Genomic DNA, 72,089 nt, shown 5'->3' on the forward strand with positions numbered 1-72,089 from the left:
AAATGTGCATTTCTCTGCAAGACCAAGTTTCCTATCACAGGATCTGACCTCGGGGAACAAGGGTGATACATTTGACTTCTTAAACTACATTATTCACAGTGTAATGACATAAATTTGGCAGTTTTGTTTCCTTTCACAGAAAAGTACATGTCAGCTTGTATTTCCAGAGAAAATAAATAACCCAAGTTCTGTGTTGACTTTTGACTGCTGTATCTTGAAAGTCTAAAAATCAAGTTAGATCATGGCACAAGCCAGTACCGCGATTGAGAATGAAAAGTAATAGCATAATGGCATTTGTTTCATTAATACTCCCAGTCTGCTTTGTTGGCTTTCCCTTTTGTGTGGCTGTGCATAATGCAGTCTGCTAGGAAGATTGCTTTAGAAAGGTCATGAGTTACTGCTTTTGGCCTTGTTTGCAGGGTGTATGTAAATAAATTTTAGAAGACCAGGAGGAAATAAGTTGCTTTTAATCATCGCATTTGCCTTTGGCTGCTGGATCTAGATTGCTTAATCACAGTGTAGTAAATTTTGTCCTTTGCATTTATCAATCTTTAAAGTTGCTCTAAATGGCCCTTTCAAAGGGAGAAAAAGTCAGCATTACCTCTCTAGGTGAATTAGCGCATGTGACGCAGAGGCTTTCAGAGAAGATTAAGTAGGCAGAACGCTCAGCTGGAGCTCTGTGTTTGGGTTTTTTAGTTGTTAGCAGAAATCATCCTGCTCATAACCTTTATCCGGCTGAGCTGGAAACCTCCAGTGCGGTTTGGTTGCGTTGTCCTTGTTTTTCCTGCTGTGCTGAAGGATGTCCTTGCTTTCTCCAGGAGCTGAAGATGAACCAGAGCGTTTTGATGGTCTCTCTCTCTTATACTGGTATGCTGAGCCATTCAGTTCTGAGGGCATTGCTGTAGTCTGTAATTGGGCAAAGTACAGAAAAGATCATTTAAAAGCTGATAATTTTCAGCTTCTTTTCATCAACAGCCCGAGTTTATAATTTAGATTTTTGTGTGTCAAGTGATATGTGTTTTGTGAGTAAAGTGTATTATTCTCCCATTGATAAACATAGGTAAATGTTTTGTTTGTGCACATAAATGGCTAATAATTTCTCAGGAATGGAGATCAGATGAATATCTGGAGCTGTGTGTTCTGTTAAGTACTAAAAGAAATAAAACCCAAAGTTGTTCAACTTCTTTGTGTATGCTGCTAAAAGTAATAGAAGCAGGTTCATTTTAATTGCCTTTACTGGAGCATCTAGACAAAATGTTGCACACTTAGTCTGTTAGCATTCCAGGACTTCAGCTGGAATGTTGAGTTTAGTATTTTTTAGTGTAAGAAGGTTATAGTGTAAATTGTGGTGAGTTTTACTTGTTTATTTCATCTCTTGCCTCACATCTTCTCGATGTGCTAAAACCTTCCTTACAGGTGCTTTTGCCTGGCCTCAAAAAATTAGTATTGACAATTGATTATTTAATTTGCATATTTTTCTGCAAAAAACATTGAATAATTTTTTGTTACTACTGCCAACTGATTTAAAAGCATATTTCCTTATTTATACTGTTGAGCATGTTTCTAAAGCTCTGGGAGAAATATGCTAACGTTTCACAAATACTAAAATTGATGACATAAAATAAATGTTGGATGGATGCTGAATGCAAGTAATTTTACAGTGAAATTGTTAAAGCTCTGTTTATTTTATTAGAATTATGACAAGTAGCTTGACTTGAAGATCTGTGTTATATGGGGAAAAAAACCCTAACACTGAAAGCCGACTAGATGTGATATGCTAAACAAATTCGGGGCATTTGAAAATCTTTGCTTTTGCCTTTATGTGATGAAGTAATTTTAAACTGCATGTGTTGGAGGGATTGAGTTTTTAGAGCATAAACAGACCTGAGTATCTTGTAAAAGTTGTCTGTCCAAAGTGTCAGTTATTTCTCATTGTAGGTGGCAGCATCACAATTCCAGTGTTTCAGAGGTATCTTAATCCTCTCCACTGACTAATAAGAACAATTAGTTGTGTGTTCTTTGTGTCTTCTTTGTGAAAATCCGTTTTAGTTCCATTAGGATCTCTCTTTGGAAAGTATTGCCAGTTACTTCTGAAAATGTAGGTTCTTTCCTATTGATTGTCCTATTCTTAGATTTGATCATATTTCATTATTATTTTATATGGTAGTATATAAAGAGGTTCTACAATTTCTGGCAAACTCTAAACTTCAGACTTAAAGTCTGAGATTTGATCTTTTCAGACTTTGCAAAAGTAAAACCTCTGTGTCGGTTTGTGCGGGGTTGAAGTAACTTCTGGTCTTGCTTTTTAATTTTTACCAAAAAAATTGCTGTATGAAAACTGCTGAGAGGGAATGGTAAAGCAAAACCAATAGCAGTAGCAGCAAAAGGCAAGAGAGAAAACATTGAATAATTGCCTATTTTAAAGATCAGTATACCTTGTTTAAGATTTCAGAGCAGGACAAAGCATGGCTGGGATGCTCTCCTTCAGCCTCAAAACCAATTTGTGGAATAATTGCAGTGACAGTCCTGGGTAGAAATGCAAAATACTCTGTTCTTGTCGTGGAGTAGGAGCTTGTCCAAAGAGTATTCTTAAATAAATATTCAGCTTGGGGATTTGATCTTCCTTTCAGGCTGTGATTAAGTAAAAGCAGTTTGGTTCACTTTTAGCCTTACAGAGGGCACCTTATGCTCTGACATGTCATGGCATGGTCATGTGCAGTCCTGTCAAACACACACCACATCCACTGGGTTTTGTTATTTCTTTTTAGCCCGTGAAACAAATACTTCAAGAAATACTGCAGTGAAAATGATACAGTGCTTGAAGCATAGGTTTACTTTTTGTTTCTAAAGGTTATTAGAATTATTAGGTATCTTCTTGTGGCCAGCCTTTCTAAAGCAAAGGCTAATTTTGCAAATACTTGGAAATACAAAATTTTGGGAAATTGTTGCTTTTCAGAGCTAGTGCTTATCATTTGATTAAAAAAATCTCATCTCATCCAGTTTTCTTCTCCAAACCCAAAAGAGCTGCAGATGTTCTTTAGAAGCTGGATCTCTTGGCTAGTGCTAGAATTTAAGAACATTTTAACCTTCTAGAATTCTCTCCCTTCTGGCACAGCACCTTTTAATGATGTCCTCTGGCTTTTGCAGATGTACCCAGTTTCAGGCACAGAGTTCAGGCTGTGTGCTGGATTAGGTTGTGTGGAAGGATTTGGGTCACTGTGTCCTCCACTTTGATCTTCTTTCCCACCCTGCTAATGAATTCTTGTTTTTACATTTCACTAGGACCTTCTAGAAAATACAACACTATCTAATGGAGAACAATATGTAGGTCAAAGCAGAAAAACCTCAGTGGTGCTTCTGCTATTTTCTAGAAGAGATCTACTGAGTCATCTTCAAAAATATTGCAGTGAAAGGACAGAGGAGATATAATACAACTAACTTTTTTTTTTTAGCCCATAATTCATCTACATGAAAATAAAACCTGGTAAAGGGTAATCTGGATTTATTTCCATTCTTAATACTCTGCATTCTCAGAGCAGTGTTCTGGTCATGAGTCTGATGAAATTGTAAATTTAAGTTTCAAAACTCTTAATTTTACTTTGTATTCTTTTTTAAGTCTGTTGCATGATCAACTGCCTTCAAAATATTTCTTTGCCTTTAGATAATTCCAAGTGCCATGGAATTGGTGTTTCCCCTTGAAGTGGGAAGGTACACAGAGGATCAGGCAAAAGAGTTTGGAAAGAAACCTTTTTTACAATAGAGACAGAAATCAATGTTGAGTGAAGAAATTAGTAGATTTGGGAAAACATTATGTCCATAAATATAAAAAAATATATTTTAGATATATCTGGAAATAATTTTATGCATTGGCTTAGCTATGCTTTTGTTCAAATATTCATTACCTAATGAAAACTGATTTTACGGTATGTTTTTCTTGCCTAAATGAAGATGGACCAGCTTGTGGAATTTTGTTTCTATTTAATCACAATGCCTTTATTGCACAAAGTGGGATTCACAGTTCAGCCTGAAGTGCTTTGGGGGAAAAGGAAGTAAATTCTGTATATTTATTGTACCTTTTCATCACAACAGAGTGATTTTTGGCTGGGGAGGTGGTGGCTCAGAGATATCAAACAATATGAAGTTGTCAGTGGAGAAAGTTGGTTTGGGTTTGTATTTGAGTTGAAAACACAGTCACTGTAATTTCTTCTCTGTTAACACAGCTCTACCTACATTTCTGTAATTTGATTTTATTTTGTTCCCTAGGACCATTATGGGCCCCCATGGAATAAATCGAGCCGTTCACCGCATCTCTTTCTCTGATTGCCAGAATGGATTAGGTAACTAAGATTGCACATTCTGTTACTCTGAGTAAATCAGACCTGAAAACACCTTTGGCCGCTCATACCTGGCATCAGGAAAGTTTATTTGCCTTTCATGGATTTGACTGCAAATGCATTTAGCACAGTAGAAGAACCAATTCTAACCACAGGTGGAATAACCAATTTTTCCCTTTTGTTTTTTGTTTGTTGTTCAGGAGTTAAAATTATTGGAGGTTATCGGGCACAAACAGCAGAAGATTATGGCATTTTCATAAAGAGAATTCTGCCTGGGGGGGTGGCTGCTACAGATAGTAAGTAATTTTAACTTTTTTTGGCTACAAACACACTGTGTATAAAAAGGTGTCAAAAGAAGTCTTTATTTTACTTTGTGGGTAAGGATATTTAAAATAATACGGTTTGGTCAGGATCTGTGAGGTGTTAGCTTACTTTAAGATAGATAAATGAAACTTGGAACCTTTATGGGAAAAGATTTTAATACACTCAGGTCTTGAAAATGTGTTCAAATCTAGATATGGCTGGTGAAAGCCACCAGCAGTCTTTCTGGCAATTGGCAGCTCTGTTGAGTGAGTGTCGTGATGCTGAATCACTTTTAATGTATAAAGTATAAGAGTGAGGTTTCCTGTATAAACCTAGTATTTTTAATTAGTTCTGATAATTTTTATTACTATTTTTTAATGTTGGTGTGCTGGTAGTTAAGGTCTGTATGGAGAGAAGAAATTACTCTCAGTAGAGTGCAATAATTAAGCTACAGAGTTCCATCCTAGGTCTCTGTACGGGTTTTTTTTGAGATGCCAGCTTGTCTTGTGCAAAATGATCATTTGAAATAATCTGCATCCACTTCCTAAACTTGAGATTTTCAGGAGGTTAAAGGTAGAATTGGTTCTAAAAATTCCTTTAGCTGACTTTATTGATGTCTAAAACATTAATATATCTACACATGGTAATTTACAGTAATGTTAAGAGCAAGAGTCAAATAAAATTAGTTCCACAATTGTAAAATATAAATTCTAGTGTCAAAAGTATTTATGCTGTGTGTAAGTAGTACAAATAACTAAATGACAGTTATTTTTGGTGGCTATTCTGTTGTTAGTAAGATTTTGATTTATAGGTTCTAGTCTTATCTCAATTATCTGCCTTACTTAGGATCAGATGCCAAGGGTCATAAAGTTGTTTAATGCATTAAGTCACATAAAATTGAAAGGAAAGGCCTGGGTTAATACAAAATGTTCACCATTTTCTTGTTGATTGATCCATCACTGTTGGTTTCATTTAAAGGCCGTTTGCTCACTGGGGACCTCATTCTGGATGTCAATGGAGAAAACCTGGTTGGAGTAACAAATGAAAGGTATCTTCATACTGATTTCTGAAAGTTTATTAGAGCTTGGAATGTTACACATGGATTATTTTGGACACTGTCAGTGACTGATTGAAAGAGCACAGCTCCCCTGAGATCCTTGGAGTTCTACTCACAAGTAATTTATCCTGTAGATCTAATGCAGCAAAACTGTTGTAGAAAAGTGAAGGACTTTATGTGCTTCTGTAGCAGCAGAATCAGCTGGTTTGTAATGACACAGATGACAGCATGTGTGTGAAAACAGCAGTAGAAGCTGTTAATACAACTATCTGCTGTTCAGTACTGATGAGTGTGAATGGTGGCAGCAATCATGTAATGGCACAATGAAAGGGGAGAGAAGGAGCTGTAGGTGGTTTCTGTGGCTGGATCTGCAGAGATCAGTGCAGCTTTCAGTGTTGGAGATGGAGATTGAAAATGCAAAGGAATTGCATTTTCTTTTGTATTGCTGGGGGATATTCTGAGCCAGGCACACCTGAGCAGTTGCTTTTGTTGGGGTGGGCTGTTAATCCTGAAGGAGGCTCAGGAAGGCAGCAGGATGGCCCAAGGAGGGATGGGGACAGAAGGGAAGGGAAAGAGAGGTCAGTCCCAGCTTATTGCTGTCAGCAGATGCACCACAGCCTGTCTTTTGCTCTGTTCCTTGGTGCTCACTTTAAGTTTTGCTGCTGCCAAGCTCTTTTCTCTGTATCTGACCATGCAAATTATTAACTACCTTAGCAATTTGTCCATTTTCCTGCTCTTCTAGCACTGCTCAGTTCTTGCCAGCACCCTGGTATATTTATTTGGCCTTTTTCTGCCCCCTTCTAGGGCTGTTGACATCTTGAGAACAGCCTCAGCCTCTAATCACATGTCTCTGCTCGTTGCTAGAGATGAAGAAGCAAAGTAAGAGAAAAATTGTTTTAACCTCAAAACTAATAAAAGTCCAGTGCTGTTTCTCAGGGTGGGTGGGTGAGCTTGCATGAATTTTTGTTTCAGATTAGTTTTAATTGCAGAATTCCACCACATGTCACATTTTACTGCATGGTGTTTGATACCAGTTCATTCTGAGATTACTTGCATCAATCACTTCAAGTAGCAAGCTCAGGCCAACTTCAGTTTACAGAGGAGGATTGTATTCCAGCTAATGCCATTAAGAATTATCTGCTGTGATAGTTTTTGAAATACTCCTCACATTTTAAAATGATGAAAAATGAGGACTCTGTTAGAGCTACCAAAGAACTGTAAGATTTAAACTTGTCTTGCCTTCTGACAAAAGGCAGATTCAGTTGTTTTTTCCCCTCAGAAGTTTGCTTTTCAATTTCTAATGAGCTTTGAATAGTTTGGGTAAGTAGGTTAAACTATTCACTGCAGCAGGTAGTCTAAAGCACTTTTCATTTTAAGGACATTTTAAATACATATTCATTTTAAGGACATTTATGTTAAATATTGCTCTAACCTGACTGATGAAAGTTTAGCATATAAACCAGTGTTGGTAGAGAATCATCAGCAATGTGACAAACCAGGTCTGTGTCCCCTTTTGACTTAAATCTAGGGAGAAAACAGCTGTTATGTAATTGTTTTTGATAATCATTGCAAGAGTATCTGCTGTTATTTGCCTTTCCTGGGATGTTCCACTTCCAGAGTAATCTCCCCATAAAGGATTTTTCTCTAAATTCCTTTAGCCTTTTGTCCAAGTTAAGCTTCCTCTTTCTGTTCCTTGAATTCAACATCTAAATCACTCTGTAGCCTCTGATCTCTCCTTTTTCCAGACTGCCTAGATAGATGCGAGGTCCACTCTTAATCTGCTTTGATCTAAAGCATACTGGCCTAGTTCCTGTAAACTCCTGGAATAATTAAAATCCATCAGTCCTTTAACCACTCTGGGGGGGAAGTGCAGTGGCCTGGGCAGAATTGGTCACTCCATGCAGTCCCTCACCAGCCACCTTATGATTTTACATTCTGTGCTTAAAGATTATTTGATTTACATTCAGCTGTGTTTATGTGTGTACTCTGGGGCCAGCATTAGCACAATAAATGTTATTTTTTAAAAAATAATGCACCCAGCATTTTTGAACAACCTTCAGAAGTCAAACTAGAATTACCTGGGAATTACTCTCCTTGCAATTAGTTAATTTCTTTTCTCTCTGGCTAATTCTGTATATTAATTTGGTGATGTTTCTGGCTTACATCACTCTAGATAATATTTATCTTTTAAATCAGTTAGCACTGAGGTAATCAGAGCTCAGATTAGAAACTTTTTTTCTTAAATTAGGCTGGCTTCAATATCAGATAAATCAGGTATTTTTGTATTTTCTTCAATGCCTGTCATGCAAGATGTACATCTTTGCCTGTCTGTTACAATGTGAATGGTGTCTGCAAGGAATTTCTGCTTTTAGTAGTTAACAAATATTTCTTCTGTCCTCTTGTTTTTAAGGAGCCTTGATCTTTGTCAGTCTTTTCTGGGTTCTTGTTCAGTGTAATTGAACTAAAAGCATTCTTTAAAAACAAGAGTATGCTATAGGTGTATAATCTGATTCCCTCTAATATAAAGAAATTGTTCTGGAGCTTGGTAGTACCACTGTCTTATTATCTGTAGTTGACTTTATTGCAAGTTTTTAAAGTTTTGTAATTCAGGGTAAAGAGAGGTAAAAATAAAGCTTTTGTACCAATAGTCCATTTTGTCCACAATCTGTTTTATTCCCATCTTTATCATGCATTACATGATTTTTTTTTTTTTTTTTTTGCCTTTTCTGGCCATTTGACAGGGCTTTCCTCTTTCAGTGGAGGTTGAGCTTCCTTCTCTGAGGAGGAGCAGCTGTTCAGTACAAGCAGTGCAGGTTTCACAGGATCCATTCAAACTGACAAAGAAAATCTTTTTCTTGGCACAGGAAAGAATTTCATGACCTAATGGATAAGTATGGCTCTCACAGTGACACAACCTCTGCAAGAACTTCTCCAACACATCATTTAGCTGGTGAGAGATCACTTCCCAGCCTGGAACAATCCTGGGGGGCAAAAATCACCCTTGGGTGGAGTAGAAACTTGTACTTAAAATTGCTTATTTTAGTGGAGGTGTATTGGAGGAAGTGGCTGTAAGTCCAACAAAACACCCATGTACCTTGAGGAACTTGTGTGTCAGTTTCCCTAGCTCTTTATTTAAATATACTGGTATCTACTTTCAATTTTGATTAATTATTTATATGAAAAGTTTTTTTGTATTTGTAGCTGAAATGTGCCACAAAATGCTAATAGAAATTTGATCCAGAGCACTATAAATTCTAATCTTTCTGGAAATGCTGCCTAATTGAGATGCCTTTATATAGCATGGGGGATTAGTTTGTTTTGTATTTTACACCCAATTTGAAAGAAATAATCACTTGTTATGTTTTAAAAAAATATTCCTGGAACTCTGGGTGGCTCTCAGTTCTTTACTGTGCAGGCATTTTTTTTGTTCTCTTTTTTGTTATATGAAAATAGTCCTACTGAACTTTCTTACATGAGTTGAAATTTTGTAGTTTTTTCCCAAATGCGGTTTTTATTCATTTATTTATTTTTATTTCTTTTATTGAAGCAAAATCGAGAGACAGCCTTTCTTCTGGGTCGTCCTCAAGGTCACAGAGTCCTCAGTTGCAGTTGAAGGATAACATCACCAGCAGCAGCAGAAATAATTCTGTCCCACCACCATCTCCAAAGCTTCCAAAGTAATCTCCAAAACTGACTGAAATGCTGAGGAAATGCTGTTATTTGGCTGGTCAGGAAAATTTGGGTTGAGCACTAAGTGTTAAAGTTTGGTTTTATTTTTTAACTTCTAGTCCTGAAGCTCATAATACCATTGACATTGCAGACTAATAAGTTTCTTTTCTATGTATTTATTGTTCATGTGGTAGAAGAAGATTAATCAGGTTAATTTTTTTGTGTCTCCTAATGAATTAATGTTCCTGATTTATATGTACCCAGATACTCCCATAAGCCTTGGGATATAGTATATATTTCTACTCTATATAGTAGACAGGAGTTTTTAGCCTTGTAAATTAAAGTATAAATTCTTTTTGTAATTGTCAGAAGTGCCTGAGGTGGCTGATTTTGTTGTAAATAGTGTCATATTTGAACACTGAGATTAAATGTATAATATTTCTATTTGTTACTGTAATACATATTTGCAAAACCTGTAAGATAAAATAAGCTACTGCTCCAGTTTTTATTATCTAGTTCTCTGAAGTAATTCTGTTTTTCTTTCTCTTTGTGTCTCTAGTGACAGTGCATTTCAGATTATCTCTGTTTGCAAAGGAACAAGCCTAGGTTTGAATATTGTGGGAGGAATTAACAGAAATGAAGGGCCTTTGGTATATATTCAAGAAATTATCCCTGGTGGTGATTGCCATAAGGTAAAGACCTTTTTTCCCTTCCTTCCCCTTCAGACACCTGTGGTTTTTTGCCTTCATTGCTTTGGTATGCTACATCTGCAGTTATACTTTAAATACAAAATGTGTTTGTGTTCCTCCTTGCCCTCTCTTTTAACAGAATTATCTCACTGCAGTGTGACAGATTTGCATGGTAATGAAAATTTATTCATAAGTTCATTTGAGGTAAATGAGGATCTTATTCCTCAGTTTATGTATGAGAAGGTACAAAACCAACTTCTATAAGAGATTGCATGATGCAAAGTAATGCAGGAAGGATGGGACAGAGCTACAGATTGCACCTCTTTATTTTCTTGGACACTCAAAAAACCATATTTCCCTGAAACTTAATTTAGATGGATCCTTGCAGTTGGAAATCGTTGTGTAGGCAAATTAGAAAAAAATATTCTGAAAGTGCAGACTAATAAAATGTATGAATTTGTGTTGGTTATTGTTTTAATTTGTGACAAATGCAGTATGTAAATCCAGGGGGATTTGTCAGTGTAAAAAGTAAATAAATAATGTAATATCCTGGTTCAGGTACTCAGAACTGTTTATCCAAGTGTCTCCTCTGGCATCCTGAGTAATAATGGTTATTTGGAAGTGTAGATAACCAGCCCTTGCCTCTGGCCCAGCAAGAGAGGATGAGCTCAGTTCATGAGCAGTGGGGTTCTGTTTGTCCCCAAGCAGTTCATAACTATTTGTTACTGAATTTCTGTAGACTGAGTTTAATCCTAAAATGCAAGCTGGAAGATACAAATACAATATTTCTCAAAGACCTCTTTCACTAGGTAAATGGTAATCATTTATCTTTTATTTTCTCCTATTTTGTTGTGTTTTCTAAAACATTTTTCTCACTGTGAAGATATAATTTAAAGCCTATCACACATAATAAATAGACTGAGGCTAAGACATCAGTTTCCATTAGGCTCTAATATTAGCAATAATAGAGGTAATTTCCCAGTACTGGTTATCCTGTTTGGGAAGGTGAAACAGGAAGCATATTTTAAATGTCTGCCACGTGAGGGCACCGTTGGATATCTTAGAACATGCTAGATGAGAGCAAAATGAAAGATCTACAGCTTTATTCTTTAACCAAAACCAAAATACTAAGTGACAAAAAAAAAGATAGTAAATTACTGACATAGGTGTGAAACAAAACAGCAAAAATTATGGTATGTGGGTGTTAAGCAGGTAAAATTATACTGGTTTTAAGAAGATATTTTATTTATTTCCTATGTGTCATCTTCTGTACACTTTTTTTTTCACATAGAGTAATTTTGTGTTTGATTTCTTAGAAGCTGAAGAGCAGAGACATGTTCTGTGTTACATGATGTGTATTACATTAGACAAATGTCAGAACTCTGTAACCATAGGTGAATTACATGAATTTCCAGTTGAATTGTGGAGGGCTCTCTGTAAAAAAAGAGTCTCTGGCTCAGAAATGTGAAATGTTCTTGTGCTGGTAGAGAGTTTGCAATTAATTCAACAGAAGCACAATGCTGACAATATTATTTCTGTCATGGTTTTGACTGGTGAGAGTACTAATAGATCAGTCTGGTTTTCTCATTAACATGGCTGGTGAGTGTCTGAAGAGTTCCATGTATTGCCATGAACATTTGATTTTGAAATACAAATTAATCCAGCTCAGAGCTGAATTAATTAGTAAAGAAGCTTCCTAAAGTCAAATGGGTCAGTGCTGGAAAAATCTCTTGTTTGTTTCCATGTTTTTTTGTTTTTTGTTTTTTTTACAGAAATGTTTAGCTGAGTCCAAAGTTCTTCTTTATACAATTTCTGAGGTCTGTTTTCTCTGATGAGTTTTTATAATGACTGCTTTAATGGTAAGGGATGATTGTTTAATCTGTTTATTTCTGGAGGATTGTCAAGCACAGGCAGAATGCAGAGCTGTTCTTGATATTTTTTGTCCTAATAGAACCAGGGGAATTTGTCCAAGTGTTGTGACTATACAGTTCTTTCTGTAGTGTTAGCAATTAATGTCAAGTTTGTGGGTTTGGTTTTATATTTGTTATTTTAGGATGGACGATTGAAACCTGGGGATCAGCTTGTGTCCATCAACAAAGAGTCCATGATTGGAGTCTCCTATGAAGAGGCAAAAAGTATAATCAACAGAACAAAAATGAGGTATCTGTTACTGTCAAACGGCCAACCATCCAAAATGGTTCAATAGATCATATTTATGAGCAGATTAATGTGAAATGGGGTTTTGTGTGCTTAGAAGAAATGAGGAATACTAATTTTTTAAAATACTCAGTTGTAATATTATTTCATAGAAAAGATTCAAGTGCACCTTTTAGACCTGCAAAATTATGACACTTTAATGTTAAAAAAAAAAAAAACCACAGTATTTGTCTTTGTAATGATGGGTAGCAAAACATCCTTTTAGAAAAATAATTAAATAAACCCACACGGTGTTTGGAAATGTGTAATTTTTGCAGAAGTATAACCTTACGAATAATATAAGTATACAGTATGTTGAAACTTTTTAAATTTTCATTCTAGGTTTGAAAATTTTTGGGAGATAGCTTTTATTAGGCAGAAAAACATACAGAGTTTTCCACAGAATCTGCAGCATCCTTTCAGCCTCTTAACATCTTCTGTAGCACATGGAGAGCACCAGGCTGCAACTCTTGGTCCTCTTCCCTCTCCTGCTGGGAGGCTGCTTTCACCATTCCCTCCAGATGCTGTGAGTGTGCTTCTTAATCCTCTTACAACAAACTGAGCAAATGCTTGTTTTTCTCCTAATCGTAATTGAGTTTCTATTTTATTAAGAAAATGACTGTCTGTTTTCCTGCTCAATATTGTCTTTGGACTATCAACACTTTTGGAAAAACCATGTTGTATAACAGGAGAGTAAACCACACTGATGAGAGGAATTAGTTGACTTGGGGTAAGAAAACAAATTAAATAAGCATTAATTGTGTTCTTAGATACTAAGTTCTCCTTCACTGTTTCTCTGAGGTTTTGGAATTAGATACAAATAGTTATGTATTTCAGAGACAAAACACTCCCTGCTTACTACAAATGTGTGAGTACAGTACAATTTCACACTTGCTCTGTGACAATGAGATTTTTGCTTAAAAACAGTCCTAGAAGTATGGGGGTTTCCCCCATTCTTTTGGCTAAGCTGCAATTGTTTTAATTCATACAGCTCACCTTTAGTGTGAAGAAGTAATGTTGACCATGAGAACAAAGATTTTAAAACTAACATTTCAATATTTGATAGCAGGTTTTCAGTTTGTCATATTTTTAAAGATAAATAAAGTATTGCCTTAGAAGAAGGAAGAATAAAATGTTCTCAAATATGAAATCAAAACAGGTGAATTTCTAATCTTACATTTGTACTTAAAATGCTTGCCCATTTTTCTTTCCTACTAGGGATATAAACTGGGTTGCCTAGAGAGACTGTGCTGTCTTAATCTGTGAAGGTTTTCAAAACCCAGGATTTTGATGAGGCCCCAGTTGATTTTTTCCAATGCTGTTCCATACCACCACCACCCCCTCCATGCCTTTCTTTTTCTTCTGGGGTTGTTTTGATCTCCCCAGCCCTTTTTTCTTCCCCCAGTCTTCCTTCCTGTCCCTTTTTTCATGAACCTGTGTTTCTGCTTTGGCTTGTGATCTGCTTTAGAAATGGTATTTCATGACTTTTCGTTTCCTCTCCTAGATGGAAACTGGAGTCAAGATGGGAGAGCAGTCTCCAATTACTGCTCCAGACAGCAATCCTGCTGATGTGTCTGCCACGGGTAAGTGCTGATTTCATTCCCTGCCATCCTTTTCCTTGCTCATTCAATAACAGTCAAACAGAACATAGTGCATAGTGAGACTCAGTAGTCTTTAAAAAAAAAGGGAATATTGCTCTGTTTTTATACTCCTAAATAAAGCACTGAGATCAATGGATTTTTAGTAGCTTCTGTCAAATATAACTTACATTGTCTCTAACAAACAGCTGAAACCAAACAAAAATGAGTGATCACAACATTTGCTATACAGCAGTCATGATAATAGACTCAGTAGAAACCTGATAATGAAGACTCACATATAGATCAAGATTAGGTTGCCATAGAAACTGTGCTTTCTTGATTTGATGAAATTCTGGGCATGTATGCTGCTTGCATGGCTTTTTTGCTTAAATCAGGGCAGCATATTGAAAGGCTAGAATTAACATGCAGCTCTCTTAACAGCTTTTCCATTAGTAACAAATACAATCTATCATGTATATTTGTGTTTTAGAGTCATGACATTGTAACAAGGACAAGAGTTACTTTGATCACATCTTGAAATATTTTGAAAACAACATTTAAGGAAAAACAGGGTTTGTGAAACATGGTCAGAACCAAATCTGAGCTGAACAATTGTAATTCCTGTGGGAAACAAGTATGTTGTATTTAGAAACAGTGTGACACAATAATGGGAGTCCCCATTGGCACACTGATAGAACTGGCTCTGTTCTGTATTTCTCTGTGCACACCCGAATATTCTTTTTCTTCAGGCAGTAGCAGTTAAGCTTAAGCTGAACTTCTCAATCTCATGTCTAACATACTGAGGAGAGGAAGAACAAATGCACAGAATCTGATTCATTCCAGATATCTCTCCACTGATAGTATTTAAACTGTACCTGCATTTATTATACCCCATATTAGATATTCAAATTTAAAATGAAGCAGTTCCCACATTGCAAATCTGACCAGCTGGTTCCCTGCCATGAAGGGTGAGCTGAGCAAATGTAGGTTGTTGAAACTGGCAAAGTTTTAGTATTGAATACACCTGGAGATTGAGGATCACACAGTTTTCACATATTGGCTATGACAAACACTGAATCAAAGGAACAAGACAAAAGTCTTTTTTTTTAATATATTCAGTATATAAGACTCTTGGTTAATATAATTCAGTACACAGGAGCTTATTTTTTTGAAGATACCAGGAGGGGCACAGTCTCTGAACACATCTGAAGAATGTAGGGAGGGAGTAGAGCAGAAAGCACAAATACTTGCAGCTCTAGTCATGTTTCATTTTCTTCTTATTTAACAGCACATCTTTAAAAAACCTGCCACTTCTTTCATGCTGCCCTTTTTCAAGGATAAAGTTTCAAAGATAACCTTGAAAAATTAAAGCATCTCTTAGATGAGATACTCTTGTTTTTAACACTTTATAAAAAAATCAGCATAGTTTTGAGAAGTTTTTGCCCAAACTCACACACGAGGCTTTTTCATTCTGAGCTGAAGGGAAATTGAACCAATTCCACCAAGGTTCTAGCTCACTGCCTTCAGACTTTTAATATAGGATGTGAGAGGTGTTAATGTCAGAGATTTTCAAGATATTTTGGTTTATGCTTTTGGCATGTAAAGAGAATGTAAATTACTTGGAGCTTGGAAACAGATATGCTGTGAAACTAAAAAAAAATTTAAAAAAAAAAGAATTCTCTGTGATTCCTTCTGTTCCTTTGGAGAGAATCTCAAACTGCAAGATCCTTTTCTTGTCAAACACTGGTCTGATTTCAGTATCTTTTTAATTCACTAATGAAATGATGAATTAAGACCTACATTATATTTATAAATAAGGAATGCAAACAATGATATTTTTTTTTATTTGCATGCGTCTAAAATCCAAAGTGATAGTCCAAAAAACCCATTTAAACTTGTGTTTCTGCCTATAAGGGTAGAAAGGGGCTGATGGGTGATGGCCTGATGGACAGGAGTTCTTAGAAAAGTGTTCCTTCCCAGGAAAAATTACCGAGGGGCCTGTGGAGTTCAGCCTAAGCTCCATGCCATGTGTGGGAGCAGGTCGTTCCCTCTCTTCCCCAGTGTTTTCTAGATCACTCCATGTGCCAGTTGCCAGTTACACTGAGGGTGTGTCTTGGAGGTCTCTCTTGGAATTCACAAGTGTGTTTCCCTTTCTGTTTCCCGAGTATCGGTGTATCTCTGAGAGAAAATACCACAAGGAGAAGCCATATGCTTGATGGATCACTGAAAGCCGTTCCTGGTTATTTTCTGTTCATTTCCTACTTGTCACTTTTCTATGCAAAAAAAAAAAAAAAAAAAATTAGTGGAAGTGATTGATACCCATAGTTTTTGTTGGTTACAATTATGTCCTTTAAAAAACGAAGCCAGTCTAAGGATTAACATGTATTTTTGGCAGGTGGGTATTTAGCTGGCATCCACTTGATGAGCAGCGCTTCAGAACAAATTTTTTCAAAGCAATAGTTACCACTGCATTAATATTATTTTATTTTTTTTTATCTCTTAGTTATTGCCCCCAGCCAGAATGATGATTATGAGCCCCAAGGAAAGAACCTGAGTATTCATCTCAAAACAGAAAAGCTGGAGAGGGTAAATACTTAAAAATCTTGATTTCTCCTTCTTCCCCCTTCATGATGCAGGTAAAACATCTGGACAGTATTTCTAGGCTGACAAACTTTAAAGTATAAATGACACACAGAATTATCTATTCGGTGGATCTTTCATGTTGCAGGCCAATATTTCAGTTTATGTATTGGGCAAATTACTGTTTTTGTTAATCTAATTACTGATTAACTCTTCTGGGAATCAGAACTTCCCTCAGGATTTTTAAAGCAGTTATTAAGGACAAAGGGGTTTGCTTATTACACTCATCTGCATTCAAGGTTAAATAATATCTGAACATCTCTCAATTAGAAGGAAAAGTCACTGAGTGGCTCTGGAATAAATGTGTTGTCAGTGAGAGTGTACCAGGATACAAAGGCTCTTTGAAGTGTAGGTCTTTAATTACTCCCCCATGTCCCTGCAGTCATTATCCTTCGTCCTTTCTTTTTTCACTCCAAAATAAGTTTTTCCTTCCAGGCACTGAATTATCTTGGGATTCAACTCACAGATGAACAGCAGCAAGCCCTAAGGCAGCAACTTCATAAAGATTCTAAAGGAACAGTGTCTTTTGGAGGTATTAATTTGTTAATTACCATAGAAAATAATGAAAAGTAGGAATACAAAAATTATAGATAATAACCATTAATATATTTCTTGTCAGTATTGGGCTGCTGCAAATAAAATAATAATTTGAGGCAAGAACCTTTTTTTGCTGTAAAAAAATAAGCTTGAAGTTCTACTTGAAACTAAGTAATGGGAATGCAAATCACAAATTTATTTTATTAAGAGCAGCCTTGGGAAAGTTTTATTTTGTGCTCAGAAAATCTTGAATTTTTTGTTCTGACAATAGGGAACTGTAATAGTTCCAGAAATTATTTGGGAGAGTTTTGATGGTTAAAGAAGCTTCTTGAGGCAAGTAAACAGATGGATCACTTAATTTCAGTATGTGGGAAGCAAGAATATTTTAACTATTGCATATAGAAACAGGTTTGCAGGGAGACCATCACAATTCTTCCAGCTAAACCTAATTCGGATGAGAATGAGTTGCTTCTTGTGGTTGTAACAATTTTGGTTGATGACACACACAATTTAAAAATATTTTTCAGAAACTGTGAGACATGATGGTTCTGATGCTAAAACTGATGGAAATTTCCCTTTCCCTAAAGTCTGTGAAAAACACTAGTGTGTGAAAAATAGTATTTTATACTTAAACATCCAAAAAGATCTTCAGCAAGAAAAATACTGGGTGTTCTATCAGATTTTATGTGGTTTAAACTGACCTTTATATTTTCACATTTCTGTCATAGTGTAGCAGAATTTTTAAATCCAAAATATATGGGTAATCCAAGTCATGTTGATTGTGCATTAGAGACTGCTTGTGTTTAAAACTTTCAACTTGGTCAACATCAATTTCACCAAGCCTCTGTCAAGGGTATAAAGGGTCTGAAAAGGAAACCATGAGCTCTGAGCTAGCAGGAAATTTTTCCTTTTTCTTGTCTCCTCTGGTGAAGTCAATGGATTGGAAGGGCAGGTGTGTACACCTGGTGTGCAGACTTATTTCATTTTTCACAGACACCTGCCAAATGCAGAACCTCTCAGGTACCTTGAAGGTGAACTTCACACCCCCTTTGTTTTCTTTTCTCCTTCACAATTTGATTTGAGGATCCTTAATTCCAATGTGTTTGGCATTTTTATTCTCATCAGCTTTACCAGAACTTTCTCTTTGAAGATACCTCTCTGATTGTCTTTTTTTCCTTTAGAAAATTGCATTTATCAGAGTGGCTGTTCGTGGTGATATTGGCAGTTGTGTTGCATCAATGATCTGTTACTAAACTGAACTTCCAGGCTACAACAACCAAACCTGAACTGGTTTTTTTTCCTAGATTTCATTGAAGTTTCAAGGAATCTGTTGTCTGTGCAGTCAGATGAAACTGATGATGGCCACAAATCTGAAACCTTTGGGACGGGTGAAGTTGCCAGCTTACAGGACTCACAGGTAAAATATGTGCCTGGTCAGTGTTTGAACAGTTGGGAGGAGATTATTGGAGAGTTTATTGTATGTAAAATAACTCCAAATCTTGGGCAGATGTTTGAAACAGCTTTGCAGCATGGGGTTCTTTAAGATAACCTAGTTTCTGTGAAGCTTTTTTTAAGCAGCCTAATTTGTAGAAAGCAGTTAATGTAATTAAATTGTGGTTTGTTGTTGTAAGTCTGGACAACATTGATTTTCTGAGGTTTCTTAATAGAATTTGGATTGCTACAACCTGTGTGATTGAGAAACAATTACTGGGCCCAGTGATTTGAACTACTGCTACAGTGAAAATCATTTTATTTTAGAGGTGACTTTAAAAAAGAGCATTTTTAGTATATTAACACTAAAATATAATGCCTTATTATTTAAAATATGGAAATAGTGACACATTCTTGATACTTTTAAAAACACTTTATTAATCCATTTTAAAAGGAAAAGTAATTGTTCATTTGGAAGATAAGTTGTTTAAAATTTTATTAAACATTTTTAGCATTTTCAGATCTATAAATCATCCTAAAATTAATATTTTCTTCTCCTTTTATTAACAAGAACTTTTAATATAAGATGTTAAAGATTATGGAAGACATAGTTAGCAATCCATTCCAACCTTATATATTTGTGTACACACAGTTTGTAACCTGTGATTCCTTGGAGGATGATGTGGAAAAACTTAAGAAAGAAAGAAATGAAGCTTTAAAAGAAATTAGCAAATTAAAGGTAACACTTATTTTTTTATTTGCTTTAAATTATTCAAGAGACTAGGGGTCTTTTTTGAGTGTGTGTAGGAATTTATTGGTTATTTGAATTTCATGTGCAGTTTTTCATAGATAAATAAAATGGCAGTGCAGACAGTCCTAGTCACGTTTGAAGATTGCTTACAATGTATTTGTGGAGACAGTGTATTTTAGCCAGTTTACTGAATGCTAACACATTTTTTAATCTGGTCTATAGAGAAATGAGACTAAGCAGACATTTCACAGAAGTGAATGTATAGAAATGATTGATTTGCATGGCCATTTTTTTTAAAAATGATTCTAGTAACTGCAGAGTCTGAGTGTGTGCTGATACTTCTGAAAGGAATCAGAACTGGAGGATAAATTAATCTGTGTGCAAAATTAATACATCTTTTCCCAGACATTACAAAATTCCCATGTCCTAAAGCAATAAATAGGATTTCTTAATACCCCAGGTTGCTACCACATTCCCATGGTCCTGAATTTCTTTTTTAACAAACCTTAAGATAGGAAGTTTTGTTTTCAGCTTACATAACTCTGGTTCTTCAACAGGAGTACTGAGCTTGGGACAAAGACAATTTTTAAAATTGCCCATTGGTCCAAAAAATTTCTTGCTGTAAATTACAGAAACATTGGGTTGAGATGGCCAGAGGTCAGTTCTCTGTTCTATGCACAATGATTCTTCTTCTGAGAGCTTTGTACTGAAATGAAAAAACCCCATTTACATTGAACACAGGGAATTCTGACCAGGTGTCCCTAAATTGCTGATGTGGAAAACTGACAATCATCAATCTATAATAAATTTACTTATTTCTTACACTCTTTTGCACCCATCCCAGAAATGTTCAGTAAATAATACTAAAATACTCAAGAAACTTAAACAGCCTCAATGAACTCACAGAAAAGTTATGTTTTAGAGATGCTTTTATCACTGGTTTTATAAAAGTTGTTGATAGAAGTTAAGTATTGTTATCTGTAGTTTTGAAAGAGGTAATTGCTTTAGGATCAAAACTCCTTGTCTTTCAAACTTATTTATCATTCTTTTTTTTTAATAGGAAGAACTGTCTGAATCTGTGAACTTACAGAAGCAGTTAGCAGAGCAGCTTCAAGTAGTCAAGCAAGTATGTTGAAATCTCTAAAAATTATAATCATGTAAAAGTTTTTAAATTTTTTTGTGGAAGGGAGATAGGAGCACTTCTTTTTCTCTTAGTGCTCATATAGGGTATAATTTCACACTGATTTCAACACAAAGATGGTTCTTGTGCTATAAAGAGCTTTTAATTAAAAGTGAAGAATTGATTCTTCACCTTTTAGAGCAGTAATCGATTTCTCTGCTATTGAATTGAGATAGGAATCCTGAGACCAGCTGGATCAATGAAGTGGGACAATTATGTAGTAGAACCTTTCTAGTCTTAAGTGTTCTTAAAGAGATTTTGCTGCTCTTAGGCAAAGTTGCCTAATTTACAGTCCTAACATTAACTACTTTATATGTCAACCAGTCTTAAGTGTGAAAAAATTACCAGGAAAAAAAGTTGTAGTCAGGGTTTTCTGAGGAAAGTCTCCAAATTTATCTATAATTATGAGCCAATAAATCAGAGTGTTTGGCTTCCTTGTGTCTCTTAAAGGAAATTCCCAATTAAATGTAAGTCCCATGTAATTTATAGCCTGGATTCAAACCCAAGGAGATTTCCTGTTCCCTCTTCCTCCTGAACACCCTGTCAGCTTTTCCTTCTAATGAGCTGACTGCTTTCCTTCCCTCCTGCACTGCTGCACCTGTTCTTTGTGGGTTTCTCATGTCACATGTCATGTAAAAATGCAATATAAAGTTTTGAAAATCCCCTCTATTAAGATTAGTTTTATATCTTGCTCCTAAGATTCGTTGAACACCTTCATTATTACCTTTATTCCTTGAATATACAAGAGCTTGCTTGGAAGCTTTTTCCATTAATATTGTGTTGTTTCCTTCTGTACACTGTGGGAAATAAATTGGGTTATCTCCTGGATATAATTTACTTGGAAGATTGTTCCAGTAATGCACTTGAATTCCCATCTCTAATGGGCTGACTGTGTTGTTCCAGACCAGAACACTTGTTCAGTGTTATTAGTCCAGGCTAAAGCTGGTGCAGAGTACAATCCCCAGTACAAACCTGCTTTTCCTGGGAAGGCAGCCTTGGACAGGGCTGCTTTAAGATGTTTTAATTTCAGCAGTGCCCATTTGCCACCACTCGAGGTCCTCCTGCTTTTATTTTTCTCAGGTACTGTCGTGCTGTGGTGAGATTCAGTTTTGCCCTGCAAACCTCCCAGGGATAAATACTGATTTTGTTGTAGGCATTGAAAGGGTTCCATGTAGTGAAGTGAAAGAGAAATACTAAATTATATATAATTATAGCATTGTATGATCTATTTTAAGAGATAAAAGTGGGCTTTAAATGGGCCTTTTCTTCTGTTTATATTTGGTGCACGTTCAAGTGCATTATATTTATTATTATATATATTTCTGTTGTTTAAAAACAATATTGGCACTGAGATTCACACGGATAAGTTTTTTAAAAATAGGCTACTTATAGTACAAGTTGCCATTTAACTTATGATGTGCATTCCTGCTTGAGCTGGTTAGTGAAAGGAGTTAATGAGTACATTATTGAACCCTAATGGCCTGATTAAAAGTAACAAACAACCAAAATAAACAAAAAACCCAATTTAAGGCTATCCTTAAGGTCTTCTGACTTTAGCATAATTTAAACATTCTTTTAAATGACTGCTTTCCTGAAAAAACAACGTTTTAAATGAGGATTTAGGTTACCAATCATATATTGAGGTATATTTTGTGGTATTTCTCTTTTCTACTAATTGTTAATTGCAGAGATTACAGATTAATTAAGACAGAGGTACAAATATTCTGGTTAATGAACATGCTTTGTTAGTACCAATTCATTAAACAGTGCTTGACTCAGTAATGAACAGCATGAATAAACTCTTAAAATTAGAAATGCTGCTAAACTTGCAGTGAGGTAGTAATTATTTTCTAATATTGGTGTGAGACAATTAAAATCCATTAATTGATCTGTTTTTGCTTTGAAGTTGTGATGTAGCACTATATCTTTGGGGCTTCCTTGAAATCATATGTAAGCTGGGATTGGCACAAAACACAGAAAGGCATTTCTGAGTACCTGAAGTCTTGCCAGGAGCACGAAAGTGAAATCTGTAATGGTGTCTTGTGTCTTCCTGGAGGAGTTGGGCTGGATCCTGTGCTGCCTGAGAGTCCTGGGGTATTTCAGCCTGAATGATCCCTTCTGTAGCACAGCTTTTTCTGGGTACTTTCTGTCAGCTGGAGCACTCAGCTGAACATAGGAAATGGGAGAGGTTGTGAAGATAAGAAATTGTTTGTGGTATCCCAAACTCCAGGACTTGGTTCATAGTGCTGAGATTTGCTATCTGTGGTTGTTTTCTCTGAGGGGAAAAATAGGGGCTTTGAATGACTGCTGTTTTGGAAGCAGTATCTAATCTATTTCACCCTGCCTGAAAGAAGTGTTTGGTTTATTTCATTAGGTTTTTTATTTTAATACATAGTAAAGATATTCAAACGTCTTGTAAAGGATGATTTCAATATACAATTTTTGTAGAATTAATCAACAAGCATGATTGGTTTGTAACTACAATTTTCACAGAGTTTAAAAGAATATCTTAGTTTAGGTGTTTGTCGTGGCTGGAATAAAACTTGGATAAAACCTTCTTACACTTGAATCTATCCAAAGAAGAAATAGAACCTGGCTTAGGAAGAAACCTGTACCTTGAAATTGCTTTTTTAAGGATTCAGCTTCTCTCCTCCAGCTGTTAGTTCCTTATTGGCTGTAGTGGCTTCATACCAGATCAGAACAATGGGTCCCATGAGGTGTTTATATAAATGAAATATTAGCAGCTGCAGATCCCCTATCTGTTGTGCTTTAGAATCCTGGATTGGTTCGGGTTGGAAAGGACCTTAAATCTCATCTCATTCCACCCCCTGCCATGGAGAGGAACACCCTCCACCATCCCAGCTTGCTCCAAGCCCTGTCCAGCCTGGCTTTGGACACTTTATCATACATTTGAGTGGGACAAGAGCTCATGTTGCTGAAGTGGGTATTACCCATCAGTTCTTCACTGGTGGGGCCCCCTTACCTGCCAGGTGAGAGAGCCCACTGTGTGCCCACAGTGCCAATTCCAGTAAATGGAGAATGGAAAAACCCAATGCAGTAATTTCCCTTTGTGCCCCTCTGCTCCAGCAAACAGCTCTGGTGTGTCAGACAATTTTACTAATTCAGTTGTAGCGTGTGTAATTGTTTCATTGTAATGTAAGAAGCCATTGTTCCTTAATTATTCCTTTAGGTCTTTCACTGTTGAAATCTGGTCATACTTAGTCTGCTATTACAGAGAAATTAATATTCAACATCTGGGGTTCCGAAAAAACAATGGAGGAGTAAAGGCAATTCTGGATTATAAGAGATTAAACCTTTATCTCAAGGATGTCTTCTTTCAAAATGAAGACCTCCCTTTTCACAATAGCAATTTTCTCCTCACTTTTCTCATGTCAGTTTATTTAAATAATTCCTGAGTGTGGGTTTTTAAGATGCCACCCTTTCTCAAGGACTCTGTGTTCATTTATATTAGTCAAACTTAACGTCAGAGCATCTTTTCACTTTTGTCTCCAAGAATCTTTTTCCCACCTCCAGCCTGTTTCCCAAGGATGCCTCTGCTGCTGAAGGCTCCCAACTCATCCTCTGTAGCAGCAGGGCCCAGCTCTTCTTGCTGTTGATTCATTTTTTTTCTTACATTGGCAAGAAAGTGCCCTCCCCAAAGGCAGTAATTTGATTTCCACTTCTGTAGGTTGGTAACTTCTTAGAAGTCCCTGTGTTCCCTGAATTGTTTCTAGGAAAAAGGAGTGCCAGGAGCAGCTTGCAGGAGGGGTGGGGTGATTGCTGTGCTTTCAGGGAGTGTGTGTGAGCAGTAATGACCCTCACTCACACTGCTCTCGGTGCTGTAAACACACAACTTTGAGGAAAAACACACACATCTCAGCTTGGGATGAGTCTGTGCTTCCAGATGCAGCTGGTCCCTGTGTAGTTCACCCAAATGCTTCCAAAGGAATAAAGAAAATCATTCTACTTGCTGTCAAATTAAAGGTCACTTAAATGGATCTCTTAGTGCTTCTGCCCTGTAACAGAAACCTCTAAATTATGCAACACCAATGTCACCTGTGTGCACTAATGGTGTTGCTGTTCTACATGTGTGGTTACTTCCACTGCTCTATTTTCTGAGAGTCCAGGATGTCCCTGGCCATTGTCCAAATTGGTATTATATTATATTGCAAAGATGAGGAAGATGATGTACTGGTTTTATGTCACTGAGATTAACTGATTTGTGGCCCAGAATATATTGTCTATTAAGAATAACAGTGTAGAGGTTAAAAGTCATATGAAGCTGAGATTGGTAGAGCATTTTACAGAAAGAACATTATCACAAAATATAGGAAAACCTAACTTGAAGGATATTGATTGTACAGGACAAATGCTTCTATGTTAGGAAATAATTAAATCTGCATTTTAAAGTTTAACTGACCTCTCTAGACGTTTCTATTACGACAACTTTTATTTGCAATTGCTTCCACAAAACAGGAAGATCTGGTCATCTAGGTTTTTTAGAAACAGCAGTTTCAAACCTAGTTTCTGGAAGGTTATTTCCTCCCCATGGAAAAGAGTCATGGTGTGTTTCTCTTCTATGGGAGGAGAAACACCCCCCTGTTTTCCCTCTAGTTCCGTTCCCAACCAGGATATAATTATAATTATAAAATGTAATAGGTAGACCAGGAATAGAATATTCACCTAAGTATCATTAACTGAGCAACAAAAAAATTTCTAGCTCTGTGAATTTGTGTATTCAAATCTGATAACTTTAATTATTCAGAAAATTGATATAAAGTGACTTTTCCTACAGATTAATTAATAGCTGGCGGAAAAGATGGTTCAGTGATTTTGGTGCCAGTGAGCCTGTACATTTTGGTGAGCAGTTTGTTTGTTTTATTCCTAGATGAGTGTAAACAAACTCCATTGTACAGACCTTTAGTTTGGCTTTCTAATTTACTAATCAGTTAATTTCAATTAATATTCAGTCCTAAAATGAACTGAGCAATATCTTTCTTGAAAGGAGATTTTGCAACATTTAGGGATTATGTTAGCTGAATTAAACGCTAACGGTTTCTGATTTTCTGTACATTATTTATATGTAAGTTTTATCTATCACTCTTCTGTGATAATCCAGGATATTAGGAACATAATAGGACCAGGAAAGAGGTAGAAAAATAGATTTTGAAAAAAAGCACTGATTCTGAAAAGAGTGTGGACTGAATTACTTGCATTAAAAGTCCATCCACATGATGTGTGTGCTGTGACTAGAGTGTGAATTTAAGCAATAAAAATAAAATGAAGTAACATCTCATTAAGGTAATTTTTGGTGTGAAAGCAATGGGGCAGATCAACAGCATCTGGTGCATTTCAAGAAAACTTTTCATTCAAGTAGATTTTCAGTAATTATAGAACTTGTAATTTAATTTATTAGGAAAATTATGTCGCTGTACATAGCTGCTTTTCATTTGCACATCACAATGTTAAAAATTAGCCATCAAACCCTCTAACCACGACCACTAACAGGCAGCCCTGATGCCAACTGCAGTTGTTGTGAGCTAAATCTGCTCTTTTTTTTTTTTTTTTTTTTTTTTGGTAGCTGGAGTTGTAACTTCTCCTCTGAATTATATAATCTGCAGGAAGCCAAGGCAGCTGTGGAGGAGACGCGAGCCCTGCGCAGCAGAATTCACCTTGCAGAGGCTGCTCAGAGGCAGGCCCGGGGCATGGAGCTGGACTATGAGGAGGTGATTCGCCTCTTGGAGGCTGAAATTGGAGAGCTGAAGGCTCAGCTCACTGAGCATTCTGGCCAAAATAAAGTAAGCAAAGCCTGTCAGAGTTACCATGGTTTCCTTGCTGTTGTCATGTATCTGGTTTTCATTTTCTTTTCATCTGCTTTTCTAAAGTAGGTCACTGTTTGTCTTGTATTATTCAATAACTGGGATGATGTGGATTGGAGAGGGTAACGTGAAGTGTACAAGGCTTCCTTTATCCAGACATCTTTGGGCTGGAAAAACGGGAGCTCCTGGTATATGTGGGTTATAGGTCAGAGTGGCACATCTCAAGCATTAAGCATGGAATAGTTTCTGGGCTGCAGATGTATTGTCTTTAAAGAGTACACCTTGCATATATTTTTATGCTTTTGTACTCGTGTGAAAATGGCCTTCAGGTTTATGTTTCTGTTAGGCAAATAACAACCATGTAAAGTCCAGTCCTGTTCCAAAGTAAATTTAGATGTAATCAAGGTAATCATTTGAGTCCTGTTCCAAAGTAAATTTAGATGTAATCAAGGTAATAATTTGAATGCTACTAATCCTGCAAAAAAAAAAAAAATTATTTGAACCTCATATTTTAAGTCTACTTCACTACTTCATCTCCAGCAAGGCATTTCAGAACAGGCTAAGAAATAAAATACTTGATGCACTTCAAAAAATTTTTTCATAACTCCTGACCTGTGTTTTTGACACAGTTTTAACAAGTGCAAGCAGGTTGGCATTTGTGAGGTTACCTTGCTTTTCTCATGAAAAATGAATGTGCATATGACCTGGTGAAGAAAACCAACTGAAATGTTGTCTTGTTTCATCCTGAGAATTAATTTAATATTTCAAGACATTAGAAGGTAAAGTCAAGCTCTGGGGTAAACAAGCTTGCAGAGAACAGCTTAGGAAATCCCTGTGGCTCCCAGGGGGAATTCCAATTATCTGAGTGTGAGTGATGAGGTAAATCACACCCTGGATGTTTTTTCTGAACATCTGGGTGAGATGCTCCATCTTTTATGTCAGGTGTTCTTGCATCTAGACTCTAGAAAACTGTTTGTTTTCTAGGACTTCTATAAATTGCCAAATTTTAAGAAATTCATACAGTGTGGGTTGCTTTCCTGGAGGTTTGTTCCAGAGATTCTAGCTTGAGTTCCTGAAATTCTGACTGAGTACTACAATATCTGTGTGGAGATTCCAATCTCTGCATTTCTTATCCAAAAGAAGCAGTATTAAGTAGGTCCCAACTCCATTTTATAGCCTTTTGTCCCCACCCTGCTGTAAAAGGGGAGTCAGTTACAGGAGCCAAGTTTTAGGCAGGGTCACACCTGGTTTTTTTTCTTTAATGCATGAGTAAATCTCCTGCTAAAACACATCCACTAAATGGAATATAACATATGTTGAGGCATAAATAAAAATCAGATTGGTCCCTCTCACTTTTTTAGTGGGAAAGAGTGAGTTCTTTCACCAGCTTCTTCTCCAGAGTTTACAGTGAAATTATCAAAAAAAGGTGTTTGAATCAATAAATTCTTAGACATTCAGGGGGGATGATGATTCTGCATCTTTGTACAAATTATTTGCTTCCAGTGAAGTTAGTAAGTGGGGTTTGGTGATTATTTTGTAGGGGTTTTAGAGTAGGTTGTGGGCTTTCAGAATGATCACCTGCAGTGTGATGAAAAAGTTTATTTTTAACTACAGTGCTTTTTCTGTATTTTGGAGAGATCTTTCTAGATCTTGTGTCCAGCAGACAGCTGTGCTGAGCAGAACATGCCCAGGTCCACGTGAGGACTTTACTCATGGTCCTGTCACAGGAACAGTGCCAGGAACTCTAATGAAACCCAGAGCCTCCAGAGCTGGACCTAACAGGGCTCACATCTTCTGCACTGAAGGAGGGAGGGATGCATAACACTGATCAATAGGTTATACAAGTGCATGCAGAGACATCCTAGGGGGTAATTTCCTCCAGGATGTGCCATAATTACTGTGTTGGCCGATGGATGTGTGGATGCAAGCTAGGGGACTGAGTTTGTTCTGGCTGTTTATGCACCCTCCTGAGCTACTGTCACCATTAGGCTGGTATTTTTGATCCATTTATCAGTCAGTTCAAACTCTCTTAATTTTCAGCCCTATTCCTGTTGTTATCTTCGAATTTTAATTTACCTTTCTATCATTTGCCAAAATCTGTTGCTGTTTGGAGCTGATTCGCCAGCTGCTCAGACATTCCAGTTTTATGTTTTACAGAAATATAGAAAACAGCGTGTTAAACATTCCAAACACTCTGTTCACACTATGTCTCTGTGTGAACCATGGGAGGAAAATTATTAGAATAAAAGCCCTAAAATACTTTTCCCAGGAGAGCATTCACGACTTGAGAAAGAGGGTTACAGTGCTTGACTGCCAGCTGCGGAAATCCGAGTCGGCCAGGAAGACCTTTGAGGTGGCCACTGAAAAGTTGCTACAATTTGTAGAGGTAACTCTGCCTTTCATTTTTAACAATATCTTACTTGGAAAAGGGTTTTGTTGATGTTTGTGAGGAATGAGTGTAGTAAAATAGCTATAAACCAGTTTGCAGAAATCCTTTCGTTCCTACAAATATAGATGATGTGTAAGTGTGCACATCCATCTGGTAGTTTACATAATCTTTGGGTTTTGCTGTACTGGACAAATGAAATTGATCAGATAATTTTCTCCACCTAAACTCTCTCAATTTCTATGAAACTCCTCAGAAGAAAAAGGCAGAAAAGCTAATAGTTGATAATTCTTTAGCATGTAATGAAACAACAACAAAAAGAGGGATATGGTTTTATTTACTTCATTTAAAGGGATTATAATATTTTGGTTTTTATTTTTGCCCTTCAAGCTGGGAGAAACTAGACTACTTAATTGCAAATCAAGTCCCCCACCCCCAAATAGAAGATCAAACTATAAGGTATTAACTTTTTGACTGTGTTGATTTATAAACTGTTAACTTCTTGACTGTGACCAACAGGTTGTGCATGAAATACTTTCAGATAACTCTACTTCCTCAACAATTTTAAGGTAATGAAATGGCAATATTAATAGTGAAAAACTCCACTATTGTTTCCAAGTCTCAAAGAAATGCCTTGTAGCTAGTTTTTTCTATACTTTTGCTGTATAGTTCTGAGTGTCATTTTATTGAAGGAGAGGAAATGGTGTGAATTATAAATTAGGCTTTCAGGATACAGCTTCATTAAAAACCTCTGAATTAAATTAAATTAAAACAGTTAGTAATTACATAGCTATGATTGTCTGGATGTTTCCATGAAGTAATTATAATGTACTAATGATTAGTTAAAATGCAAGGAACCTTAACAGTGGGTTACAATTTTTTAATTTTTTTTTTTAGATTTTCCTAGGGGATTTTGCATCACAATGAATGCAGTAGCATATAAATAAATTGATAAAATGTATATCCATTTATATTTTGTTACTTTTCTTGTTTAAAAAGCTGCTGGGAATATTCAAGAAGATTTAAGCAGCCTTTGGTCCTTCAGAAAATTGGCATGATTGTGGCTATATATTGCAGATAGCATTTCATTAATATTTATGTAACAGTAAAATTGTTCCCTCTCTTTCCTGCAGTTTTTTTTCAATGCAGCTCTCAAGAAAATTAAATGTATTTAAGTGAAGTGAACTGGAACTATATTTCAAAATACCTAGATAGGCTCAGACCCACTAGGATATTGTAGATAATGGGTGAGATGCAGTTCCCATTGGCACTGCACACAACAACGATGTTGTCTGTTTTATAAAGTTCACAGAATTTATTTTAATGAATGGATTAATTATCAAATACTAAGCCGAGGTGACAAACTGACCCACTAACAGCAGAGAAGATAAGAGTTGGGTCCCATGAAGCAGTGTCCCTTCTTAAATGCTGGTATGAAAATTCCATTCAAGTTCCTTTCCTGACGCCCTCTGAGTCCTTGATACTGCATTTTGAGTTCTCAATGTTATTTGAATTGAACTTTCCAAAAACCTTCATTGTTCAGCCAGGACTGCTGCTGGGGCTGACCCACTGGTTTGGGAGCATGAATCTTTTTTGTTCATACAGTGAGAACAAAAGCACTTCAGAAAAACAAGTTTACCTTGTTAAAAGGAGCCGTTTCCTCTGTCATATTACAAATAAACACTTATTTTTTTATTATCTTAGTGACAGGAGGACGTTGTCCACTAAAGCACTTCTGGCTCGGCTGGGAAGGGTCGGACCCACTGTCACAGCAGCTCTTGCAGCAGAAGCCAGGGACCTTGCCAAGTCTGTCCGTGCCATTCTGGAAGTAGATTGTGAGTGAGTGTGTCCATCTCTGTGTGCTTTGAAATCTGCTATCAGTTCATCAGCCAAGAAGATGGATAATTTCATTTAAAATTGGATGTGAACTGGCTGAATAAATCATTCCTAGCATGGAAGGACAGAGCAGGTTCAGTGTCAGCTCAGGCAGCATCTTCATCAAACTATAATTAGAATATAAAGTTATTCCAGAGTACATTTCTTCACAGGAAAACTTACAGCACAAAATTAATGCCAAAGTGAGGAATGTGAAGATTACCAGAATCATGTAAAACTAGCAGAATTTCATTACTTTAATGCTCTGTTTTTCATACTGGAATATTTACAAAATGTTATTCTGCTGGATTTGCATGAACATGTATCAAAGTGTTTTAATGAAGATGTTGTTGCTGTAGGGGGTGAATGTAGGCAGCAGTTCCATTTGGAGATATCCATGTATGTCCTCAGGTCATGAACAGAAAGCTGTTCCCATTGGTGAAAATGATGGTAATTCATGAGAGTGACTGGAATGACCTGCATCAGTTGAAAGTCTAAGAAACAGGTTTGAATTATCATATAATTCCTGGTTCAGATCATTGAAATAATTGTGTATTTTGATGGTATTTGCCTATAGTTGGGCAGGCATGTCAGTTCTAATCCAATTTTGATTTACAAAAATGGAACAGAAATGGTACGTCACAGGAGGTTTTGGAAAGGTGGTTAATTATGGTTGTCCATAATTCTTGTATCAAAGGACTGTTCAGGAATTAATTTAGAAAGAGACTGAAAAAATGGTTGTTGAGAAAATAAGATATGAAAAATAGTTTTTTGATGTTATTTATGAAGCATTGATTTATTACTCATTCCGTGGCAAAGAAAGCAAAATAAGAAGATAAAATTTGTTCAAAAGTGTCCAGAATATTAGAGTTAGAATTACTGGTGGAGTGAAAAGAATAACAGTGACCAGGAGAGGAGATAATTGGTTTTCCACCAATGATAATCATAGTTCTGTCACACTGAATTGCTCTTATTACACTACGCAGAAAATTGTGCAAAGAAAACTTTTGGTTTTAAATGCAGCTGAATTCTACCATGTGGTTATGTCCAAACATAATGGGTAGAATACATGCTAGAAAGCTCTGGAGCCACAGCAGGGATCCATTTTATGAACCTGAGAATTAAAAATAGATCTGCAGAGAAGGATTTAAAGATTGAACGTCATCTTTCTGAGTTCATTCTGATTTGGAGAGCGTTACAGATAGATTTGGGCTCTGACAGGCTTGGGTATGAGATTAAAGCTTTAAACCTCACTGGCTTTTTTCTCCCTCTCCCTCCAAAAAAAAGTAGTTAAGGCAAAGGAACTATGGAATAGCATTCTGTCTGCAGTGTTCTCTGCCAGCTTCTCACTAAATGTTTTCCATGTGATCTGAAGTTTTCTTGCAGATGAACTGTCATAGAAAGTGGGCTCTTGTGTATGTGGTATTTCATAAATATCATCCATCAAAGAGAAAAGTGTAATAGAGACTACAGTGCAGACTGAAGGGTTTCCTTCTCCCAGGAAGGTGTCCACAGCATAATAATTGGTTATTGAATTGTTAGAGAGAGAACTGGAGTTAATATTTTTCAGGTTGCTCAGTGGATCAGAATGTCTGGCTGGGAAACCTCTGTGATACATTTTACCTTCTAAATAGAACTTCTCTTTCATTATTTGCTTCATTCTTGTAAATACGAACTAAAGGAGCCCCAGCCAAAATTCCTCTTTGATTCATTTACAATACATGTGAAACAAAGTCTGGGTGCCAAGAAAATGTTGCAGAGTGTTTTTCCAACAGAAAACTGCTTCCTTTGTAAAAAAATCTTCCTTGACAACCAGGTCAAAATGACATATTTATAAGTTATCTGCACAAACTATCCCCTTCCTCTGTAATAGCTGACATTTTGCCTGAGGGAAGAGGCTTGAAGAATTTCAGTGTATTCCTGAAAATCTTCAAGAACACGTTGCCTTGTGATACTGCTGCAGATCAGCTCTCAGCTCTGCAGGCTGAGTGACAGCTCTGTGAAGGCACTTGGGTGATTCTTCAGGCAAAGACTCTGGGAAAAGAACAACAGCTCCTTTTCCAGGGCTTACTGCTTCAGGATCCTCCAGACCCCAAATGCAAATAATGAAGTAATAAACAGAATAATCAGGCTCATCCCTTGAAAGAGCCATTCTTCATCTTCTTTAAGGACTGTAAGCTCTTTTTAGAAACCAAGCCTTGAGAGGCCGTTCTGCTTTACAGAATGTGAGCATCTCCTGAACACTTGAAATGACTTCCATCATGCAGAGGATAATAATGCCTCAGTGAAGAACTGCAGCATTTAAAAGTAGTTGCTGCCTGCACTTAGTAGACCATATGGTGCAAATCATGCTACAAAGAATAGTGATAGCATTTTCTTCTTTTCTATTACAAATTTAGAAAAGGAATACACTGGGTACTGGTAATGACCAAAATCTGATTAACCCTGGAACATACTTATCTCCTCATCAAAGAGCAGGCAATCAGCATTTTGAAATGGGCACTCATATAACACAGCTTTCAAGTAGTTTGGCTGCTGATATCCTCCCTCTGCCTCTGACACTTCTGTCCAAAACTACAATCTTGCTGTAATTGACACAATTCCAACCATCCACATCCAGGAAGTGCTCTGAAGCCAGGGTCTCCACTCAGTGGGAACTCAAGCACTGAATTTTGAGCTTTTTTATCCCATCACGTTCCCGTAATTTGCTCTCAGCCTGGGATTTGACATGAGGCAATCATGAAGTTCACTCAAATAATATCCAAATTAATACAGATTCCAAAACTCCTACTTAATTTACTCATATTGATCTTGCCAGTCACTATGCATTTGATTTTGAAGATCCTACAGGCAGAAGTTTAGTTGCCTGGATCTTATATTCATTTCCCTGAATGCTGACTAGATAAAAGAATAGAAACTGCTGCTGCTCAGCATCCATTAGTCCCTGTTCTCTTGATGGTTAAAATTGCTTTTGATTTTTGGGCAATGCCTTAGATCTTTGGCATTAAAAGCTGAAATATTGGATCTATCCATTTCTTCAGTTTAGGGATTTTTCAGCTATAATGTGTTTAAATGCCAAAACCATTCCATAGTCAGGAAAGTGTCAGTTCTCCCTTCCTGTTCTTTTGACAGTGTGGGTGGAACTAAGCTACAGAGTAACAAGGCTTCACAAATAACAATTTTGCTATTTTGAAAAGGGCCAGTATTATTAAGTATTCATATACACACAGGCCTGGTGTGTTTGTCTATCACAACAGAATAAATGCTATTTATTTATACATTTATTATACATTATTTATTCATACATTTTTGCTATTCTGTTCTTGAATCTTGTATTTTATGAACACAGCAGTGCTGTAACTTTGTGCAGGTAATTGGCTGTAGTTCATCAGCCAGAACATCAGCTGCTCCCCCTCCCCTTTCTGCCTTCTGCCTGTACATCAAAATCCAGCTGTTACTGTGGCATGTCCTGTTAACTTCTGTTACTTTGGCTCCTGATATTAAAGATGCTGTATCTTCTTGTATTTTTAGTATTAGGCAAAATTATTTCCTGCAAGGTCCAGCTTGAGGGAGGAGTGTGCATTGAGGGAAGTCCTCTGACATTCTTTCTGCTGATGAACTACACCTGTACCTGTCCTTCCCCACTGGAAGCAGCATAATGACAACTAAAGAGATAACTCTGTGTGTTCATTGTTCTGGCAAGGCCATAAATATTTCAGTGAATTACTGAAATCAGAAATAGAAGAGCCCTGATAAATTATACAGAGTGTATCCTGAATGCAGCTGTACAGCTCCCTTTTTAGTAGTTTTTGCTAGCAAAAAAATTAATATCACTGCTGTGTGCTTTAAAGGTAAAAAGCTTATATTTGTCAGCTAAACATTAGCTGAGACAGTACTTCCACTAGAAAATATTGATTTGGTGACATTAATATGTATTATTTCTTTGAAACTTTTAACCACAACAGAAGAAATGAGTTTTCCCAAAAGGAAATTTATCAACTGTTTTATTCAAAGGAAAATTTCATGGTTTTTCTAGTCCCTGAAGGTTGATTTTTTTTTTTTCCTCCTAACAAAAATACTTGACGGTAAGATAGTTTCATTTTTGTCAAAAGTAATATGATTAGGTTATTCAATGAACTTTTTGCTGTTGAATCTTATTTGAGTTGACATTAAAAAGAAAATATATAAATCTCAGAATTACATTATTTTAATTTTTACAATAAACATCAGTTATATCCAAGCTGAGAAGTAGATCTGTTTCACATTATATTTCAGACCTTGTTAAATTTTTGCCTTCCTTTGAAAATCAGAATGTTTCATTAAAAATTTGATACCTTTTTTGCAACTCTGTAGATTCATTGCAAATCAGATCACAGGAAGAAACCCAAAGGTTTCTTTAATTTTTATGCAAGTACAACTTATGTACTTGCATAAAAATTAAAATTCAAAGTTGCATAACAAGGAAAATGGCTTCTGTAATCTTCAGGAAAAAAAATCCAATCATATTTAATATCATTTTACAAGGATGCAGGCAAGAATGCAAAAGCTTTTTTCTACATAACTATTTACTTGCAGCAAGACTTTTAATTTTCTGGAAATCATTTAAATGTCCAATTTTGCCTGCTTGGTAAAAAAAAAAAAAAAAGAAGAGTTGTAATTCTGACAGTGTTCATAGAACTGTAATTTCAAAAAGAAAATCTGCCCAAGAATTTGAATATGTTTCATTGCAACAGAAAATAAATGTTGCAACTAAGAAATGTAATACTGAACAGTATTGAAAATACATGAAATTGAGTGTGTATAAAAATTAATTTGAAATGGGAGCACTAAACCTCTGAGACAAGTCCATTCTCTCTCCAGTCAGTAAGTCTGATACAAACTGCTTTACTGATGTCATTCCTACACCTTGATTAAAATTATTGCCCCAATTTTAAAAAGGAATTTGAGTCATGAAGCAGCTGAGTTGTTCGTTCACAGGTAAGAACAACAAAAGCTCAAGGATTTAACAAAAGTCTTCTGAATTTAATACTTACATTTTTTTCTGATTAAGTGTCTTATTGATGGGAAATCCTGAAAGGAGCTTTTTTTTTTTTTCCTTCCTGGACAGTATCGTACAATTACTAGAATTTAGTGTTACACCAGAGATGATGCTCTCCAGCAGCCTTTGGTAACTGTCAGGTTTATCAGTGACTTGTAAAAATTCTTTTCTTCTGGTTTATTATTACTGTGTGTGATGTTTATGCAGTGACTTTTCATTGAACAAAAATGCCTGGGCTATGAAACATTGTCAGGGAGCACCTTTGCACTGTCTGCCCTGGAAATCTTCATCAGGGAAGGAATGACTGATGAGGAAGCACAGACAGCCACGCGCTCCCTTTCAGGTTTCTGACAACATTTTACTGAGTTGGTTTCTTGCCTTCTTTATCATAATTGCTGCAGCTCAGTACAGTAGGTCTGCTGCAAAGTTTCAGTGCTGTGTGCTGGATCCACATTAATTTTGTAATGCATGGTTATCCACATATTTTTTAGGTGTTTTAGACTTAGAGCTGTGGTTTTCAGGCTGTACTGGGTCATCAACCACTGAGCTGCAAAAGTCTCATGTCTGATTTACAGCTTGTCTGCAGAACCTGGACTCTTTTATATTCTTTTCAATTGCAAGATTCGTTATGATAATCTGGGATAAGTTTTGATGTTGGGTGGTGATCTCTGACTGAAAAAAAAAAATAAAAAAAGAGGCTTCCAAGCTGTAAGCATCATCATTGATGAAATACTGATATTTAAGTGCTTCTCTGTACTTAGAAGCAGTGCCTATAATGTTATGGAAATAAGTTATGCCAGTGCAGCCAAATCAAGGCTAATAAAAATAGAACAGAAAAAAAATTCAGAATAACCAAAAAAAAAGAAAAAAGGAAACAAGACCAAAAAAAACCCTTTTGCTTTTTTACCTTTCACTGTGGTTTTGTTGTTTTGTTTGGTTTTAGTGTTAATTTTGGGGTGTGAATACAAGTGCTGTCTGATGAGCCTTGAAAACATTCTCTAAACCCTGTTTCTCTGGCCAGGATTGCCTTGGGTTTATAAGAAATACTTCAAAGGAGTCAAGAGAGGAGTTCTTTGGTGCATAATATAATTAAAATGTATCACCTCCATGAACACAAGACATAAAAACGCCTTGCAAATGGGAAGCAGAACAAATGTCTGCATATAATGTAAATTACACAAAAGTGTAGAAAAGTAGCACTCAGTAGTTTGCCAACAAGGCATCAGAAAAGATTTAGCTGGGAAGGACCTGCAGCAATTAGACCGTGCATCCGTGTGCCTCTAGCAACACAAATTAGCTCAGACAAACAGGTATTTGTCTAACATATCCCACTGCTTCTGTGGGCCAGCTATTGCTATCCTTAATTATCTTTGCCACCAGATACCTTTTCCTTTGGCTTAAATCCTTCTCACTGTGGTTAAAGCCTGTTACTGCTTGTCTTGACCCCACTATTTCCTCTTAGTGGGAGCATTTAAAATATTTGAAGATCATGTAGCATCTCCACCCTGTTTGCTGTTCCCCCAAATGAGTGACGCCAGTTTGGTAAATTTTTCTCTACACCACATCTCTCCTGGCCACTTCCTTACCTTTGCACTTCTCTGCCTTCTCTCCAGTTCATCAAAGTTATATTGAGTTCTGTACTTGAGAGCTTCCTGCAGGAGACAAAAATGGAATAACCTTGTTTGCTTTAATATGAACTCACACCATGTCCCAAATGGGGCTTCCTTTCCCCTGTAGCTCCACGTTACTGGTTCCTGTGAAGTTTGGACTTTCTTCTACTCCCAGAACCAAAGGTATTTGGGTGTGCCCACTTCCCTCTGGGCAGCTGATTATCCACATCTTGAATACAACACTTTGTTGTTGTCTTTATCCAGCTGCACCCTCTTTACTTCAGACATTTGATCCAGTTAGTCAAGCCCTTACAAAATTCTAATCTTGTTTTTCAATGGCATTTCAAAGAAAGGTCCTTTTACCAATGGGTTTTAAATCCTGAATTATCCCCAAACTCCCCTTCCTTGGGCTAAACCCACGTTTTGTTGAGTGTGAGTGAGGAATGACATTCTTTTCACCTAACTGGCCTTACTTGGGGGTTTTGTTACAGGGCTCAGGAACTAGACCCTGCTTATTCAATTTGGTGTTCAAGTATCAGAACATTACAGTGATTATGGACAAGCAGAGAAGCCAGATAAAAGCTGACACTAATAAGGACAGAATAATTTTAGACTCTGATCAAATCAGAAAATACATTTAAATATCAGTTGTGAACAAGTTACATGCTGATTTATTGGTGATTGAATATGCATGTTAATCCCCATGTTTCACAGCCCAGAAAAACACAATTTAGTGTCTAAAGCTTGGATTTCAAGACAGTTCTTTAATGTGACCTAGATTTCAGAACTCTGTTGTTGCTGCTAGAAAAGCAAATTATTCTCTCTCCATTCACTTACCTTTAATGAGAAAAGATGAGTCAGCTTTTGAATAGGCACTGCCTGTCCTGACTTTCAAATCAAAACATTTTAATAATGAAAAACAAGTGATATAATAATATCTTAAAATACAGATGACCTAACAAGATTAGTGCAGTCTCATTAGGATAATTTCCAGCATTTTTAATCTCTGAAAAAAAAAAAAAAACTTCATTAAAAATCTACAGACTTGTTTCATTCAGACTGTGACCCCTCTATGAAAAAATTAGTTGACTTTGTGCCTCTTCCCATACAAGTTGTATTTGCTTTTGGTAACTATGGAGACTGAAGTCAAAACTCTCCAGATTCAACAATTTTACTGGATGGTAAATACTTCCTAAACTGTCTCTCTATTAATTTCTGTTGACATAATGCTTAGAATTTTGATATATTAATCCTTCAATATAGCATGGTGTTTTGACATAAGGGAGGAAACAAACTTTGAAATTCTGTGGCACGGAAATGCAAATGGTTCCCAAGTTGGAGAAGACACCCAGGGGAGGCAGGAGTTGGTCTCTGCCCCAGATCAGCGTCTGCAAGGCAGAAAATACCCTGGTGAGACAGGAGTTTATCCTTGAGGGCTCAGTCCCAATCCAAGTCTGACATCCCCTGTTTGCACTGGCAGGGAGAGCTCAGGTTGAGCTGGCTGTGGGCAGGGGTGGGTACCCCAATGTCCCCCTGTGGGTCGGGGTGTCAGTGAGCACCTGTGCCACCCTTTGAGGTGACCAAATCCAAAGTGACCCTTGCAGTGGAGCTGACCCAAAGCACTGTGTGTGCTTTTGGCAGGCAGTGCTGAGTTCATTTTCTTTGAGCATCCTGAGAGATCTGGATTCATGCTGACAAGGGGAAGGGGGATGAGCAGCATTCCCTTTGTTGGGAATCAGTGTGTGCTGGAGCTGTCAGGGCTCATCTTGTCTCAGAGGGCTCGTAGGCTTTGCTGTCAGCTCCTGCAGTTGTCACATTTTTTCACTTCTCCTCAGTAGGTAGGAGTGAGAAGCTGAGGGCCAGCAGAGTTCCTCAGACGTACACGGCACAAAAGTGTGTTCATTTAAATGGAAAGTACAAGGAAAGTTGATTGCCAAGAATGAGAGAGGAAGCTTTTTCAAAAGTGTGTTTTAAGGAGAATTTGCTAGAGGAAAACATAATTACTTGGTGCTTGTAAAGGAGACCTAAAAGAGGTACAAAATGCATGTATGGCTCACACTAGATGTGTTACCTCATGGCATGAGGCATATGGATCATTAACTGGGAGTTAAGGAGGGAGATTTTTGCCTTGCATTAGTGATTGCTGTGGGTATTGTGTTTGGTAACAGAAATTTTCTTTTCACTGTAAATTTTTCCTTTACACTTCAGGTAAAGTTCAGTATGCTAAATGGAGGCACTTTGTGATTTTTTCCCCCCTTCGGATTTATAACAAGAAAGGAGATCCATCTTAGATTTTAAGAACTTTTAACATTATTTCTAAATTGTTTAAAATTATTTCTAAAAACCTTTCTTTTACCCATGTGTAGCTAAAGGCTTTTTTATATCAGGCTAAAAGGATGTCTTGAGTTGATATATTCTTACAATTCTTGCTTCAAAAGGAAAAAATATTACTGTGGTCAGTCCTTGCTGTGAGATGAGCTGAGCAGAGAGTGGTTCTGTCTCTCTATTGTAGGTGGTTTATGCCAACCCCTTCTGCAGTTTAATTTCATCATCAGTGCAAAAAAAGTGAGATATTACTTAGCAAGAAAGGCATATCATGTAATACTATTGCTTTTTAAATCTCAGACAATTTCTGCTCCATTCCAATTTTAGGCAGTCATTTTAATTTGTTACCAATGAATGCTTTCTAATTAAACTTGCATTTAACGATCACATGCGTCAGTGAGCAGTGGCAGCTGACAGTGATGGAAGGGGGTGGAAAGCACAATGGATGCTGACAAGAGAACTTGATCCAGTGAGGGAAGGAGATGGGTGAATTCCAGAACAGAGGAATCAAGGGAGCACGAAAAGAAGGAAACTGGGGAAAAGAAATGATTTCTTGGGACATACAGTGAAGTATTCCAGGCTATTCCTAATTACCTGGTTCTGGTGGTGAATGCCCTGTGTGCAGAGCCTTAAATTTCTGCAATAAGAATGGGTTATTCCAGGTTCTTTTTAATAATCTGAAAGTGGCTTGTACCAATTCAGAACAAGAATGTTCCCCAGAGAGTAATGCCATGAATTTAACTTCTTTTAGCCTATATGGCATTGGTGTGAAATTCCCCAGTGCAGGACTGTTTCCCTAATTTAAGAATTAATTATGTGTTCCCTGTGTTCTCTTCAGCAGTTCAAGATTCATAGGTATAAACAAAATTAATTTCAATTTAATTTATGCAAATATTCCTCAGAAATTACTTTGTAACTTGCAGTGTGCTCAGTCAGAATGGAAGCAATAATGCATTCTTGACTCATCCCAAGTGGACAGCATCATGTTAACAGTCAGTAGTGGGAAACTGCAAAGAAAAGCTTGCAATTAATTCATAGAAAGGAATATTAAAAAAAAAAAAAAAACTGGAAGGGGCTGAGAAAAATGTAATGAGGAACATGTGTTTACCATTTTTCAACCTTAGCAGGGAGCAGTACCAGCCCTGTGATCCTCGGCACTGCATTTCTCTCACTGTGTCACTAATTGAGACTTGGCTGTAGAAGCCTTTAACACTAAAATAAAACAAAACATCTTTAACTTGGCAAACAAAACAGATGGAAGCCACTGGAGGACATGGAACAGATTTCTTTTTCTTTGCAGCCTTTTCTGTGAAATAGGTGGATTTCTGCATTCTGCAGTTTTCTGATTTTTCTGTATCGTCTCCACCTTATCAACAGATTCTTGAGCACAGTCTGCCAAATAATTTGGAGTCGTTGATCACTGCATCCTTTTGTATTTTCACTGGATAGCCAGTAGCATTTTAGAAAGAAGCAGTGTAGGTGAAAATTACAAAAATCAGCATCAAATAATCATTATGTTAAATGCATTTTTAAAAGCAAATACTAAGAGCCAATGGATTATACAAAATCCAGTGTTTGTTTGGTCAGAAGAAGCTGCTCTGAAATCCCTCCCAGCTTCCACTATCCCTCACTTTTGAAGGTTTATGCTCTCCTGAGCTAATGCATTAACAAATGTATTGCACCCATTACTGAAATGTTACAATATTGAGGGACAAGCAGCTTCATGGTATCTTGGCCTCCTCAAAATCCATTTTTGAACATCTGACCATCAAATGTGTGATGTGGAAAGACTTTGGAAGCCAGTTGATTAGAAGCATATTGAAATAAGCTTGGCTTTTTGATCCAAGTTGCTAAAGAATTACTTTTTTTCCAAGAGGTAATTATTTTGTATAATTTTGACTACTACTAACCTCCTGCACAGATTAAAATGAGCATCGCTTCCTCTGTTTGCTTCTTATCTTGTTAAGCACCTAAGAGTTTTGTGAAAGTAGATAATTAGTTTCTCTGAAAAATATGTACTTTGGGTTTTTTTTTTCTGTTGTATTTCCAACACTCAGCTTCTGAAAAGGTACAATTTTAAAGATAATTCTTTATCCTTCTTAAAGACGCAGCACAAACCTCATTGCTTAGGTGACTGTAGCACTCACTTATTTCTGCAGAACTTCAAATTGTGCAGAGTTTGTTGTGACTTTGGATTTCCTTGTTAGGTAGGAGAGGAAAATGTCTGTAGTAATGTCTGACCACATGTGCTGTTTGAGGTCATTCTTGTTTCCCTAAATTTTAGTCGGTTGACTGGTCATTGTTCATAAATTGCAATTGCTTTTGTGTTCAAACTGTTTCTAATTAACTGTACCAAGCTTTTCACAGACAAGTATTAGAATAGAAGAAAGACATTTATAACAGTTTGTCATTTCAGAATTACCAAAAAGATCTAAAAGTTGTTCATATAATCCTTCAGCATGAAACACAAGCTATTTAATAACCCCTCCTAAATTTTAAGTTGTAATTGTTTTAATCCAAGATTAATGAGTTTGCCAACATAGATGGGTCAATATGTTATGATTAATAAGTAGTGGAAAAACACAAGCTCATCTTTCACCATGCCCTGAATGTCCAAAGTAAGACAAAAACTGTTCCTGAAGCCTGGTTTCTAGGAACTGAGGGGACACAAGCCAATCTGCCAACCATAGTCCAAATCAGCAGAAGTTTCAGTTGCTACTATTTCCCAGATGTCTCTACTAGAAGACTACTGAGTCATCTTTGTTTTATTAAGTGACCAAAAACAAAAGAAAAAAACAATTTTTTTTTAATGGAATTTGATATGTGAAAAAAAGGAATGGAATGTCCCCTCAGCAGAGTATTATTTATGAAAGGAAACATATTTGGTTTTGGGAAGAGCACTTGAAATGATCTAAAGTGACACACAAGCAAAAGCCAGGAAGTGCATATTCACTGCTGAAAGCTGTTTTCCTGAACCTGACTGTTCATTATTTAATTCACAAAAAAGCAGGAATATTACCGATTAAAAACAGCTTATATTATTGATAGCCTCAAAAAATACAATTCCATTTTGTGCCTGCACCCTTCTGAACACTCTGGATGAACAAGGGTGGATATTTTTCTGCTGATTTTTGCTTTAGTTGTGTCAAATTCCATAAGTCACAGAGAGGAGTTCTTCTGCTAGTCTCACACCATGATACCTCTCTGGGATATTCCCATATTCCAGTAGCACTTAGCCAACTAAAACCAGGCAAGTTAGAGCCAACAAATCAGACCTTCATCTTTCCATCCCCTTTGCATTGCTTAAATACCTCAGAAGAGAAGAGCCAAAGGCACTGGGGATCTTAATTAACACCTTTTCCTTTATTATTGAACCCACTGGAGGAAGGTTTAAATGTTGGTAAGAGCTGAAATTGATGGCTATTGAAAAGAGATCAGAATTCAGAACCACATTTATCAAGTGACAGAGAAAACTGGTTTTAATGTCCTTTAGCAAATCTTCTGTATCAGAAACCCTTTTAGCAGGTAATTCCTGTTTCTTAAAAAAAACCATAATTTTTGAGACTTGATACTAAATACAAATAAATTATCAGGAGATGAATAAAGGGTATGAGCTGGCCCATAATCTAGTATGTAAAAAAGACATGTACAACTGAAAAAGTCATAAAAGGATATGTAACAAAGACATCCTTGTTTCTGTTCTTTATCAAAGAATGGTTCATTGTGATACAGAATATGTGTACAATGTGGCTTTAGCATTGCAGGTAGATACTACATCCCTTAAACTTTAATATTAAACTTAATATTCCAGATGCTGACTGTTTACCCATAACAGGAAGGGAATCACAGGCAGAGACCCTTTTAATGGTGGATAGCAGAGGTGTGAACAATGCTGGAAATCAGTTTGTGTTTCACAGTAAGAGCACTTAGGGTGGGATTGGCACCCCTGGGAGGCAGCTGTCCCTGAGCACTCCTTCCAGGTCCATCAGTGCTGTTTGGTGTCTGCTGTGATGGGAGGAGGGTTTTAAACTCTGGCCCCAAGGTCAAAAGAAAGCGCTTAAAGACATGCTTATCTAGAAGCATCTAAGTAGGGCAAATCTAGAGAGAATCCTAGTGCACAGTGCATTCATTTTAGAGATTCTTACTATAGGCTCTAAATATCTAATTTCCTTTGAGTAATTTTGTCAAAAATTAAGCAAAATAGAGCGTTTATGGACTGCAGAATTTTGATGTCAGGATTGCAGTGGTTGGGTCAACTGAATGTTCTGCTGTTGTATCTGCTTTAGTACTTTCATCTGCTGATCTCCACATATCTTTTGCTTTAATAATTTTTAACTAGTTTATTTGATGGTGGGGGGGAAAATCACCCAACCACATTATTGCAGTTTCTAGGTTTGATAACTTCCCAGGAAAATGAGGCTTTTCCCCCAATACCTGTATTTCCCCCTTTTTCCTTTAGAGACATGAGGGGTCATGCCATGCGTGGTGTTATTGAGGGAGAGCACACACATTCTCTCTTGGGAGCTGGAGGCAAAGTCTTCCATGTCTGTCACTTCCTACAGGTTCATAATTGGGGCTGATGCTCATCTCTGTTTTTTCTGGGACCCACAGTGTCAGTGCTGGTGCAGGTTTTGTCCTGTTAGGCCAAAGAGGTGACGAAGATCGATGAGTTCCACACTTGTCAGGGATCAGGAAGGTTCTGTTTGCCCGAGGGCTTCATTTCCCCTCAGCTTTATCCAACTGCAGAGCAGTGGTTATCCACCCAGTGGTTATCCCAGCTGGCAGCTCAGGGAAGGAGGAGCAGTCCCCAGGGATCCTGGGGTCTGTGCTGGGGACTGCTGGGGCACAAACAGCAGCAGCTGGTTCTTCGGTTGTGTTTGTCACAGAGAATTACAGACATTTCTTTGGCATTAACCCTGATTAAATGCACATACTCAGAACAAAGTGCTGGTAGGTTATTTTGTGTTTTGACTAAAGCGCTCTCTCTCAGGAGACTGCTCTTCCTTTTGCGTGCACAATTGCTTTTGCAGTTTTACCTTTTCTTTACCTTGCAGAAGGTAAATAGTCACAAGTATTTGAATAGCAAGAAGCCCTCTGTTTTCTGCTGAAATGAACTAGTTTTTAAATACTGTAAATCTGTGATTTCTTAAGATGATCTATGCAGACAACTGAAGCCAAATATATTATTTATGAAGATTCATCAAGGAGACTGTAGCAGTTCACACTAGAGATTATAAATATGCAGGAAATCTGAGATTGCTGGAGTTTATGTAGGCTAAATCCTGTATATTTCAGACTGTTTTTCTGACTTTTTCTGCTCCTTTACCTCCCATTTACTCCAGGTGAGAGCTTAGCAGCCTTTCAAAGCAAGTCCTGGGACAAGCAACAAATTTGACCCTGGAGGGTGTGAAAAAATAAAGCAGGAGGAAATAGAACAACTTATGAATGATTCATGGAGACAGTGAGCTTGGAGGAAGTGGAGATGATGTCTGGGGAAATTCGATGCAAAACATGAGAGCTTCCTAGCTACCAGGGGAAATACAAGAAGTAGAAGTACAAATCTGAAAGGGAAGGAAAGTAATAAAGAGAACAGCACTAAAAACCTAGTGGAGAGCAAGTAAAAAATTTGGAAAATAAAAGCATTAAAAAACCTATAGATGTAGGTGGAGTGTGGAAGCATACAAAGAATGGATAGGATACACAATCTAATGCATACAAAGTCAAAAAGGCAAATAAAGCATTGGAGATATTTCCAGAGTTCCATTTCTAGGTGACAAATGTATTCAGTGAATTTGAAAAGCAAAGTGTTCAGTGTGTAAGGGAAGAGTACAGAACATTTATTGCTACCTATGTACAGTTCTTCAGTTAGAAGAGGAAAAAAGGCCATAATTTTAATCAAATCACCAGTGGAAAAAAGTGCAATTATCACTGATAAATGAAACAGGTGATGTAGGGGATCTGTGTGAGCACAGAGCAGATCCTGGGCTTTCACTCATAACTGAGCAAATCTCTTGTCATTTATTTGGACATGCATGCTTCATGCAGGAAAAAGGAAAGGCCAGGGCAGATGGAAGCAATTGAGGGATGAATCCCATAGCCATTTAAATAATCAGAAAATACCCATGCTGGATAAAGGTCCCATCTTTCATGGGAGAGGAAGGAAGAACCAGTGAGCATGTCTGGCATATTTATAGTTTAAAATCCTTTTCTTCCTCCCTTCATAATGGAGTCAGAGCCCGAGAGCTGCTACACAGCAGCTGCTTTGTGTTTAAAGGGAAGTGGCTGTGGATTGTTCTCTTTGAAAGGCAGTGGGTAGTGTGTTTTGAGGAACAGATTGTATAGATCTGTTCTCAACTGAAAATGGGAAAAAGCTTGATATAAGTGACTAATGGGGGTAAAACTGATAGAAAAAAATAAAAAAATTTAATCCAATGGGTTTTTTCTTCTCCAAGCTGTACTGGCTGATCACAGTGCTGTTCTAGTTCCCAGTTCTCAAGTTCTGGAGTTCTGGTTCCTTGTTGCTCCTCACTGGGTGCCTACAGGTGTAATTCCTTCCCAGGAGGTTTGCAGCAGCTCCAGGGTGCCCAATCCTCATTCAGTGGCTGTAATGAGCTCTGTTCATACCGGAGAACTGAAGTTAGCCCTCTCCAGACTTTTGAGAAGAACCACACTAGGGAGAAAGGTGTGACAACAGAAGAAAGTCAGCCTTTTAAAAAAGAAATTTAAAAAAATAAACATGTGCACTTAGGGCAGTCCTTGGGAGGAGGCAGCTTTCAAAGCTCAGATGGTGCGTGCAGTCCAGCACATTTTCCAATAGAAGTTTTAAACCAAAAGCAGGCTCACAGATGGTTCTAATGAGCTGGTCTTTGAGATACACTGGGACTTGAACAAAAATAGTTTAACTCCTAAAACACTAACATTTCGAGATGAGTTTCAGGCAAAACAATTCAAGAACAATTTATCTTGCACATTTAAATTTTATATATATTTCTAGTCTCAAAAAGCCCAGTTTTTCAGGACCTTGCACTTGCCATTATGTACTTTACAGTACAGTATCACAAAAGCAGGAGCATTTTGACACAGGGACTGATGCTTCTTCCTCCAGCACTTTTCAGACCTTACAAAGAGTTAGTTCTGAACAAATAGTTATTAAAAACATAAAGATTTGCTAGGACAATTTAATTTTTAAAGGAATATAGAATAGTACCCTACTAGAAGTATTACTCATCATTCTAGTAATAGGAGTATCATCAAATGACACTTATCAAAAATATCATCTGTTAATAAATCAAATCATCAAAGCTAGTAGCTTTGTGGCACAGCAAGTATTTGTTAAACGGTATTGTTTATATTATTATCTGTTACAAAAATAGGAATTGATTTATAAACTTTTTATATTTGAAATGACAAACATAACTTACAGTATCTCAAAACTATGTTCTCTGTTTCACTTGAGTTTTGAGAGACTTCTTATTTCTTTATCTCCTCTTAGGTCTGCCTTATGGATGGGAAGAAGCTTATACAGCTGATGGAATCAAATATTTTATCAAGTGAGTAGTTCTGGGGAAAACGGGTCAGAGTTGAAATAGAAGCACATCAAACTAAACATATTTTCAGTCCTGGAATTAATGGAAACATTTATTGCACTGTATGATGTTTTTTCTAGAATATAGTGAAGATTAATTTATATGATAGGGTTTTTTTAATAATTATTCCTCTTAAAGACTGAAGGAAATGGTGAAAAATATAATTCACCTCCATTCCATATATATAATGATCTAGGTAATAGTAAATTATTCTAGCTGCTGAAATTTCCACGGTATTTAATTCTTATAGGTGCCAGAAACACAGTTTTGCAGGTGGAAACACAGTTCTGCAGTCTCCTAAAAGAGAGGAAGGGCAGCAAATAAATTATTTTATCCCAAACTCTTTCAAAAGTCACGTAAATAACACTGAACTTGATGCATTAACTGGCAAAGAAAAGCGGGGTTTTTTTCCTTTTTTTTCAAGCACAGTGTTCAGTTGTCCTTGCCTCACCCCGTGCTGCCTCGAGCGAGATGTATTAAAGCAGACATGTTTTTTTCTGCAGAGGTTTCCAAACACACTGTATATGATCCTGCATTCCAGCTCTAATCAAAGGCTGCCTTTTATTTTCAGACAGATGTAGGTTACTACATGAGATTTATACAAAAAAAAAAAAAAACCAAAAAGTAGAAAAATAGCTTAGGAAATGAAAGTGAATTAAAAGCCAATTTCATAGCAATGGAAATAAATGCAGGAGCAACTATTAAAATAGAGCACTGTTCCCTTGGGCTCTCTGTTCATGCAGAGAGCCATGAGAGGACAGCTGGGAAGTTGAGGTGGATGCTGGACTCTTTTCTGGGTAATGCTATGGGTTTGTGTCTGTGTGACTGGAAACTGAGCTTGAAGATGGTATTATCAATAAAAGCAAATAAAATTTAGAATCAGAACAGAAGAAATGACACATTCTTGAAGCATTCCCCCTGGGATTTTTTGTTTGTTTGTTTTTTCCTGTGTTTGTCATGGTTATGTATCTCAGTGGCTCAGCAGAAAGCTGGATTTGCTGGATGTGTGCAGACAGGTCTTTCTGAGCTCACTTGGATGCTGAACCATTACAGATGTGACAAGCAGATGCTTATTAGCAGCAGCAGAATCTCAGCTACTCTAGGTGGTGCAGGCCTAATTTGCAGAAAGCATCAGATGTTTGCATCTTATTTTATCCTTGCTGCAGCTACAGATTGGAAGTTGGGAGGTCACATGAAAAAGCTTTTTCAGGAATTTTTGTAGATCTCACTGTTAGTGACTCTCTTCATTTGCTTCTGGTGACAGTGCCCAGGTTTTCCATTGCCGTTACCTTCTGTAATCTGTCCTAAAAGATTCTGCCTGTCAGTCTTTGTGAGGAAGAAAGGCAAGGAAAATTTATCCATTTAATGGCAGAGAAGGGTGTGGAATCACCCTTCATGACCACTGGCTAAAAACTTCTCCTGAGTGGAGTCACCACACTGAAGTAGTGTTAGAGTTCTCAAAGCAGCTCATTAGAATGGAATTAACTGAGCATTTCAATAACACATCATGGTAATTAATATTATTTTTAACTGTTTCCTTGTTTTGCTTTCATCACTGTTTCCAAATGCCTTTGCAGAGTGTAAGCCAGGCTGTTTGCATGCCTGGCAATCCATACCTCTTACTGCACTGTGTAATGTATATGAAATCAGCTGTCAACTGTTTGGAGCAAGGAGCACGGCTTGCACAGTCCCTTGTTTCTAACACCAAATGGTGGAGGTTTCAGGGTGAAAACCAACACTGAAAAGATCCTTTTTCTAGAAGGAACTTAGCTTGAGGGGACATTTTATCAGCTGATCCTTTCCAGTAGGATTTAATCTTAATTGTTTAAATGGGGATTATCAGAATAGTTGATACTTCACAGCCCTGGTACTAATGCTGTAACCTTCTTGTTCTCTTTATGTCAATCCTTTTATTCTACTTTAGAATCCTTTCATTCATTTTTAGCCCAGTCAAGGCTATGAGGGGCTTAAGAGTATTTCAACACTTAGCCCACTTCCTGTATACAAATATACAATCAAATATTATTTTAATTAGCAGTTGCCTTCAGTTCCAACATGCTTTATTGGGCCATCAAGTAGCTGAGTCCATAAATCTATACATTATAAATCTAATGCAGTAAACACCCCAGAAAGGAATCTTAATAGCACATAAGCTTGAGACAGCTTGCTGTAAAATTTCCATAAATATCTCTGAAGGGGTGTAGCAATATGAGGTGCATGAGAAATCAGAGTTTAAAAGAAGCAAACCAGCTGGCTTGTGTTACACACTAAAGTGAAACCCACTTATGTGAATAATTGACATGAATAAAACATTTACATCGGGCTGAGCAGCTCCCTGTACCCACCAGGGAAAGCTGAATCTTGTCCATGAATCCTGACTTCAGGAAAACTTTTGAAATCACCACTTTTATCCAGCAAATCATTTCAGCTTCAGTAAATTATTTTCAATCAACAGATTGTCAGGACTAGGCAGTGCTGCAAGTGTGAGAAACCACCCTTTAGACTTCTAAAACTGACCTGAGCCTGGGCTGGGCAATTAAGCTCATTTTTACAGCTTTACCATGGAATAGCAAACTGGAATTGAAGCCTCTCTGAGTTAAAGCTCAGTGTGCACTAGGAAAAATGCTAGTTCAAGTGTCTTACTAAAATGAAATAAATTAACAGTTACCAAAGGACAAAAATTCCAACAGTAGATAGGGATCAGCTTCACTGCAAATGTAACTTCCCTCCTTCCAGGCAGTAAAGGTGGAATTTGGGCCCAGATATGTTTTAAGACAACTTGTTTTACTTTAAAGTAACAGAGAGGAGAAGCACTGTTGTGTTTTTACGTAGCAATACCACCTGTCATTCACACATGGCACCAGATTCGTGCCCCATCAAGAGAAACAAGGCACTGGTGCCTGTTTCCTCACCAATTTACACTTGGAATCTCAATCCTTTTTATACTGGCTGGGTATCCCATTCCAACGTTTAGTTGTTCTCACAGTGAAGAATATTTTGTTGACCTGGACAAAATTTCCCTTGAAGCAACTTGTGCTCCTTGCTTCCTGTCTGTGCCCAACATCTTTGTGAGAAGAGTGGGCTGAACACACCAGTTCCTTCAGCATTTCTTCATGTGCCAAGTTCTCTGACCCTCTCATCACCTTGGTCACTCTCCTCTGGATCCTCCCCCATTTTTCCATTCTGTGTTGAACTTGGAGGATCAGTGCATTGAAAAGACCCCACAAAGTAAGGTAAAAAGGTTCATTAATTAATTTTACTATGAGGTGATTGATGAAGGCATTTTTTATGTTACTGATTTTCCAATAGACATTTCTGTCCCAAACAGACATTTCATCTGTAAGTCCCAGAAACACAAAGGGGCCGATGAGCCCTCATAAAGTATCACCTACACCCAGATGAGTGTGAGAGCACTTAGAGTCAGCTGGGAGGCATTAGGATGGGAAAAGTTTTGTAAAGAGGGGAAACGCCATCTTATTCACTTTTTGAAGTTTTCGTGTGGCTGGTTTTGCCCAGACTTAGTTCAGGTGTTAAATGAGTTTACAAAGTGTTGTAACAAAATCTCACTTTTGCTGTATGCTCCAGCACTAAAATCCTGTGGTGCTAACAGTGTCTATTCATTCTGCCACTGAACTGATTTTGTGAATTAGGAATTTCTAGGTTTGATTTTCAAACAGGAGAAGGAGTCTGTGCAGAACTGCCCTCCCAGGGAGGCACCATAATGCTAATTAATGGTTTCATCCTGATAGTCTAAAATCACACAAGAACAGCATAAAACCCCATAGCTGGGACACACTCATTTTTCCCCAGAAAACCCATTCTAGTTAATCTCTTCCATCCTCCCACTGTGTTCACCTTTAACATATGGCAGCTCTGTATCATAAGGCTGGCACCTAAAATTAGGCAGGCCCTTGCTATGCTCCCTCCTACTCCCACCCACTCCTTGCATATGTATGTGGTTTGTAAGGACCAGCTGTGAATTTGGCCCCTGTAAACACTGTTTCTCTAGCATTTTAATAGGACTAGATTTCAAATATTCTACATTAGCAGCTATTTTCCTCAAGAATGCTCATCTTAAATTTTCACAAAAGACAAGTAGAAGTTCAAGTATTTTAAAACTTTTAGGATCTTTCCCCTTAGATGTATTAGGGCCTGTGATGTTTTCTGTCTTACAACAAAGGGGAAACAGTAATGCTTTGTTTAGGGTTATCATTCAGCAATTTATCTAAAAATCAGAAGTTTCCCATGGAGGCATTGTGTACTTCAGGTGCTCCACTGGAAGATGGAGAATTTGCTCCAGGTTAAGTAGAAGCCTAAAGTCAATAGTTAGAAAATACAGATTAAGAAAAACCACACATTATGTGTTCAGTGGATTTTAAAATCATGCCTAACAAATCAGGTTTCTACTTGGAAAGCAGACATTGTATTTAGATACTATAAAATTTTATTTTGTTTGGTCTTGCTTGGGAAAGAGACACCATTCACTTTACTGAAAACTGGGCATTCATAGAAACTGTTTATCATTTTAGCTGAGCTAAGAATAGCAGAGCATGTGTGATAGATGAAGAACTTCTGTAGTATAAACATTGATGGTTTGCAGCATTAGAGTTAAAGGTGTCATCATAAAAGGAAATAAATCACAATTGATTTTACTTACTGCATGGTAACTTGAAAATATAAATTTGTTCTTTTCCTAAATGTTCTCTGCACATTTCTACTGTTTTATAAATGAAGGATGCAAATCCCAACACACTGAGGTGTGTTAATTTCTGAATTCATTCCTGAATACTCTGGTGTATTACAATATCCTGGTTATCTGCAGGTTATCTCTAGCAAGGGTTGTGGCTCTTGCTAGAAGAAATCAGTTAAGTTCAAATCATAGCAGACCTTATGTAGAAGTAAATTTCTCCGTGTTCCACTTAGTTTTCAGTCAGTTCAGAGTAGCAAACTAAGAAAACTCATGATCTGCCATACTGATTTCAGCATGGAATTGAAATTCCCCTGGACTGAATCCAGTGCCAGCTCTGTTCCCAGCTCCTTGTAAAGCAGTAGGCAAGTTACTTGCACCAAAATTAGCAGTTATCAAGTCATCATTGTAGGTGTCCCCATCTTAACTCTGATGTTTTGTGGGTAGGGATGGGTAATTTGAGGCATGCAGTGCTGGTTCCACCAAGTTCAAAGAAAGCTGCAGTTACTTTGCATCTCTTAAAATTTGGACTTTTCCAATTTTACATTTCATTAAAAAAGAGGTTGTTTTTGAAAACAATTCCTTTTACCTGTCATCCTCAAATTCTCCTGAATGAAAATAAAGAATAGTTATATAGTCACAAGAAGTGGCAAATATTTAAATAGAGCCCAGAGCTGTGTCCATCCATCAGCTCAGCATCAGCTCACACTCCTTCTGCAGAAGCTGTGTGATTCTGGCTAGTCCTGACATGTTTCTCTTAGATTTTTGGAATTCAGTTTCTCTGATTCTCACTGAAATCATTTTGCATGACTGTAAGTAAAATAATCTCAGATGTAGAACTAGGAAACTTGGCATTGGATTTTATGATAACATGAGCTTGTAATACAAGAATGTTAAGACCTTAAGCTGCTTTTGGTTGGGCAATCTTTTTTTTTCCTGGGAGGTTGTTTGTTTTTTAATATCAAGAACCAAAATGGAGAAACATTCTCTCAGCTTCTGGCCTGTCACAGAAGGCATCTGTTAAAATTTCTTTTGTGAGAAAACACAAGAAAGTGAAATTCTTTTGCTCCCTGGGTTTTGGGAGGGCCGTCAGAAGCAGATCAAAGCACACAGCAAGGTTTTTTAGGATGTGCTTGATCTGGAGCAAAGTCACTGCTCCAGGTTCATGTCAGTTTAGTGCACAAGGAGTTTAAACAAAAGCCTTGAACGTGCTCTGCTGCATTTGCAAGTACACAGCCCTGGGATTCTAGTGCAGCTCACTTCGAGACAGGACTGTGAGTAACTGCACACATTGAGCCAGCACTGCCAGAGGAGCAGCATTGGCTGAGGGGAGAGATTCAGGGAGATTCAGGTAGACTCAGAGAGATTCAGGGAGATTCAGAGATTCAGGGAGATTCAGGGAGATTCAGGTAGATTCAGAGATTCAGGGAGATTCAGAGAGATTCAGGTAGATTCAGAGATTCAGGGAGATTCAGAGATTCAGGGAGATTCAGGGAGATTCAGAGATTCAGGTAGATTCAGGTAGATTCAGAGATTCAGGTGGATTCAGAGATTCAGGGAGATTCAGGGAGATTCAGAGATTCAGAGAGATTCAGAGATTCAGGTAGATTCAGGTAGATTCAGAGATTCAGGTAGATTCAGGGAGATTCAGAGAGATTCAGGTAGATTCAGAGATTCAGGTAGATTCAGGTAGATTCAGGTAGATTCAGAGATTCAGGTAGATTCAGGTAGATTCAGTAGATTCAGGTAGATTCAGGTAGATTCAGGGAGATTCAGAGATTCAGGTAGATTCAGGTAGATTCAGGTAGATTCAGAGATTCAGGTAGATTCAGGGAGATTCAGAGAGATTCAGGGAGATTCAGAGATTCAGGGAGATTCGGAGAGATTCTCTGAGGGAGACAGATTTCAGGTGGTACTGTCAAGCTGAGAAGTGCCTGGGATGTCTCTCAAACCTTAGTTCTGATTCAGCCTTGGCTCAGATCCTGCTGTTGTTAGTGATTTTATTTTAGTTCAGGCAATTTGTTTATTGTTGACAGTTTTTAATGATGCAGCACACACTGTTTGGCTGGATAAATCTTCTTCCTAGTGATTACTGCCCTCTGAAATGGCTCATAGATTTTTCTGAGTAGACAAGGGTTTAATTGGTTTAATCAAGGAATAAATAGCAAGACTGTCTTCTGGGGTTTCACTTTATATCCCTCAATCTTTAATTAATACTCAAGCAAAATCTGCAGTCTTGGAGGGAAACACAAGAAACATTTATGTTGCCTCAGGACACAGCTCCATGAGGTGACAAGTGCTCTTGATCTTATTACACCAGTAAAATTAAGGTCACTGACATTTTCCAGGACCTGCCCAGCATCTCCTGGGGTACTATTAGAGGTTGCATGTTCCTTTTGTAAGAGGGTACAGGCTTAAATGAATTTTAACAAAAAAAGGAAAAAGAAAAAATGAATGTTTCCATTCAAATAATCCTATCTTGATAAATGCAATGCAAAAACCCTTCTCAAGCTGCCTTTAGGATTCATGTCTGGTATCTGTCATCCTTAGATGCTCTCAGGATTGATTGATTGATTGATTGATTGATAGATAATACTTGCATCAATGTCACTCAGTTGTTTTATTTTGCTCTAATTGCTTACCTGCTAAATTAAAATGCTTTAGTTACAGCTCAGAATAAGTTATTCCTGGCAGATCCTCCCAGCATTTGCTCTTCAAAATAGCAAGAGTTTTCCAGTGCTTGACAGCATTTAGTGTCTGCTTTCCAGCCCCTGGCCTTTCCAAAGGGGATTCCAGCCATGACAGACACCTTGGCTGGTGTGTGCTGCCTCCAAGAGCTGCAGAAACAAAATATGAATATACCAAGTTTAAATTCATAAGGGACAACAGCAAAGTGTTAAAAGCACTGGCTCTGGAAAGCTGAGAAATAGTTTAAGTGCATTCCTAAAATGAGGTGCAGCACCAGCAGCTCCATATTATATTTAATAGAGTAATGGAGTGATTTAGAAGCAGGTAGAGATTTGAGGGCAACAGAATTGACCACTTGCAGCATTTTGGCCATCCTGTCTACCAAATATTGCTGTATTCATCTAAACTCCACAGCCATGTGAGGGAGCCAGCTATTGCCTTGATCCCATGGACTGCCTTCAGGAGCAGCAACTCCTGGAACTCTGCTCCATTGTGACCTGCTCTGATGGGAAGGGTGATTCTCCTTCCCTGCCAGGATGTGAAGGTCCTTAAGATGCTGCTGCAAGCTGAGACAGCTCCACTATAGTGCAGGATCTATGTTTGATTATGTATTTTCTAATTATACAACATTTCCAAATGTGCCCAAGGAATTCTGATCATGGCTTAAGAGAGTTGCTTTAGAGAAGCATGAGAATAAGAGCTGAGAGCCTTCTCTGAGGTGTGAAATTTGGGGCAGTGGGTTTGAAAGGGATAAAGGATCCTTGCAAAGCAAAGGGGAGCAGGATCAGAAGCCTGAAAACAAAAGCCAAAGGCAGTAATTCCAGCAAATCTTGTGTGGAGTCCAGCACAGAGTGACACAGAGGCTGTGCTAGAGCAGGCAGGGAGGAGGGAAGAGCCTCTGCAGGGAGGGTTAAGTTTCAGGACCTTCATTCAGAGGCATTGTTCTTTATTTTCCTGTAGTTCTGGCCCTCTTTGGCCTCCAAGCCAGCAGTGCCCAGGCCTGCATGCCAGTGGGTAAGAGGGGGTGAGGAGTTGGTGTTCCCTGCCCTCTGGCAGATGGCACACCCTCCTTCCACAGCAACTGCAGCCCTTCCCACGGGGAGATGTGTTCAGGTGCCAAAGCACCACGTGGAACAGATTCCTGGCTAGTGTAGAGCACATCCCCTTCAAACCCATTGCATCTACATCTCACAGTGCTGTTTGCTGCAGTCTTTAATGAACATGGCAGTAGCAATGAAGCACCAAAGGGTGAAGCTCCCAGGGTGTGCAGTGTCCCTGGCTCAGCAGCACTGGGGCCACCAGGCTTTGCAGAGATCAGGAACAGCTTCATCAAGCATCAGTATTCTTCAGCTGAGCACTCTGGTGTGTTAAAGGGCTAGTGAAGATCGGGAAATCAAAAAGCAAAGGCAGGTTAAAAGTTTAGTGAAATTACTGCTATGGATTACATGGATTTAGTTTATGGGGTATGCTCATTAAGGAGGAAAACGTGGGGCTTGTGTTGTTTTACATGAGCAGAGTTTCGCTTTCATCTTCCATACTGCTCAGTTTGGTAGAGAAGAACAGGGCTCATCTGAGGCCAGAATTTGGCATTTTAAGTTCAGATACAGCTAAATCCTTTTTGGTCCCTAATGAGTAATGGTCCCTATTCATTAGGAGAGTTTGACTAATTGCTTAAGGTGGCATCTCCTCTCCTGAGCTGATCCCAGACAAATGGATCTTGCACAAGGTGGCTCCTTTTAAATCTCAGGAACCCTGGTGCAGTTGAAACATTGAGCCAGGTGTTGTGAATGTCATCTCATATCAAAATGAGGGAAAACCAACTTCCAATAATGCATGTTAGGTTTGTAGGACAACATCCTGCACTGAGACCCACAGCACTGGTGCTGTCTGCAGGACTTCATAGTTCCCTGTTAGGCTCCAGATTTTGGCCCTGGCTGGAGAGCACAATTTAAGGTGAAAAAGATGTCTTGATAATGCTTAAAATCTTTTTTTAAATCTGCAGATATTTTTTCCAATTGCTTTTCTCTGAATTTTTGAGTTATTCTTTTCTTAAAAGATTGTCTGAGATAGTAGTTTTAAAAGAAATAATTTTCCATGTGAAGAAGGAAGAGCCATAAGGAGAGTAATTATAATGGCATTTGAAATAATCCGCTACTATTTCTTTGCCAAAACATCCCTCTGTGCTCATGTTTTGTTTTCCCAAGCTCTGAAATTTGTCCTGCAGTTTGCTAATGTTAAAAAGACAGCCTAATCTACTGACATATTTCCAGATCAAATGTTTCTGTTTTCTAGCAATAAATTTGGCTGCCCTCCGACAGCAGTGATTTGTTTGAAAACCTAAAAATCTTTAAATGTTGCTAATTGCTCTGAAAATGTTAAATTAGACTTTTGAACAGGAACATTTGCAAATGGAAAATGTTGTACATTTAAACTTTGTAATGCTGGCTTTCCAAATACTCCTTTAATATTCAAATCAGTTGCATCAGTTAAACAAAACCTAGAGGTAGATTGGGACTCCCTCTCACTTTTTATTGCTGGCCCTAACACACAAATCAGAGAGGATGTATTTCTAATACAAGAATGTTCTCCAAACCAGTAAATCTGGGATTATCTCTTGGGACTGATTATGTCAAAGCTCTTTAGTCACAGCACTTTTGGAGAGCTAAAAATAAACAGCAGCAGGGTTTATACATTTATTCTCTACCTAAATAATCTGCACGTATTGTGTGTGTCTGTCTACAATGTGAGACATGGTATCTGGACTTAATGTTTATTTATAAGGGCTCTTTTCCTAGGAAGGATTTTGGCAAAGGGTTTAAACCAAACTGTCTTAAGAGAATTGCCTGTGGGATAAAGTCTAGAGCAAGTTGAAAGGGGCTGGGTTCAAACCAGCAGCAGCTTGACAACAGAGCAAAACTTGGGCCCTGTGTCTTGAAAGTGAATGAAAACTGCTTTTCTTTCTTACCAGTGATGAAACAATCTTCTGCCATCAAATACAGAGAAAGGTAACCCAGATTTCAGTGCCACAGTTTTGCCCTGTTAAAGATCTGGAGAATTTTGTGCATTTAATTTGTGTGAGAGCAAACTGAAGTTCTCAAAGCAGCAGCGGGAAGTTGGGCATGCTGTCCTTTGCCTCCTGGCCCTGGAGAGTGTAGGAGAAAAATCTTCTGAAGAAGAAACACTTGACAAGGAATTTTTAGTTGGATATGTCAAGAGATCCGTGGATGCCTTTCCATGTAACTCTTGACTCCTGTGCAGTCCCTCCCATTGCACAGGGTTGATGCTGCATGCTCAGGAGAAAATGGAGCCAGGGCTTCAGGTACACAGCAGGTCAGGGCACGCTACACGAGGAAGTAAAATGGGAAAAAGAAAAATATTCTAAAATCGTCTTGTTCTTATTTAAATTCAGCAATGGATTGCTCAGAAATGGTTTGATAAAAGCAGGCAATATAAACACTTAAAATAGTGCTGGAGGCAATAAGTCTTGCATTGGCAGAGGTGGAATGGATGGAATCCAGTTCATTCAGCACCTGTAATTCTGCAGTATTGGAAGAAGTTCTGTGTGTTATACCAGTAAATCACATCCTGGGACTTCAATTTGGAGCACATCCCCAATACTGAGCCTTATTGACTGAATATTTTAATTGGGAAACAAGGCATTTCCTGACATTATAGAAAACATTGCAGAAATATGCAGCAAAGATATTTTTCTGAGTATATTTACAAATGTAAATATATTCATAATATAAATATGAATGCATACATTTCCCTGTGTTGTGGAATAATGGGAACAGTGTTCTTGGTTGCACAGACTTTATTACCAAGTCTCTCATAAAACATTGTAAAACAACTCTTTTCATGTTCATGTTGGCTGTCACCTGACTTTCTAAAGGTAAACATTGGAAATGTTTGGCAAGTTGCTCTTATTCCTAGTAAAAAAGTACATTTGCTTTCTTAGAATGAAAGAACTACTGTCCTTAAGAGTGATCATTGTCTGCTGCAGTGTATTTTCTGTAGGAATATGTTTTTAATTTTTCCTTTTGTTTTAATGCCTGTGAAACTGATCCTACAGCCCCAGTAATGCATATTTTTGTAACAAAAGAAGGAATGGAGTCCATCCAGTCCTGCTCCCACCAAAAGAGCACTTCTGAACTGGTTTTGCACATAACTTGAGCTTTGGGGTTTGATTTTTGGGTTTTTTTTTTTCCTTAATGTATGAGAATATAGGGTATGGCCTTTGTATTCCACTTTGTTTTCCTTGTGTGGTCCTTGCTCAGGCATTGCCTCAGTTGAGGTAGTGCCTGAATTCACACATCACCTGTTCAGAGCAGGGATTTACATGAGGATTATATTTACCTTTTGGTGAACACTGTCATCCTCATCACACCCAGCAGATTCTAAGCTCAGTGCACTCAGCTGAAAGGTGTGAATAGTCTGATCATGGTGATGGCAACATGTGTGACCTCAAACCCATCACCCAGTGTAGTGGAACGCTGACTCGAATTCCTGCTTCACTGTCTCTGTACCTGTACTCAGTTATTCATGGCAGTGTTCTCACAGAGAGGAAGACAAAACCTGTCCTCACTTGAAAAGGTAAATCCAGAGTAGTTCTTCAAATTTGATTAAAGCAATGCACCTGGAAAGTGAGTGCAGACCTGGGGTTTAGGGACACTGTTAGGACATGTGAGAAGAGCCATTTGTCCTTCATGGCATTTATTATACCTACAATATTTTTCAGCTTGTTCTTGTAGTGAACTTATATTACAAAATTAATCTTTGCGCTGACTTTACTATAAAAGCTGTGAATTTATTAGCAAGATTTTTTTTCCAAGTGAAAAGAAGCTATTTCCTTTCCCAAGAACACATTATTCCAGAAGGGAGAAGAGGCAGTGTGTTGCCCACACACAGTATGGCTCACATGCACACACCACTCACAAGGTGTGCAGTGTTCTCACCACAGACTCCAAACCTGTCCATGTGTCTGTCCTCACTGAGCCCTGCTTGGGCTCTTTCCATTCACACAGAAGCTTTCCAGAGACTATAAAGCAGCTTAGCCTGCATGTCAAGGGTAAGGTTTAAACCTTAAAAATCAGCACTGATGCCCTTTTATTGTGTGTGTAAAGGCTGTGGGAGCACGTCCAGAATTTGGGCTAGAGGACATGTAGAAAACATAATTTTTTTTTTTTTAGTTTTTACTCTTTCTGCAAGGGGAATTAGTTAAGGATGCTAGAATAGTAATCATGGAGTTGTTTGGGTAGAAGTGATCTTAAATACCCCCTCATTCCAACCCCCTGGACAGGGGCACCTTCCACTATCCCAGACTGCTCCCAGCCCCATCCAGCCTGGCCCTGGACTCTTCCAGGGTTCCTGTTCTAAAGAGCTGAGTGTGTTTCTACAATGGGATTCCACATTTGCTCAACTTCCCCTTGACCACCCTGCCTCCCTCAGGCTGTAACCAGTGAGATGGCCTTGGTAATATCCTGCTGTGTTAATTGTCTGCAGCGGCAATAATTAACAAGAAATGTCACCAGTCTGCGTCAGGAGTCTCATACAAAAGCCTTCTCTTTATTGCAGTGGGAATTGGAACCTCCAGTCCAGGTTCTGGCTCTCTGCAGACTCCACATTTTGTTTTTAGCCAGAAAAAGACAATTCTGTGTTTGAAGGTGTCTTAATGATTGTTACAACTCCAGACTCCGGCTGGAATTCCTTGTTTTGGGATGGGGAAGCCTCTTTGGGGTTGCTGATAGCATTTCTTGTTGGTTTTTAGCCACGTGACACAGACCACGTCCTGGATCCACCCCGTGACGAGCGCCCTGAGCTTGCTGTGCTCCGAGGAGGAGGAGGATGGCATCAGAGACCCCAAGAGCTGAGGACAGCTGTGCACACAGGAGTTGGTCTGGTTTTAGTCCCTTAGTGAGCAGATGCACAGGTTTTAATCTACCTGCTTTCTAGTGTGATGTAGTAGTAGCTGGTGACATTTCTCATCAAGCTGGAGGAAGTTCTGCTGGTTTTGAGGTGGGTTTGTTGATGTGTGCTACAAAGGATGCAGGTGCCACAGGATCGGTCTCACCTTAGGGCACAGTCCCATCTTTTCATGATTTCCCCACTGACCCATCATTTCCCTGACCTGGAGCAGAATTTTCCAGGTCAGCTGAAATTTTCACAGCTCTGAGCAACTTGTGATTTAAGGTGGTGGTACCACTGGTGGTAGATTCCAGATTCCATTCCACTGATGGTTGACTGAGAGATGCAAAGTGAGGTGGGGTTTTGAACCAAAGTTAGTGAGAATAATGGGGATAATTTAACTGCAAACTCATATTTCTATGGGAAAAATCTTCAAATAAGTTTTGCTACTAGAAATTTAGTGATTTATTATGAATATTGGCGCCCTGATGACTTTTTAAACAAATACTAAGATTGGTTGTTGAGATTTAGAAAATGTGACTTTGATAAGTTGTCAAGTAAAAAGAAAGTTTTCATAGAGGACATCGTACTCTGACAACAATATGAGGCAATATGAAAATTATTCTACTTTTGTGCTCTGCTAAACCGGTACAGACACACATCAAATACTTCAGTGGAAGCTGTGAAGTTTCAAGTACAATGAAACTTGTGAAACCACCTCCAGGATCAGCAGAAATCAGTCACCTCCTCAGAACTGGTCTTTTAAGTAGAACAAAATCATTTTGTACACATCAGTGATGTTTTAAAGAGGATAAAGAAAATGATGGGGGGTGCAAGTTAATGAACAGGTTTCTGTGTACCTCAATAGCACAGGATATTTTAAATCTCATTATTCACAGCACAATGTCTGATGTCAGCTTTGTCAAATGTATGATTCTGTGCTGCATTTTTCTGGAGGCTCTTTCTATGTGTGTTGTGTATATAATGGTGGGTGTTTCTAATGAATGAGACAGACTGAACCTGCAGGAGCACCGATGAATATGCCAAAGGAAATCTCCATCTCTGCTTCAGTCCAGGAGGGAGAAGGGGATTGTGGCAGTGTGAGGAGGGCACAGGCTGCAGTCACATTTCTTCAGGTCTGTCTTCAGCAGGTGTGGCATTGGAGTCAAGAATCCTTGTCCTCTGAGGAATGAATATGAAAACCAGACTCACTCTCAGTTCTGGTACCTTGACCATGCTCTCTGTCCTCAGCAGTGCAGAGCTGTGCCAGGTCAGGCTCCCTGGAACAGTTGATCCTTTTGAACCAAAATAATTCACCTTTTTTTGAAATCCAAGTCAGGCCTCTGAATAGCAGCCCAGTAATCTCCTGCACTTGGCCAGAGAGCTGGAGAGCACATCACCAAATGTTCTTCCTGAAGCTCACAAAAGAGGCCTTTACAGGCTTTGCAGGAAGTAGACGTCAGGGTATATTGAATAAGCAAATAGGAAAAATTTGTTTTGTACTTTCAACTAGGTCAGACCCAAAGTATCTGTGAATCTACACAGGTGGTGTGGATTAGGGAAAAAAAGCTTGCTCAGCAGACCTACAGTAACTTACATTTCTAAGAAAACTTCTCCTAGCAATAACACATGAATGGTTTAGCCATATTTGCTCCAGTGGCTCCTGCATGCTCCACAGCCTCCTTTGTGCTCCCAGAGAGCTCAGGCCAAAGGGACAGAGCATGTGCTTCAGTCTCAGGCTTGGACAATCCAGAAGCATTTTTATTTAAACCCCTTTTCTCAGAATGGCACAGACTCATGACCTACAGAAGATATGTCATCTGAATTCCTTGTGGTGTTTGCTGTAGTAGTCATTTGGATGCTTTATGGCAGCACTTTCTGTTCCTCCTTCAGTGATGCCCAGCCTGCACACAGATTGCACTCCCCAGTCCTGCCCAGGAGAGGTTTGAGCCACCACTGCCTCTTGCAGCCTTGGGTGCCCAAGGGGAGCAGCTCCTTAGGGCTGGGCAGGGTGGCTCAGGGGCTCTGCAGGGCAGGGAGAGCAGCTCAGAGCTGTCCTGTGGATCAGCTGCAGGGCACAGCTCCGCACGTGCTGCTGTGCACGGGGACAATCTGCCCGCTCCTCTCACTGCCACCGCCCACACACCCCGTGTGGCACAAACCTGCAGCCTCGTCCTCTCTCTCTCTCTCTCTCTTATAAACTTGCCTAGAAATTAAAGATGTTAGAAATAGATCTCTGCATCTCTTCAGCTGCTCCAGTGAGCGTTTCCCTCCTCAGATAATCCACCAGTTCACATTCTCCGGGGTTGAGAATACATTTTCTTACCTACCATCTCCAAATGTTCCAATCTATTTTTGTACTCTGGTATACTTGTTTCCTAGGTTATTTCTCTTGATCTCCCCTTATCTCTTCCTTTATGTGAAATAGTTTTGTGAAAATTATTTTGCTTAAGCTGAACTGTGTATATTGAGAAAATTATTCTAGCATAACTTGGAACAGAATTTGTAAAGAGCAGTTGTCAACATATGCAGCACTGTAAACGGCAAATTTTCATTTTTATTCCTGAATTTAAAAAATTGAGTGGAAAAGATACTAAAGTGCATGTGATAGCCTTTAAATTAATAAAACTACACCTTTATATTGTAATGAATCTGTCCCACATTCTCCATCTGTTGAAAAGCCTCTTGTAACAGACTGCTTTAGGAATGGTTTGGTTAATTCCTGACACTCAGGAGATGCCTGGTGCCACTGGGGTAAGGAAAGGAAAATCCTTTAAGAAAAATATTTGTGGTTGTGGAACAAGCTGGGCTGTGCAGGGCTGACTGTGGGCAAGACTCTCCAGGAGCTCAGGAAATGCTGCTCTGGCTTGGCTTGTGAAATGTTTCATTTTCTGGGAACTGATGGGATTCTTAACCCTCAGCTCAAGATACACAGGAGTCCAAACCCAACTCCAAAATTCAGTGGCCTTTTTGCAAGTGCTGCTCTGAGTGACTTTGGTGTGGCTCTATTTTAAGCCAGCTCAGGAGCCTTTGTTGAGTTGTGTGCTCCTGGTCCTTGTGTGTTCCCAACTCCAAAGGAGTCACACCAGTGACACCAGTTCAGCTGGCACCTGTCAGGCCAGGCACTGGGGCCAGCTTTGCAGAGATGTTTAGCAGCTTAAACATGTTCGTGGAGTTAATGGGAATTAGGCACCTAACCTACTTAGATGCTGCTATAAATGCTGCTAGGCATGTTTAGGTACCTAAATACCTTAGTAAATCTTTCCCCTGGCTGCTTGCAGTGATAGTGCACCAAAAATCAAATACCAGTGACTAAAGCCTCACCTTTGTCCTCTGTAACCAGCTTTGCCTTTCCCTGAGGATTCTTTTCATGTAACACTAAAAATACCAGCCAGCTCACAGGTTGTACCATCCACGCTCTGCTCGTGTTTTCTGGTGGCTTGATTATTTATTGTTCATTCTAGATTTTTTTCCCACCAACAATGGCTGATGTTGGCATGGATTTAATAGGTTGGTATTTTCAAAACACTCATCTAAGACAGGATATTTTATTACAAGATAATACAGGTGTTATTTTAGTTATTTTATTACAAGATAATATGCTGTTTACAGCAATGCTCGAGACTCTAGAGAATTGAGTCCAGCATTTTTCCAAAGCAGACATAAGCTGTGTTCTTCCTTCACCTGCAGAAGGATGTTTGCTAGAGACGTTGAACTGCAGCTACACAATCCCACAATCCTTATTATTCACTGAGGGCTCCAGCGAGGCAGGTTGCTGCAATGACCCCTCATCCTGATGAGGGGGAATGCAGTTTCTCCAGCCAGTCACTATGGGGAATTTTGGTTTCATTGTTAGGCTTCTTGGCTAAAAGCAAACCATGAAAAATCAGTAGTTTTGATGCTGTTTCACATAAGTCACTATTTCACCCTGACCCCCAGAAGCTGCACTCTGATCAGAGCTGTCTTCATCTCCTCTCAAGTACCCTGCCTGTCAGCTACTCACAAGGCAGTATTTCCCTGTGGTCCAATTATTATTATCATCAAGAACTATCCTTGCTCTTGTATGTGAAGAGAATTCATTAAAAATTATTGAAATGGAAAAAGAAATAAAATTATGTTTCCTGCCTGAAATAGAAATGTAACAATAACAGCACTTCTATGGGAAAGAGAAAGGATCCAAGCAAAGTATTGGGGTTCCTGCTGATGTTTTCATTTTCACTCCAAAGGCTGGTAATGCATCCCTGTTCCTTTCCAAGCCCACTGTTCCTGAGAACAGCAGGAGCAGGGAGTTCTCCAGGGACGGGGAGATCTCAGGCCCTGGCTGAGCTGCACATTTTATCTCCAGGCTGAGCCCCGGGGACCCATCCTTAGGGGTGTAATTGGTCACTGTGGGGCTCCCCTGTTCCCAGCCACAGACAGCTGCTCATCACTGATGCCATGGCACGAGCAGGGGGGCCCAGGAAGGACCTGCCTGGCACTCCCAGGCCATATTACACCATGCAGAACTCTTGACAATAATAAAAACACAGAGGATCAGGAAATAGGTCCCTAAGTGTTGAAGAATGCCTGTCTTGTTACTTGGCTAATTGAAAGATGCAACCAAAAGGAATTTTGGTACTAACTGAGAATGTGTAAATGCAATTATCTGTTACTCCTTTCTCTGCTCAGCTTTGGGCGTGCACTCCGGTCCCTTGAGCCTAAACTCTCCTGTGCTTAACCCATTCTGGCTGCAGATGCTGAAGCAGCACAGTCCTGCAGGCTCTGCTGTTTCCAATAACCACTTAGAATCCTGCAGAGAATGATACAAAAGCCAAAAATGAAATCAATAGTAAATGTTCACTAACAGGAAAACTCCTGTGGCTGGCTGAGGGTAACAGAAAAATGTTTTACTGCTGTGCTCAGAGGCTGTTGGGTACAAAACCCTGAAGTCTGTTTCAGGCCAGGTTTGTTATTGTTGCTTGTCCCAATGTTTTGGATACACAATTTAACCCACTTACAGGAAACTGGAGGAAAAGGCCTTGGTGATTTCACCACATTCATAAAAATGCAGGTTCTCGTTTATAAGAAAAGTCAGTAATCATCCTGACTGATGTTTTGAACAGCACCTGTGGCTGCTCCCAGGGAGCTGTTCTGGGCCAGGGGTGCTTGCCTGGAGCACAGGGGGAATCAGCAATTCAGCTTCTGATGTGGCTGAGGGAAATTACAGCTCTCCAGGTCAGGAGAAGGGCTGAGTTCCTTTTTCTGCTATAGCCAGAAGGGAAAGGGCTCTGGAGCTGGAGTGAGGACGGGGCACCCTGCCAGGGGCATCACCACCTCCATAAGAGCTGGATCCTAGGAAGTGTTACCAGGGGAGCTCTTCCTTGCTCTGACAACTTTTAGCTCGTTATAGTGGAAAACGCTGAATCCAAAAACCAGTGTGCTCTGCAAAGCCACCAACAAGCTGTGGCTGCAGGCAGGGAGGTGAGCAAGCAGAGATGTGCAGAGCAGGCTGTCATTCCTGGCCAAAGCCAAGGCCACGGCTCAGCCTCCTCCCTCTGTGCCCACTGCACCCAGAAATTGTTCTTGGACCCATCCATCTACAGCTCTCCTGCCCTGGCCAGTTCTGATCCTTCCCCCGGAGCAGAGCAGTGCTCAGCTCACTCTCCCTGTCACTGCCACGTTTCCAAGGGAAGGACTGCAGCTCTAATAGCTCCCAAGTGGGTAAATTGAGTTTGCAGTAATCCCAAATACCTGAGATAAGAAGCACAGCTCTGCCATGGAGGCTGAGGGCTTTAGAAGCAGGGAGGCACAGGGACTCAGATGGATGTACGTGCCTCATGTCATGTCCCTGCCAGGGCTGGAGCCTAATTGGATTTCACAAATGTGACTTCTGTGCCTCTTGATCACAAAACCAAATTAAACCCCAAGAACTTCTGAATGAATCCATACCTGAAAGTTTGCCTCAAAAATTAAAAAGTCTCATTCCAGCTCTTCCTCTGCCTCAGCAGGGAAACAAAATGAAAACTTTGGAACTATTGCTTCAAAACAAATAAGAGAAGCAAAACACAGCCAGCAGATCTGAATTCCTGGGTGCACTGAATAAAATCAGTCATGTGATAATGATGGGATTTTCTATAACACCTTTTAGGCATGCAATTTCTGCATTAAATCTATTCAGATGTCCCTGGAACATCTGCTTCTTCTGTAAAATGGGAGTAACTGCCACTTTTTACACTGCACTGACAGCTACAGATAACAGCCTGGTAATTGCTAGCAGGAGCTACTGCCTAACCAGGGATTTTCTTCAAAATTAACTTGCCAAGATTTTTAAGACTATTGCACACGATAGCCCTGTGCCGGTTCACACAGCTCTGGGAGGTGGAGTTCGTGTTAAATTCTAGGTAACAGCAGGATTCAAAGAGATTCCAGCCTCCCTTGAAGGCAGATCAGACGCGGCCGGTGCTTGGAGCCGCGGCAGCAGAGGGAGCAGAGCAAATCCCAGATTTGCTGTTAACGTGACCTAAAATCAGCGGGAGCTGCTTTAGCACGTGGGTGCCATGGGCTGCTCTGCTTCCCTCCAGGGAGACACCGGAGCACCTGCTGAAACCCTGGGCAGCCCCCAAAGAGAGGAGCCATTTATAGGCACTGCCTGCCCGGGAAGATGCACAGCTCTGCAGCATCTTCCTGGCTGCTTTTCATCTCCTCCCTCTCTGCCTATGTTTATTCATGAGTCAGGGTGCAGGAAGATGAAAAGGCTGCTGGCAGACTTCTCCCCGGAGTCTCCTCTTGGAATGGTACCACATTTCCAGGGAAGCCTCACTTGTGCTCCCAGCAAGGTTGATCCTCATGGGAATGCTGTCGTTCCTCTGCAGCTCTCAATCAGGCAAACATTGTCATCCATAGTAACATTATCATCCAGTAAACCTCATCTGCTTTGGGGAGATCCAGAGCTGGAGTGAGACTTTACTGCTCTTGAAAAACTCAGTATTTTGATGGATTAGGCCAGTGCCAGGCTGTCCCTCTGATCTTTACAGCAGCCACTTGAACAGCTGAAAACAGCACCTAAAAACCAGGGGGCTGCTGGCACACAGGGCTCGAGCAGAGCAAGCTCTGCTACAGAAAACCCAGCTGACATCTTTCTTTGTGAAAGGGAATAGCAGCTAGTGGAACAGAAAAGAGAAATCCATACCTGAATGGAAGTGACACTAGGAAGGATTTCTGAGCTCAGAATAGCTCCTGCCATGCTCTGTCACAGCCTCACTCCATGAGCCAGGGAGAGGCTGCCAGGGTTCTCAATTCTTGTAGACAAAGTCCTCTGCCTGGAGAACCTGCAAACTGGAATAAAAATCAGTCTGATTTTTGTAATTTTGAGGGGAAGTGTTAAAAATATTAAAAAGAAATCACATCTCCTGTTAACTAATATAAAACTGGAAAGCCTAATAGGTTTTTCAGTTGATTTCAAACTCCCATCAGTGTTGTTGGTGCTGCTGCTGTATCACAAAGGGGTCTTTGCTGACAAGTTTGTTCTCTAAACAAAGCAAAACCACAGCATTTTATGTCTGCAACCACAGTGTGTGTTAGTTACAGGGTCCTCTCCCATGAACTTTGCATGTTTTACTTTTTATTCAAATTTACAAGTACACTCAGACAACAGAAAATCCTATGTTTATAATAAAAGCAGTGTTCCCTTTTCAGAAAAGCCTTTTCAGTGGTATGGATCACCATAGACCCTTTTCTGATCCTTATGTCACAAATAAGACATTTCCACAGATTTCTTTGAATTTCAAAGGCAGTCGCTGTGGCAGGGAGCTGTAGCAGCTGCGTTTCAACAGTGAGAGTGAACTGTTGTAGTAGAGATTACTCAAGAGCAACTAATCTTAGTGTAACAAAGCCTTTGATTGACTTCCAAAGGACCTCAGTGCAACTCTTAAGTAAATCAGTCTCACCTACTCACAACACAGACCAGTCAAGGTGTTTTCTTGCAGGACAGCATCTCACAGTGTCCCTGTCCCAGGCTGGACCCCCACCAGCCACGTCCATCACCTGCTCCAAGGGGCTGAGGTTGGCTCAGCTCTCAACAACCCCCAGCACCTGTCAGGATCAAAAACCCAAATCCAGCTGGGGTCTCAGCAGTTCAGTTTTCCTATGAGGAGCATTTTAAGAGGGTTTGTGCAGAAATCTGCAGTGACTGAGGCTGACTCTGATGCTGTTACTGAGAAGACACTGCCGAGCAGCCTCTGAGCAGCTCAGTGAAGGGGCTTGAGAGATGGAGGATCTTCATCCAAAAGGATGTTCCTGTGAGGTTCAGAGAAGTCTGAACTGCTGTAAGACTTCCTACTGGAAACAAGTACCTGGCTGTTGTGTACAAGAGGATTGCAACCTGTCAGTGTCAGAACAGACCTTGTTACTTTACATACCTAAGAAATCCCACAGTTAACTCTGGCAAATACTCACATGGCATACAGGCATTACCCTCTTAAGATCTCCCCTACCTGATCCTACAAGGAACAGGGACAAAGAGAGGGACACAACACTGATGAAAAGTCAGTGACTTTTCCAAGGTCATGCAGCAAGTGGTGGCAGGGGTTGGAGAGCCAAGGTCACCAGCCTGGTGCTTCCACCCCTGCACTAAACTGTCTCAGTAAGTGAAGGCTCCAGATCAAGTGTAAAGGTTTAAATTACAAAGAAATTTTTATTCTTCAAAAACAGTAGTTCAAAAAAGTTTTTAACTTTTTAATCTCCTGCTCAAGTAAATAAAAATAATAAGACAATATGAACTTCTTGCAGAAAGGACAGGTTTTCCAGGAAAGAATTTACACAACTAGTTGACAAGTCAGTTAGATAATGACCAAGATAAAATAATGATGCTGGATATCTGAGTAAAGCATCAGAGAAATATTCCCAAAATCTTGTCTAAAAGTCTGCAGCAGCGGACGTTTTTTTTTCTGTTGCATGGAAGCTTCTTGGCCATGGAGGCATTGCCCTGCCCGATGGCTCCAGGACAAAGAGGAAGGATTTCCCCAAGGAAAAGAACAATCCCCGAGTTGTACAAGCACAAATGCAGAGCTCTGTGAGGGGCTGATTGTGCTGAATGGAGCCAGCGGATGGGACTCTGTATCCATGGCAGCTGAGGAGGTGACTCACGGCACCACTATAAATACTCTTGCCTGCAAAGAGCACACGAGTAAAATCTGCATTTGTACTGTGTTTGCACAACACGCTTGATACACCCGGCATTCCCAGGGCATCCCTCAGGATGAGATACTGGTGTGGAACAGGAGAGACCCCACGGTCCCCCTGCTCTGCCTCCCCTTGTCCCAGCTGGTGGCACTCAGGGACGTCGCACCCCGGCAGCGGCAGCGCATCCCGGGCTGAGGGGGGCATCGTGCCATGCCACCCAGGAGGGCACCTGGGTACAACTGCAAGAGCTCAGCTTTCAGTAATTCAAAATGTTTGCTTCACTCAGGAGCAAGCCCCTGGCAAGGGCAGTGAGAGTGATGGCACAGGAGGAAGAGGTAAATGGGCACACGGGACAGCCATTAAACAGCTGCACACCACCTCACCTGGGTCTCTCCTGGGAAGGAAGAACACAGCACTAGAATGTCTGAAAGTTCCTAGAAGGAACCGCAGCCCTCGTAAAGCCATCGGGCAGAGCTCTGCTGGCAGCCTGGAATTCGCATCAGCAAATTGTTCGGGATGCTGGCGCTCGCAGAGGAGACTGCAACTTGCCTGCCTAGGAGGAAAGGGGGAAAGGCAAAGAGGCAGCGTCCCCAAAGTGACAGAAGTGCCCAAAGTGACAGAAGTGCCCAAAGTGACAGAAGTGCCACTTGCCTCGGAGCGGGGGCTCAGTGCCCCTGGCGCGGGGGCAAAGCCCTCTGTGGGTTTCAGACCACGCTGCTCCCCCGGCCGAGGGAACGGGGCTGGGGACGCCCCGTCCCATTCAAGCGTTCTGAACACTTCAGCCCAGCAGCACAGGACTGATGAGCCTGAGTCTGTGAGAGGGGCAGAGTTTATTTGGGGGTTTATATTCATTCTGTTCTGGCCTGTTTCATTGGGCTCTTTGCTCCGGCTGAGCGGTGATGGGTGTGAGCGGGGAGAGAGCCGCGTTCAGGCTGCTCTGCACTCAGAGCTCTTTAAGAGATAGAAATAGGACTTTTTGAAAATATTGTACCGAATTCTTAATGATTTTTAGGAGGCACAAATAACGCTCTCATTACAAGAACCTTCTTCTCTCCGCACTGTTTAAATATCCCCTGGCTCGGCAGTCAGAAAGCTGATTTGGTTCAACACTTTTAAAAAAATGCTTTGAAAGAAATAGTGATAGACAAGCACTTCCTCTCCATTCAGGGTCACAAACCAGATGAAATCTCACTGCTCTGGTAATTTTTTGCAGGTGTTATTGTATGTCTTGAGATTCCAATAAAATGGAAAGATAATCAAATTGGAATCCTATTAGTATGTACCTTTTGTAAGGTTAGCAATTTCACAGTATATTAATTTTTTCCTAGATTAGTTTAAATGTGTAGCACCACTTGATTTAACAGAGCTGCATGGGCAGACAGTATTTCAACACCGTGAACATCTGTTCCGAGTTACCAAAATTCCAGCTCAAAAACAAATATTTCCCCCATAAATCAACCCAAACATTATTCTGAGTGTTGTAACAGATGCAAAATGATTCTGGCTCCTCTCTGCCCTGTGGTTTGGCTCTTTCCTTAAACTTGATGTGAATATATTTATTTAAACACTTCAAGAAAAACACATCTGAAATGGCTATTTAAGCTTCCTTGGAGTGTGTCTGATGTTGGTTCAAGGTTTATGGTCAGTTGACAGACTGCCTCATTAACGACAGATTCTATTAATTAGTGGAAGCTCTGGTTACAACTTTGCAGATAAACCTGTTCTGGAGCATCACTTGAAGTCCCATTCAAGTGTTCTGAACACTTCCAGTACTGATGAGCCTGAGTTTGTGAGAGGGGCAGAGTTTATTTTGGGGTTTATATTCATTGCCCCCATTGTTACTGCTGCTGGTCATCTGTCATGAGCTAAATGAATCAGAAGAGGTATTGATTTTTCTGGCATAAAGAAATGAGATTTGTTTATTAAACATGAAATTTGGAAAGAGGCTTTACAAGAGGGTTCCCAGTTAATGGTCTGAGTATGTGAATAAAAATGTTTACTTAGGCAGAAGCAGCAATTCCATACTTGGAGGTGTTTAATTGCATTAAGCTTCATATGAGCAACTGGGATACAAGATTTTTTTTTTTAATAGTTTATATGTAACGGCTCAGCCAGACAAAGAGAAAACTGAATTGTGGTACCATAAATAACTGCAAGCTCCTGTATAGAGAAAAATCCTTTTAGTTCGTCCCTCCTTGCACAAAATACTATTTGGGGGCAGAAACAAGGCCATGCTTTGAGGATGACGTTTTGGAGTTGTTAATCATTTTCTGTCTTAAATGCTTGGAGAAAAACAGTGTGTGTGGACTAAATATAACCCTGCCTTTAGTGCTGGTTGGGAAATGGGAGTCCCAGGCCAGTTCTCTCCCACAAACAATGGGAACACTGGCCCACAGAGAGACAGGATAGCAGAGGGAGCACTGCAGGACCCAGGAGTCTGTGTCAGTCAGTGGGAACCACACAGGGAGTTCAGCCGTAAGAACCTGCATTATTCCCTTGAAGGGATGCCAAAGTTGTTATGAAGTTGAGGGCTACATTTTCCAAGGCAATTTATTAATAAGGCATAGCAGTAGAAATACTAGGGAGCTGCAGATATGTAAACCTGCATAAAAATGTGCACTTTGTTCAACATTTGTATTTGTAAA

General features: G+C 39.0%; 1 protein-coding gene across 1 annotated transcript; it reads left to right on the forward strand.

The window, feature by feature from the left end:
• The first annotated feature begins 790 nt into the window (after nt 1–790).
• STXBP4 (syntaxin binding protein 4) lies at nt 791–60,435 on the forward strand. The gene is made up of 22 exons (XM_058817406.1): nt 791–867; nt 4,264–4,337; nt 4,535–4,630; nt 5,616–5,685; nt 6,499–6,573; nt 8,559–8,644; nt 9,242–9,371; nt 9,923–10,055; nt 12,106–12,212; nt 12,591–12,774; nt 13,753–13,831; nt 16,332–16,414; nt 16,904–17,000; nt 18,310–18,422; nt 19,089–19,175; nt 20,248–20,313; nt 25,989–26,165; nt 28,456–28,572; nt 29,092–29,141; nt 30,277–30,407; nt 46,913–46,970; nt 60,149–60,435. The coding sequence occupies exons 1-22, from the start codon at nt 800–802 to the stop codon at nt 60,249–60,251; spliced, it is 2,184 nt and encodes a 727-aa protein (XP_058673389.1). The 5' UTR covers nt 791–799; the 3' UTR covers nt 60,252–60,435.
• Nucleotides 60,436–72,089: the final 11,654 nt, after the last annotated feature.

This window comes from Ammospiza caudacuta, chromosome 19 (genome assembly GCF_027887145.1).
Source record: "Ammospiza caudacuta isolate bAmmCau1 chromosome 19, bAmmCau1.pri, whole genome shotgun sequence".
Classification (NCBI taxonomy): Eukaryota; Metazoa; Chordata; class Aves; order Passeriformes; family Passerellidae; genus Ammospiza; species Ammospiza caudacuta.

What these genes read in the sequence shown, in the direction of transcription:
- STXBP4 (XM_058817406.1), top strand. Translation starts at nt 800, where the DNA reads ATGTCCTTGCTTTCTCCAGGAGCTGAAGATGAACCAGAGCGTTTTGAT. An exon ending in ATCAACAGAACAAAAATGAG is followed by an intron (nt 12,213 to 12,590) that starts GTATCTGTTACT and finishes TTTTCATTCTAG; the next exon opens with GTTTGAAAATTTTTGGGAGA. An exon ending in ACTTCCTCAACAATTTTAAG is followed by an intron (nt 29,142 to 30,276) that starts GTAATGAAATGG and finishes TTATTATCTTAG; the next exon opens with TGACAGGAGGACGTTGTCCA.